Genomic DNA, 72,089 nt, shown 5'->3' on the forward strand with positions numbered 1-72,089 from the left:
ACATCTAGCATTCAAATATAAAAATAAATAAGCAAGGGACAAATATGTAAACAATTGTAAGCTAGCAATTTATTGAAAACTCAAACAGGCTGTTCATCGGTTATTCAAGTTTCAAACGGTTGTCCTAAAAATTCAATATCTGTGCTAAAATTTAGCTTCCATTGTGATTTTTTAAATTACATGTTCACATTGATGGCAAAGGCAAAATATCTTTCTATTTTGGGCAGGACAGTTGATGTTTGTGAGCAAGGCCTAAATACTGGGCTAGTATCGCAAATACTAATGCTTTTCACTTGGGACTTTTTTTCAAGATCATTGTATGATTTTGTGATTTGTGCCTCCAACTAAAGCAATATTTAAGAAAATAACTGAAAAATATCGATCCAATATCAATATTTGTCGTGTGCTGTCCACCTATACCGAAAAACACCAGTGCCTCGCCATGACGTCATTTGTTGGCACTAACGCATTACGTAATAGCTGTCCAAAGTAGTTAACAAGCCAAAAGTTGCTTCGCCTTTTACTTAAGCAAATTAGAAAAAACTAAAGATTGTACGTACCCACACTTTCCGAAAGCGAGATGGCTCCGCGCAATAATTCAACTTTAAATTAAAGCAAATTGTTTCGAGCATGTTGGTTATCGGTCGCACAACTCTTATCTCTGATGCGCGTTATATAATTTTTTTTTCAAGTTTTTACAACAAATGGAAGTCAAAAGACAAGGACGACAATCTCAGACGCGTCATGAGATCATTGGTTTCGACGGCTTTATTGTCACACGCGTCAATGCGCACTAATTATTAGTTCTCTCTGCCGAGTGACGTGGTTTTAAACGTCAACTTTTGAAAACGGGGGATAGTGGACATGTACACTAACATGTACAATCTAAAAGGAAAACATGGCCGATGGACACCAATCATCTCGAAACAGCAGATGGGAATTTTGTATTGCTGCCTCACCTGTGTTACACAGAGACGGGGAAACAACGAGCACGGTCTTTAGGACCGGGCCACGTCGACCAAAGTCCTTGGTGTGAACTTCGTTGTGACGCCATTTCATCGTCTTCATCTTAAAGCCGTCCGTTGAGGAAGTAGGCGGATCGATCCAAATATTGTGTCAGTATCACATCGATTAGCTCCTCCTTTCCACCCATCTTCTATGCCCCTTATCCTCATTAGCCTATCCCAGCTACACCCTGGACAGGTCACTAGCCAATCACAGGGCACATATACACCAACAACCATTCACACTCACATTCATACCTATGGACAATATGAAGACACCAATTAACCTAGCATGTTTTTGGAATGTGGGAGGAAACCGGAGTACCCGGAACATGCTAATGCGACCCAGAGATGAGAATCTTACACAGAAGTGAGTTTGAGATTCGAACCCACACCCCACTGTGGGGTGCTAACCACTCTGCTCTAGCTCCCCCTTTACTTTGTGTGTGTTGGTAAGTGTTACATTTTTGATGGGACTAATGATGAAAATTCAATTCAAAACTGATTTGAATGACATTGATACTTTTACAGGCGGCACGGTGGTCAAGTGGTTAGCGCGCACACCTCACAGCTAGGAGACCAGGGTTCAGGTCCACCCTCGGCCATCTCTTGTGTGGAGTTTGCATGTTCTCCCCGTGCATGCGTGGGTTTTCTCCGGGTACTCCGGTTTCCTCCCACATTCCAAAAACATGCTAGGTTAATTGACCACTCCAAATTGTCCATAGGTATGAATGTGAGTGTGAATGGTTGTTTGTCTATATGTGCCCTGTGATCGGCTGGCTGGCGACCGGTCCAGGGTGTACCCCGCCTCTCGCCCAAAGACAGCTGGGATAGGCTCCAGCACCTCCCGCGACCCTCGTGAGGAAAAAGCGGTAGAAAATAAATGAATGATACATTTTCTCAAGTTAATTGGCTGTAATAAAATGGAAAAAACTAATTTTATAATTGTGTTCATGTTGTGATAATGTACTACATCGTTGTATTCATTCATTCATTTTCTACCGCTTTTCCTCACAAGGGTCGCCGGGGTGCTGGAGCCTATCCCAGCTGTCTTCGGGCGAGAGGCGATCCAAATATTGTGTCAGTATCACATCGATTAGCTCCTCCTTTCCACCCATCTTCTATGCCCCTTATCCTCATTAGCCTATCCCAGCTACACCCTAGACTGGTCGCTAGCCAATCACAGGGCACATATAGACAAACAACCATTCACACTCACATTCATACCTTTGGACAATTTGGAGTGGCCAATTAACCTAGCATGTTTTTGGAATGTGGGAGGAAACCGGAGTACCCGGAAAAAACCCACGCATGCACGGGGAGAACATGCAAACTCCACGAAGAGGGTGGAATCGAACCCTGGTCTCCTAGCTGTGAGGTCTGCGCGCTAACCACTCCGTTGTATTCATTCATTCATTCATTCATTTTCTACCGCTTTTTCCTCACGAGGGTTGCGGGGGTGCTGGAGCCTATCCCAGCTGTCTTCGGGCGAGAGGCGGGGTACACCCTGGACTGGTCGCCAGCCAATCACAGGGCACATATAGACAAACAACCATTCACACTCGCATTCATACCTATGGACAATTTGGAGTGGCCAATTAACCTAGCATGATTTTGGAATGTGGGAGGAAACCGGAGTACCCGGAGAAAACCCACGCATGCACGGGGAGAACATGCAAACTCCACACAGAGATGGCCGAGGGTGGAATCGAACCCTGGTCTCCTAGCTGTGAGGTCTGCGCGCTAACCACTCCGTTGTATTCATATAGTGTTTAATTGCTCACAAATACGTTGACAAAAATACCTGAAATGGTCCATCCGTTTCAGCAGCCAGGACATCAAACTTGCGACCACACCTGGCGGTGAGTTGGCTCAGATGATGTGTGTAGATGTGGCTTCAATCCTTCTGTGGCCTAAAACTCAAACTGGATCGGTTCACAGCTGTGTAAAGCTGACTGGAATGAGAATCAGGACCTTCAAGTCCGATTTCATGGCTCTTTCTCGGAAAATGGGTAGTGTGCCATCTCCAAGGGGATGAGAGCCTTCCCTAACTGGACGAGTTTAAGTACTTCGGGGTCTTGTTCAGGAGTGAGGGAAGTATGGAACGCAAGGTCAATAGGTAGATTGGTGCAGTGATCCAGACTCTGCATTGGTCCACTGTGGTGAAAAGGGAGCTAAGCTGGAAAGGCAAAGCTCTCAATTTATCGACCCATCTATGCTCGTACCCTCACTTATGGTCATGAGCTTTGGGTAGTGACCGAAAGGATAAGCGGCCAAATTTAGTTTTTCTCCGTAGAGTGGCTGGGCTCTCCGTTGGAGATGAAGTTCGAAGCACTGTTTTCCGGGAGAAACTCTCGAGTAGAACTGCTGCTTCTTGGCGTTATGAGGATCCGGACGAGGTGGCTCAGGCATCTGGTCCGGGTGCCTCCGGGAAGCATCCCTGGGCTCGGCGAAGTCCTCGGGGAAGACCCAGGACACATTGGAGAGACCATGTCTGGGCTTCCCTGCTGACGGGCCCCCGCAACCTGACCTCATATAAGCAGAAGAATGGATATTGAGTTGATGTTGTTACAATGCTTTGTATGTACTGTATTCATATATTGTTAAAATGCTCACAAATATGTTGCAGTGTCAGCAGTTTCGGTCTCCTGCAAAGTCTTCCAGTTGGCTGCATTCACAGGTCAGCTGCGTAACACAATCCCTCTAACATGTTCTACATCTTCTCCTGGTCAGGTATTCTTGTAACACCTTCACCAGGAAGGCATCTGAGAGGCATTCGGACTAGCTGCTGGAGCCATCTGAAGTGGCTCCTTTCGATGTGAAAGAGCAGCAGTTCTACTTCGACATGACTGAGCTCCTCACCTTTTAGACCCCCAACTGTAACATCTGTGCCCTCATTTGAGTTTCACTATTTTGATTGGTCACTAGATGGTGCTAGGGATATATTGTTTGGGAGATATTTAACGGGGACCTGTTGTGCTTTTTCCACTTTTCGGACCTATAAATGTAGTTAAAACGTTGTATTCTCGTGGTTTGTGAGATATTTAAAGGGGACCTGTTATGCTTTTTCCACTTTTCTAACCTATAAATGTAGTTAGAATGTTGTATTCTTGTGTTAAATGATGGCAAGGTTGTCAATTGAAGAAATGCAGGTGAATAGGTGCAGATCCTGGAAGAAATTGAACGCTTTTTGTGCTGGTTATCGTGTGTAGCTGCTCTATTGAGCTGTGCTAAATGAGCATAATAGATCCCCTTTTTGTGGGGTTCGGATGTGTTTCCAGCACATTATTGGAAGGAAGTTAACAGTATTTGACTTCATGTCCTGTGTGAAGCAGAAACACGGACACTACTTGCGACCAGGAAGATCTGCAGTGTCATTCACCCTTGGTGTACATCAGGGGTCTCAAACTCAATTTACCTGGGGGCCACCGGAGCTAGGTTCTGGGTGAAGCCGGGCCGCATCAGTTTAAAAAAAAAAAAACCAAAACGCATTTATTAAAAACTGGAAAAAAAAATCAATAAAAAACCCATCTTCAATGCTTTTGCTTCTGCTATACCCTACACTTTTTCAGTACTTTGGTTCTGGTTTTCCACACCAAAATATCTGATAAAACATTCCACTGTTCTCAAATATCTTAATTTTTATTTTTCTATACACAAAATAAGTTAAAAAATAAATAAGAATAAAGACAATAAATCAATCAGTAATAAGTAAAATAATAATAAAACAGCAAATAAGAAACGTAAGAAACCACATACAGTTGGTAGAGAAATTATTTTTTTCAAATTCAAATGTACAGTATTAACAGTTATTTAACCTTTAACATGAACATTAATGAAACTTAATAATTTGACCCAATTAGCAAGTTAGCATCGTACTCAGTTCCATCTGGGAGCAGCGTGGTAACTTTAACAACATGTTTGATGAGATGCTTTATCTTGACGTGTATTTTCCCTTTTATTCCAAATCATTTCCTGCATTTATTTGTACCCAGCGTCATAAGCCTTTAGCTTCATTGCTAATCCAAAGCAAAACAGGGCGGGGTAACAGGGTAGGGTAACAGTATGGGCGGGGGCAAAATCATGTTAATTGTGTCCGGTGTGCACACAGCTTTAAGCTGTCATTTCAACTTTAAACTTTGGTATCAAGCTGGGGGCCTAAAACTAGCGAGTTTGAGACCACTGGTGTACATTTTCAAATGTTTTTTCATTCACCAATAAACTTGTGTTCTGTTTTCAGTTAATTATGGAGTAAAAAGATGATTTTTGTTCAAGTAGAACTCAAGCTTTCATGCAATGAAGATGGACATTTAAGCACATTTTGCATTGTGATTGCTTCATAAGAAGAAAAAAAACAGAGATGTTATATGAAAATACAGCCAAGAGCATCCAACCCTCCATTGTAGTGTTTGCTTCCCAAGGGCTTAGACCTCATGGTTTCTCTTCAGCACATTGGCATACTGCTGCCTTGCCCTGCTGACCGGGGATACGCATCCCGAAGACATGTCCAGTCTCACTGAGGCTGAGGACAAAGACAAGATGTCCTAGTTACATGCACACCATTTGTATTGCAATGTCTTTATGTTGTTCCTTTTCAGTCTAATATACAGTTAAACAATAATTCTTATTTTCTTACCAATGTCAATGTTACTCAGCTCAAGACAATTACAACTGAAGATGACTTTTGTGTTCACTTTGCAATTTTAAATACTTTTTTTTGTAACTTTTGTAATTTTTATTTTAGTGTGGCCTTAAAAATCGTCCTTGGTAATGTTCTGATGCATGCCTTGTTAAATGTTATCCTTTAAAAAAAACAAACCAGTGTTGAGCTGCAACTTGCCTGACTCCAAACACCCCCCCAGTTTAGTGCTTTAGTATTGTACTCACACATGCCTAACTCTCTCGACACGGCCATATCCAAGTCATGCCGCATCTGCAGAGACACAGCAAAGTAAATAAGAACAACAAGTGATGGCATGAATGCCACCAGCCCCTATTTAGACAGTTGAGTCAATAACAGCTTTGTTCACTTTTAATACAAATTAATAATGAGGAGTGTAAGAATACAAGCTAATGTCTTCACAGACCCTGGACAGGTACCCCTCCACGCTGCAGGCTGGCCCCTCAGGCACAGGGCTGAATTGTTTTGAGCACTGGCACAAGAGATGAGCGCCCAGCGTGTTAAGAACATTGCCCGTTGAACCCTGGGCGCCAATGTCCATTGGGGGTCCTTGGTTGCGTCTCAGACTCAACACCTCCTCCTCCAGCTGCCTCCTGCTCTTCTCCAACTGGATACGAGAAGACATCTCTCTCTCCAGGTCCGACTGAAGCTCGTTGATCTGGTGACAGAGCTGCGATTGCAAATGAAGACGATGGGGGACTTTAAGTGGACACTTTATTTTTTATGTTGGCTGGGTTAAATCGAAAGTGCTGCAACGGATGGACAAACCTTTTCTCTCTCAGCACTACTTGTTTGCTGATCTTGCAGTTTCCTCTTAGCTGTTTTAAGTAGTGTTTGCAGCCTAAGTGAAAATAAAACACAAAACAGTCAGAGCAAAAAGAACTAAAGTTTATACTCACCTACCACAACAGTGCCGTAAAACACAAAGCAACTAATGGGCATAGATGTGCATGACAGACATCCATAAAATCTCGCCAGTGGTGTCCAAGGTGTGGCCTGAGGGTCATTTACAGAACACTTATTTTTTTAATGACATACTGTATATTATTCGTCACCGATAATAAAAAAATAAGATGTTGATGTTTTGGGCTGCACGGCAGTCGAGTGGTTAGCGCGTAGACCTCACAGCAAGGAGACCAGGGTTCAAGTCCACCCTCGGTCATCTCTGTGTGGAGTTTGCATGTTCTCCCCGTGCATGCATGGGTTTTCTCCGGGTACTCCAGTTTCCTCCCACATTCCAAAAACATGCTAGGTTAATTGGTGACTCCAAATTGTCCATAGGTATGAATGTGAGTGTGAATGGTTGTTTGTCTATATGTGCCCTGTGATTGGCTGGCCACCAGTCCAGGGTGTACCCCGCCTCTCGCCCGAAGACAGCTGGGATAGGCTCCAGCACGCCCCGCAACCCTCGTGAGGATGAGCGGTAGAAAATGAATGAATGAATGTTGATGTTTTGTTCAGCTACCGTATCTTAGCTTTTGGGCTGGTGGTTAGCATGCAGGCCTCACAGCTAGGAGACCCGGGTTCAATTCCACCCTCGACCATCTCTGTGTGGAGTTTGCATGTTCTCCCCGTGCATGCGTGGGTTTTGTCTGGGTACTCCGGCTTCCTCCCACATTCCAAAAATAAAACAATAGCACTGCAGACGGTCTTGAAGGTAGTTTCTACTGCAGGTGAGATGAATTGAAGATATTTGGATAGTCACCTGTACATTTCTTTTTGAAGATCTGTGTTTCTCTTCATCTCCTGTTCGAGCCGCAAGTCGACTGCCTTCTTCTGCTCTGCCGCGTTCTCTGCTTTCTTCTTCTCAATGTCCACCTGCAACACAAGCCACAGCTTGCTCAACAGTCCGTACGTCTATTTTACCGAGATGCAATTGTTTCATCGTCACTTGGCTGTTCAGCTCCTGTTTTTCTTTTTCAAGCTCTGCGAGACGCAGCGCTAACTTGGAGCGGCTCTTCATCTCTTCTTGCCACATGGCATGAGTGTCTTGGGCATTGTTAGATAGCATGCTTTGCCTCTGCACCTGGAAATAAAAATGACAACAAATAGAATGTTCTTAGGACAGCATAAGAAAGTACTGAAAACCAACTTTTTACAAATTTCAATAGGACCAATTTGTATTACGACAAAAAAAAATGTTTAAGTCTCTCCAATAGTCACACCAGTAGTTCCAGAGCCAACAGTGATTGTAAATATTTTTTTTTAACATTGTCGGAGCCCTCTACCCATGAAATAACACCCCTCTAGTTCCTTTACACTCGTATTTCCCAATATAGATGATATGCCAGAAAATAAGACATTTGAGGCATAAAAAGAAAACGTGCTAGTGTGTGTTGCTAGGTCAGCAACATCTGCCCATTTTTAGGAATTATTGTATATGTTGTGAGATGATTCAATCCTCCAATAACAGTCTGGTGCTTGTGTGTCTGACTGAACATGAAAGTAACATTACTGATACCTACAGTAGTCTAGACTAATACATATCATCGCAACGCCTTTGAATGTGTTCTCTGAATTCCTTATACTCATTCATTCATTCATTCATTTTCTACCGCTTTTCCTCATGAGGGTCGCTGGGGGTGCTGGAGCCTATCCCAGCTGTCTTTGGGCGAGAGGCGGGGTACACCCTGGACTGGTGGCCAGCCAATCACAGGGCACATATAGACAAACAACCATTCACACTCACATTCATACCTATGGACAATTTGGAGTGGCCAATTAACCTAGCATGTTTTTGGAATGTGGGAGGAAACCGGAGTACCCGGAGAAAACCCACGCATGCACGGGGAGAACATGCAAACTCCACACAGAGATGGCCGAGGGTGGAATTGAACCCTGCTCTCCTAGCTGTGAGGTCTGCACACTATCCTTATACTCATATTTTAGTTAATTTAGCCATTTGAAAATAATTTAGGCAAATATATGTACACTGTATTTAAATATGCATATTTTGACTAATAATAGGCCAAACACAACCACAGAACAGCATGGTTCATCAATTAATATATTTATAAAAAATATGGTAAAAGTGATGAATGTGAGTGTGAATGGTTGTTTGTCTATATGTGCCCTGTGATTGGCTGGCGACCAGTCCAGGGTGTACCCCGCTTCTCGCCCAAAGACAGCTGGGATAGGCTCTAGCACCCCTGTGACCCTCATGAGGAAAAAAGCAGTAGAACATGAATGAATGAATGGTAAAAGTGAAGCCGCAAAATTAAGCTTGATGTAGTGAGGGATTACCGTGTACAAAAACAAGCTACGTACTTTTGTTATATTCCTTTCCATGGCTCAAGAATTGTGTAAACATCTCTCATAATGGAAATAAAATATCACCTCTTTGTTGAGTTGGTCCTCCAGAGTAATTTTACTGCTTTGGAGACTTGTCACCAATTCCTCCAACTGAACTCTGATCTGGAGAAAGAGATATATATGAACAGATCATATAAATCAAAAATTGAATTTAATAATAAAAAACGCATTACTCATACAGATTATACAGGATGTCCACCAAATTTCTTGACAATTTACTGTAATAGTTATTTTAACAGCAAATGATGAGATACGCATATGTTTAGCAGATTTGTTCTGTGTATTCAGTGGCTGTCAAAGCTCGTAGTCATTTGTGTACTTCAGGTACACTGTTGATTAATTTTTTAATTTTAATTAATAAATTAATTAAAGTTTTTTGTTAAATGAACATATAAAAGCAAATATACAGCAACTGGATAACGGTTAAAAATTATTTGTTGAATTGTAAAATGCCTTCATGGACACCTCATGTTTAATATGCTACAGTAAACCTCGGATATATCGGACTCGGATATATCGGAAATTCGCTCACAACAAACAGATAAAAAAGAACCAATTTTTCTGTAATGCATTTCCAATAAAAATTCATTGCATATAACGGATTTTTTATCACAGATTTCGCCTATTTCGGACAAAATCTCCAGTCCCGTTCCAATTTCCCTCGCATATATCGGATGGCCACATTGTGTCTTTCTCCTGGCTCCAGATTTAGGACAAATATAAAAGTGAGTGACGTCAATAATACTAGCACAGCAGTGAATGAGATCTTAACCTCACTATTGGAAATAACGTAGGCCTGACGGGCGTAACAGGGCCTAGCTTAATTAACAATTTGTTATGCTCAGAGTCCAATAAAGTTAAATTCTCATTAGCTTACGTCTCTTTTCATTGCCCAGTCCAGGTACATTGGAAACATAGTCAAGGAAGTGCCTTTTTATAACGGATATAAATACGATATATGCGTAAAACGGACATTTTCCAGTATACGCATATAACGGATTTCGCTTATATCGGACAAAACCAGTGGGAACAATTGAATCCGATATATCCGAGGTTTACTGTATATTTGTTTCCACATTTGCATTCATTTCATTGTGGCACAAAAAATGCAGCACTCACCCTGGCGTCCTCTTGAGCGACTTTCTGAAGCGCATCGATTTTGTGGCTGTGTTGCTTTGCAGCGGCATGCAGTCTGATGTTCTCGATCTCCAGCCTAAAGTGGCATCACGGTCAAAACATAACAGAGCAGGGGGTTGTCAGCGGTTACGTGATCATTCACCTTTGCGTGGCCTCTTCCAACTGCTTGACAATGGCGTTGGAGGCGGCCGCGGCAGCCTGGGCTTCCTTCTGTTTGCGAGCAGCGACGCCGAGTTCCTTCTCTCGTTCATCCAAAAGGATCATTCGATCGTTCATGTTCCTGTCAGCTTGTAAGCATTGGGCCTCTCTTTCTTCCAGCTGCATGACAGAGCAGACGTGTTGGTCAAGTTGAGATGAAAAAAAAGAGCAATGACTAGTGATGGGCTGCACGGTGGAGAGTGGTTAGCGTGCAGGAGTTCAAATCTCTGTGGGGCCATCTCTGTGGGGAGTTTGCATGTTCTCTCCAGGTACTCCGGTTTCCTCCCACATTCCAAAAACATGCTAGGTTAATTGGTGACTCCAATTTGTCCATAGGTATGAATGTGAGTGTGAATGGTTGTTTGTCTATATGTGCCCTGTGATTGGCTGGCCACCAGTCCAGGGTGTACCTCGCCTCTCGCCTGAAGACAGCTGGGATAGGCTCCAGCACTCCCAGCGACCCTCGTGAGGATAAGCAATAGAAAATGAATGAATGAATGACTAGTGATGTCCGATATGCTGATATTTCCGACACCGATATCAGCCAATACTGATATACGTAACATATCTCCTGTGATAGAATCTCCCTATTTACGACCCTACATAACAAGTGTAGATCATTTCTCGGAGAGCTATTTTATCAGGACTAGTCTATTATTAGAAGAACCGCAGTTCTAAAAGAGTCGCTTTAAACAATGTTTTCTTCTTCTGTTAGTCCCAAGAATCGTGCACTAACTTGTTTTCCATGCAGAGGAAATCAATGTGGCCGCACTCCTTTTTACCTTTACTTTAAGCTTGTCAATATCTTTCTGGAGGCGAGCCTTCTCTTCCTCTAAATCACTGCGATGTGTTGTGGCGATCTCCAGGGAAGCTTCACACTTTGACAGTTTCCTTGACATGTCTGCAATGTCCTGCTGCAGCTGTCTCTGGTTAATCTGTGGCAAAAAAAAAAAAATCACATGACAGTATTTGGTGATACAGTAGATGCATCGCTTATTCATGGCATCCTTGCATATTCTTGCTTTTATTTTTCCTTTTGTAAAAAAAAAAGTGCTGCAGCAGAGGGCGCTGTCTCACAAGTCAGTGAATATTTCCAGCAGGATGATGTTTTAACAAGATGTGTAAATGTGTAAATAGGCAATAGTAACTAAAAATAAATTCAAGTCAAAATATTACGTGGAAAAAATGCAATCTAAAAAGAAAAAACATCTGAATTTTATGAGAACATCTTTGAATTATGAAGAAAAATAATTTTAGTAGTATAAAGTTGAAATATTAAAAATAAAAAGATGTTATATTTTAAAATCCGGAATATAAGCAAACAAAGTTGTATTGTTTGGAAACTTGGGTTGCTTAAAAGTTATGATAATAAAGTCAAAATATTATGGGAATTGTCATAATTAACAGAACAAAATGTACCATAACAGCATTAGAAATGTGAAAGGAAAAAAAAACTATTTTATTTTAAATTTTAGGAGAATAAGTCAAAATATTATATTAAGAAAGAGAGGTTGTATTCTGACTCCAAATTGTCTGAAGTATGAATATGAGTGTGAATGGTTGTTTGTCTATATGTGTCCTGTGATTGGCTGGCCACCAGTCCAGGGTGAACCCCGCCTCTCGCCCAAAGACAGCTGGGATAGGCTCCAGCACCCCCCACGACCCTTGCGAGGAAAAGCGTTAGAAAATGAATGAATGAATGAATGTTGTATTCCAACAAAGAAAAAAAGCCAACATTTTAAAAATTATTTTTTAAAAGTCAGAGTATTATGAAAAACAAACAAAACAAATGAAGTTATAATACTATGGGGAGTAAAGCCATACTATGACAAAAATATGATGCAGGAAGGAAGTTAAAATATTTGGTAGTGAAAAAAATACAACAGCAAAAATGAGTTCATACCAATAACACACTTGTTCACCTTTATCACAAAGCTGAGATGCAGTTTTACTCTTGAAATATACTTTATATACAGTGAAGAAAATAAGTATTTGAACACCCTGCTATTTTGCTATTTCTCCCACTTAGAAATCATGGAGGGGTCTGAAATTTTCATCGTAGGTGCATGTCCACTGTGAGAGAGATAAACTAAAAAGAAAAATCCAGAAATCACAATGCATGATTTTTTAACAATTTATTTGTGTGATACAGCTGCAAATAAGTATTTGAACACCTGTGTATCATCTAGAATTCTGACCCTGAAAGACCTGTTAGTCTGCCCATTAGAAGTCCACCTGCACTCCATGTATCATCCTGAATCAGATGCACCTGTTTGAGGTCGTTAGCTGCATAAAGACACCTGTCCACCCCATACAATCAGTAAGACTTTAACTTGTAACATGGCGAAGACCAAAGAGCTGTCCAAAGACACCAGAGACAAAATTGTACACCTCCACAAGGCTGGAAAGGGCTACGGAGCAATTACCAAGCAGCTTGGTGAAAAAAGGTCCACTGTTGGAGCTATCATTAGAAAATGGAAGAAGCTAAACATGACGGTCAATCTCAATCGGAGTGGAGCCCCATGCAAGATATCACCTCGTGGGGTCTCAATGATTCTAAGAAAGGTGAGGAATCAGCCCAGAACTACACGACAGGACTTGGTCAATGACCTGAAAAGAGCTGGGACCACCGTTTCCAAGGTTACTGTAGGTAATACACTAAGACGTCATGATGTGAAATCATGCATGGCACGAAAGGTTCCCCTGCTTAAACCAGCACATGTCAAGGCCCGTCTTAAGTTTGCATATGACCATTTGGATGATACAGAGGAGTCATGGGAGAAAGTTTTATGGTCAGATGAGACCAAAATAGAACTTTTTGGTCATAATTCCAATAAGCGTGTTTGGAGGAAGAAGAATGAAGAGTACAATCCGAAGAACACCATCCCTACTGTGAAGCATGGGGGTGGTAGCATCATGCTTTGGGGGTGTTTTTCTGCACATGGGACAGGACGAGTGCACTGCATTAAAGAGAGGATGACTGGGGCCGTGTATTGTGAGATTTTGGGGAACAACCTCCTTCCCTCTGTCAGAGCATTGAAGATGGGTCGTGGCTGGGTCTTCCAACACGACAACGACCCGAAGCACACAGCCAGGAAAACCAAGGAGTGGCTCCGTAGGAAGCATATCAAGGTTCTAGCATGGCCCAGCCAGTCTCCAGACCTGAACCCAATCGAAAATCTTTGGAGGGAGCTCAAACTCCGTGTTTCTCAGCGACAGCCCAGAAACCTGACTGATCTAGAGAAGATCTGTGTGGAGGAGTGGGCCAAGATCCCTCCTGCAGTGTGTGCAAACCTGGTGAAAAACTACAGGAAACGTTTGACCTCTGTAATAGCAAACAAAGGCTACTGTACCAAATATTAACATTCATTTTCTCAGGTGTTCAAATACTTATTTGCAGCTGTATCACACAAATAAATTGTTAAAAAATCATGCATTGTGATTTCTGGATTTTTCTTTTTAGTTTATCTCTCTCACAGTGGACATGCACCTACGATGAAAATTTCAGACCCCTCCATGATTTCTAAGTGGGAGAAATAGCAAAATAGCAGGGTGTTCAAATACTTATTTTCTTCACTGTAACGTCTTAGCATATTCATTAATTTATTCATTTTCTACCGCTTTTCCTCACGAGGGTCGCGGGGGTGCTGGAGCCTATCCCAGATGTCTTCGGGCGAGAGGCGGGGTACACCCTGGACTGGTCGCCAGCCAATCACAGGGCACATATAGACAAACAACCATTCACACTCACATTCATACCTATGGACAATTTGGAGTGCCCAATTAACCTAGCATGTTTTTGGAATGTGGGAGGAAACTGGAGTACTCGGAGAAAACTCACGCATGCACGGGGAGAACATGCAAACTCCACACAGAGATGGCCGAGGGTGGAATTGAACCCAGTCTCCTAGCTGTGAGGTCTGCGCGCTAACCACAAGACTGCTGTGCCGCCCCGTCTGAGCATATTGCTTTACAAAATATCCTTTCATTTTTCACTATGTGGCCCTTGCTAGAAAAAGTTTGGAGTATCAAAAGGAGAATTTTGGGGGACTTTTTATGGGTCCAATGTTGCCCCCTCAATAGTCGTGGCGGTGATCTACTCTATAATGTTGTCAAGTTTATTTTGTAAGTCTAGTTGCTGGAATACAGGCTCAGAGATCTGGTGGAATAGGAAGCAAGACAATGGCGTGATCTTACCTGTCTGTCTGTTTTCTCCTGCTCTAATTTGCGAATATGAGTTTCTTGTTCAGCTGCTTTAGTGGTAAGCTCCTTATTTCTTTCCTGCACTCCTTGTGTTCTGCCATCAGAGTCGGTGCGAAGTTTGAGCAACATGTCGTTGAAAGACTTTTGGGCGTCTGTCAATGCATTCTCATTGGCGATGGCTTTGTTTTGGGCCTCCTCTAGTTGTTGCCGATACAACTTGCCGTCATGCTGGGCTTGGTTCAGGAGCTCCTGAGTGGCCTCCTGGCGAGCGACAGTACGAGTGGCCAGCTCCTTCTCAGCTTGCACGGCCGCTTCCAGCTCTTTCACACGAGCAGCTATCTGCTCGTTTTCATGCTGCACGGTGTTCATATGCAGGTTCTTCTCTGCCAGCTGGACCTCAAATTTATGTACGTCGCTCTCCAGGTTGCCTGCATGTGCTTTCACTTTGGACAGCTTCTGGGTCAGCCTGGCGACTGCTTCACGCTGACTCTGAGCTTCACCTGTGGGCATAGAGAAAGGTCTGCTAATATTAATATGCACTAGAGCAGTGATTTTCAACCTTTTTTGAGCCACGGCACATTTTTTACATTGGAAAAATGTTGTGGCACGCCACTAACCAAAAATGTTACAAAATGTCACCACGACCTCACACGTGCATCAATAAGTCTATGGGAGGAACAAGGTAGGTGTTGCCACACGGACCAATATTACATTGCTCTGCCAGTCTTTACACCACAGACACTCCACAGTATCCACGTTTTTACATCACCACTTTTTCTCTTTCCCAATGACCTTTCGGGAAACAATGGTATCCATGGAAAGGAATATTCCAATCTCTTGTCTACATGCGCCGTGAAAATCAAACAGAATAGTCAATAGGGCATGCCCAGTAAAACGTAAACATCAACATCACGTGATACCGGCTTCCCCAAGTTTTTCTTTCACTTGTTGGAATAACTCCGTATTGCCAGTTTTTCATCTGTCCAGTCTTGAAATATAGTTTGAATCAAAAACAAACGTTGCTTAGTCCAGTGCCGATTGCTGGCCTCCATTTTTAAAAGTGAAGAACGTCTGGATCTGCGTGTTACGTCATATCTGAGCATGCGCTGAAAGAATGCACCCGGGATCAATTTAAACAGGAAAAGATCAAATTCAATCTTGCTAATATTTTATAATTAAACTCAGGACATGTTTTATAAAGATATATATTTTCTTTTTTAATAAAACTGCACTTGTGAATAAAGTATAGAAGGATTTAGATTCTGTTCCACAGATGGCGCTAATGCACACGAAAGCTGCTTGCCAACCGCCAACAACTTTCCGTTTGAGCGGGTACAAGATACCTCAATCGGATTGGTTAAAGGAATATTCCATCCCTGTTCAATTCTTTCCGTTTGAGCAAATAAACCAAATGCAATTGGAATATTTGGGTCCATGTATACTATTGACATAATGGCTATTGACATAATATTTGCAAATGATGATTAATAAATGTTAATTATAAAAAGTGATATTGGATAATTCCTCACGGCACACCTGACGGTTTCTCAAGGTACACTAGTGTGCCGCGGCACAGCGCTTGAAAATCACTGCAATAGAGAATTTTTAATGACATTCACATACTAGTACAGTGAAGAAAATAAGTATTTGAACACCCTGCTATTTTGCTATTTCTCCCACTTAGAAATCATGGAGGGGTCTGAAATTTTCATCGTAGGTGCATGTCCACTGTGAGAGAGATAAACTAAAAAGAAAAATCCAGAAATCACAATGCATGATTTTTTAACAATTTATTTGTGTGATACAGCTGCAAATAAGTATTTGAACACCTGTGTATCATCTAGAATTCTGACCCTGAAAGACCTGTTAGTCTGCCCATTAGAAGTCCACCTGCACTCCATGTATCATCCTGAATCAGATGCACCTGTTTGAGGTCGTTAGCTGCATAAAGACACCTGTCCACCCCATACAATCAGTAAGACTTTAACTTGTAACATGGCGAAGACCAAAGAGCTGTCCAAAGACACCAGAGACAAAATTGTACACCTCCACAAGGCTGGAAAGGGCTACGGAGCAATTACCAAGCAGCTTGGTGAAAAAAGGTCCACTGTTGGAGCTATCATTAGAAAATGGAAGAAGCTAAACATGACGGTCAATCTCAATCGGAGTGGAGCCCCATGCAAGATATCACCTCGTGGGGTCTCAATGATTCTAAGAAAGGTGAGGAATCAGCCCAGAACTACACGACAGGACTTGGTCAATGACCTGAAAAGAGCTGGGACCACCGTTTCCAAGGTTACTGTAGGTAATACACTAAGACGTCATGATGTGAAATCATGCATGGCACGAAAGGTTCCCCTGCTTAAACCAGCACATGTCAAGGCCCGTCTTAAGTTTGCATATGAGCATTTGGATGATACAGAGGAGTCATGGGAGAAAGTTTTATGGTCAGATGAGACCAAAATAGAACTTTTTGGTCATAATTCCAATAAGCGTGTTTGGAGGAAGAAGAATGAAGAGTACAATCCGAAGAACACCATCCCTACTGTGAAGCATGGGGGTGGTAGCATCATGCTTTGGGGGTGTTTTTCTGCACATGGGACAGGACGAGTGCACTGCATTAAAGAGAGGATGACTGGGGCCGTGTATTGTGAGATTTTGGGGAACAACCTCCTTCCCTCTGTCAGAGCATTGAAGATGGGTCGTGGCTGGGTCTTCCAACACGACAACGACCCGAAGCACACAGCCAGGAAAACCAAGGAGTGGCTCCGTAAGAAGCATATCAAGGTTCTAGCATGGCCCAGCCAGTCTCCAGACCTGAACCCAATCGAAAATCTTTGGAGGGAGCTCAAACTCCGTGTTTCTCAGCGACAGCCCAGAAACCTGACTGATCTAGAGAAGATCTGTGTGGAGGAGTGGGCCAAGATCCCTCCTGCAGTGTGTGCAAACCTGGTGAAAAACTACAGGAAACGTTTGACCTCTGTAATAGCAAACAAAGGCTACTGTACCAAATATTAACATTCATTTTCTCAGGTGTTCAAATACTTATTTGCAGCTGTATCACACAAATAAATTGTTAAAAAATCATGCATTGTGATTTCTGGATTTTTCTTTTTAGTTTATCTCTCTCACAGTGGACATGCACCTACGATGAAAATTTCAGACCCCTCCATGATTTCTAAGTGGGAGAAATAGCAAAATAGCAGGGTGTTCAAATACTTATTTTCTTCACTGTATGTGCTCGGAGATTATGTGAGACAAATCTATGGTATCCCTCACTTTTGTTCTCAGTATTTGAGACAAGAGGTGCTCAAAGGCTCGCTTTTTACGGAGCAGCATTTCATGACGTCATGAAGGAAATACCGCCTTCCTCAGACTTGATGCCAGCTCTTGATGCCACACCGCAAAGCTTGATAATTCCGCCCTGTGTGCCCACCACTTGATGGTGGACAGATATGAAAAAAACCCAAAATCTACAGCTATGGGAGCTGCAAGTAGAATCATTTTCTAATCACAATGTTGCTGTTAAAATGTGTGCAACGAGTGGAATAATAGCGTTGTAGCTCCCAACGACATGCTAGTGCGGCCTTTCCATCTACTTAATGGGTACAGTGAGCACAAAAGTATTCGGCAGTCACTGATTATGCAAGTATCGCGCTTGAAAAGGTGAGAGATGTCGGTCATTTGTACACCCCCACTGTGACAGACAGAATGTAAAAAAAATGGCCCCGTTGTTCATTCATTCATTCATTTTCTACCGCTTATCCTCACAAGGGTCGCAGGGGTGCTGGACCCAGTTGTTGTCAGGCGAGAGGCGGGGTACACCCTGGACTGGTGGCCAGCCAATCACAGGGCACATATAGACAAACAACCATTCACACTCACATTCATACCTATGGACAATTTGGAGTGGCCAATTAACCTAGCATGGGAGAACATCCGCACAGAGATGACCGAGGGTGGAGTCGAACTCGGGTGTCCTAGCTGTGTGGCCTGCGCACTAACCACTTGTACGCCGTGCAACCTGGCTCCATTGTATGATTTCAAAATAATGTATTTGTACAACAGTGCAGAAAATACATATTTGCTCAATAACAAAAGTTGAGCCCAACACTTTGTAGTGTAACCTTGGTTGATAATAATAAGAGGCCAAACATTTCCTGTAGGTCTTCACCAGATTTGCCAGACTGTAGCTGGTATTTTGGCCCATCCTCATCTAGATCTGTGATGTTTTGGTGCTGTCGATGGACAAAACTACATCTAACCCTTAGATGCACGAGTGACTGAACCCCACACTCTTTAGTATTATATTTAGGACCACACAAGAATGATTTCATCCAGCATCTGTAAACAAAAGAGTAATGGCCAACAATACATATAGTAATGTTAGCCAGCTAGTGTCAGCTAGTTATAAAGTAGGCTCATTTGTTGATAATACTAACAGTCATGAAAGACACATACACAATATTATATGAAGATAATACTTGTTGTATTAGCAATTGATGTGTAAAATAATCTTCCTGAGGGGTGACACTTCTGATATAGTCTGTGTGGTCTACAGTTCATTTATTCCTGACAGCCAAAGTTGATAAGAATAAAAGGTTCCTATTGGATTCCATATGCATGCGAGGCATTTTTGACCCACTTATGGAAGGTTGGGGTAGTAACACAAAAACTAAAATTTCTTAAAATGTATGAAAGGTAAGTTAAAAATGTGAATGGCATGATATTAAAAACATGTTTTTTTAGGAATACCTGGAATATGAAATGATGAAAAATTTTCATTACAAAGATATTTCAAGAAAACAACCCGACCGGGTCATTTTTGACCCACTTATGGAAGGTTGGGGTAGTAACACAAAAAGTAAAATTTCTTAAAATGTATAAAAAGTAAGTTAAAAATGTGAATGGTATGATAGCAAAAACATGTTTTTGAGGAATACCTGGAACATGAAATGATGAAAAATGTTCATTACAAAGATTGGACCTGACCGGGTCATTTTTGACCTACTTATGGAAGGTTGGGGTAGTAACACAAAAACAAAAAAATCTTAAAATGTATAAAAGGTAAGTTAAAAATGTGAATGGCATGATATTTAAAACATGTTTTTTTTTAGGAATACCTGGAATATGAAATGATGAAAAATTTTCCTTACGAAGATATTTCAAGAAAACAACCTGACCGGGTCATTTTTGACCCACTTATGGAAGGTTGGGGTAGTAACACAAAAACTACAATTTCTTAAAATGTATAAAAGGTAAGTTAAAAACGTGAATGGTGTGATAGCAAAAACATGTTTTTTGAGGAATAGCTGGAATATGAAATGATGAAAAATTTTCATTACAAACATTTTTTCATTTTTGACCCACTTATGGAAGGTTGGGGTAGTAACACAAAAACTAAAATTTCTTAAAATGTATAAAAGGTAAGTCAAAAATGTGAATGGTATGATAGCAAAAACTTGTTTTTTGAGGAATATCTGGAATATGACATGATGAAAAATTTTCATTACAAAGATTTTTTTCATTTTTGACCCACTTATGCATCTAAGGGTTAAAACCTCTCCACATATTTTCTATTGGGTTAAGGTCTGGAGACTGACTGGGCTGTGCCAGGACCTTGACATGCTTCTTACAGAGCCACCCGTTGCCCGAGCGGTGTGTTTGGAATGCGCTTTTGGATGGAAGGAAGTTATTGCACAAAATCTCACGATTTGCAGAAAAGTAGCCCCAAAGCATAATGTTTCCAAATTTCAGACCTGCGTCTTTTTAAGTGGGAAACCCTACTGAGGCTGAATATTATGTCCTGTTTGAGTAATATCATGTGATCAAAAGTTTTTTATACCTTTCTACTACCTACTAAACAATAAAAAGTGTATGTATGATCAGTGCTAATATCAATATTCACTCCTAGTTGTACATACTAACTTGAAAGCCGCTGGTGTTCCTCCTTCTCTTGAAGCAGAGCTTTCTCCATGGCTAACCGAGCTCGCTCCACGTCAGTAAGTCGGGAGCGGATCGCCTGGTTCTCTGCCACCAATATGTCACGATCCTTCTGCTCTTTCTCCAGACGGGCGTTGGCTAGCGTTATCTCATACCTTAACTCCTGGATTTTAGTGTTCCAATCCAAGACACTTAGGGTCTGATTGTCACTGGCAAGTTTGAGGTCTTGGCGAATATCTTCCAGTTCTTCCTTGAGAGCCTCGTTCTCCTGGACGAGGTCTCGCTGTTTGAGGTTGTTATGCATCTGTATCACCTCAAGTTCTGATCTCAGGTGTTCCTGAATGATGAAGTATGTGTATGAGGATATCACATGTATTTTATGGACTAATCTGAAATAGCAGGCTGTGTGTCATGCTAATGGGCTCCAAACACGGGAAGCGACGTGGTCTCTAGTCCGTTCTTTTTCAAAGGAATCTGTGCGACAAGCGAGTCACCTGCTGTGTGTGGAGCCCATAAGACATCTTTATCATTTGTTACTTCATTGCTTTTGCTTCTTTTGTACTCCTCCTCGATTTCCTCCATCTGTTTGAACTTCTGACAGTTGGCTTTCTGCAGCAGCGAGCCCAACGTGTTGTGATCCACAGTCCAAAGCATTTGGCCATGTCTGCGTTCTTCCTCGAGCTGAGCAGATGACAAACGTCCATGAAAAGCAATAGCCGCAATAAACGAATGCTGCTTTTGCTCACCTTCTCTTTGGCGTTTTTGTACATCTTGATGGTATTGCTGGCATTCTCTTGCTCCCGTTTCAGCTGAAGTCTGTGTTGGGCAAATACATCAATCGGGTCAGCAAATAAATAGCACCTATCATCTTCACTAAAGAAACAACATAATGCAAACAATGTAAGGAATATACATCAGCAAAAAGCACTTCATACCTGAGGTGTGCCATTTCATTTTCCATCTCCAAGTTGTTTTTCTCCAAGACACGAATATTGCTTTCTTGTTGACATAGCTTATCTGCAAGAAAGACATGATGGTCTGTTTCCTTCACAATGCAGCGCTCAGACAAAAAATGCTGTAGCTTCTTCTTACGTCTGGGGTCTGAAGAATACAAAGCAGCTGCATAAGAGAGAGTCTGAAGCAGATATGAAGACACAGTTTTGTTTTATTGGCTAAAAAAACAGATATATGTAAATAGCAGCACCTGTGACTGCGTCCAGAATTTGAATGAGGAGGTCAGAATCCTCTGATGACAAGTTGAGCTCTTCGGTATCTTCAGATAGCTCATTTTCTTCTACGTTCTGAATGGGAAAAACAGCAGCCATTTTTATGTTTCTTTTTCTTACTGAATATTCCCAAATTAGGTTTTGACTTACTGAAATATTGTTCAGTGTTCTTCTTAGTCGTTCACTAATTTGCCACCGGCTTGTGACAAAAACAGAACAATTGTGGTTACAGTGGAAAATTGTCTTAAGTGAAATACGTTTCGTTGCAACTATTTAGTAGAATATGTAGAGAAAAAAAAACCCTGTAACTCTGTATTAGCGCCACAGAGGGGTCATTGATAACGCTGATAAACATTTACCTTATGTCATCTTCCGAAAGATCGCTCAAAGTGCTGTCAACCACAGGGAGATCTCTACTGAGTCCGCTCTTGGTCTGGTGGAGTCTGAGGCCGCGTGCTTCACTAACCGCTGGCAGCTGTGGGGTGTCCTCCAAAGACCGTCTCTCGGGTCTGCCGATGCTGAAGGTCAGCTGTTGCGTGAGTCGCGTTGCCTCCAGCTCCCTGCCATTGAGCAGGTAAGACAACAGGTTTCACATCCCGTCATTCATTCATTCATTTTCTATCGCTTTTCCTCACGAGGGTCGCGGGGGTGCTGGAGCCTATCCCAGCTGTCTTCGGGCAAGAGGCGGGGTACACCCTGGACTGGTCGCCAGCCAATCACAGGGCACATATAGACAAACAACCATTCACACTCACATTCATACCTATGGACAATTTGGAGTGGCCAATTAACCTAGCATGTTTTTGGAACGTGGGAAGAAACCGGAGTACCCGGAGAAAACCCACACATGCACAGGGAGAACATGCAAACTCCACACAGAGATGGCCGAGGGTGGAATTGAACCCTGGTCTCCTAGCTGTGAGGTCTGCGCGCTAACCACTCAACCCATATCCCGTCAATTAACGTCTATTCATTAGCCACCAAGTCTGGCCAACAAAATCAGATAACCGCCAGGGTTTCTTGTTAGCGTTGGGCCAAAAAATATTGGAATTTGTAGATTTGTAATTATCAACTCCACAAGATGGCAGTAGCTGCACTTTAAGTATCATGAGTGGTCAGCATCCAGTCATCTTATCTATCTCTGCATGCACTTTAAAATGTTGGCTTGTGCTACTCAGCAGTGTGAAACCGATGATGCATGGTCCACCTGCAGTACCGTTGTTTACAATTAACTCCAAAGCACTATTAATGCCAGCAGATATAAGATAAAGCAGTGTTTTTCAACCTTTTTTGAGCCACGGCACGTTTTTTGCATTGGAAAAATCTTGTGGCACACCACTAACCAAAAATGTTCCAAAATGTCACCACGACCTCACACGTGCATCAATAAGTCTATGGGAGGAACAAGGTAGGTGTTGCCACACGGACCAATATTACATTGCTCTGCCAGTCTTTACACCACAGACACTCCACAGTAGCCACGTTTTTACATCACCACTTTTTCTCTTTCCGAAGGACCTTTCTGGAAACAATGGTATCCATGGAAAGGAATATTCCAATCTCTTGTCTACATGCGCCGTGAAAATCAAACAGAATAGTCAATAGGGCATGCCCAGTAAAACATAAACATCAACATCACGTGATACCGGCTTCCCCAAGTTTTTCTTTCACTTGTTGGAATAACTCCGTATTGCCAGTTTGTCCAGTGTGTCCAGTCTTGAAATTTAGTTTGAATCAAAAACATACTTTGCTTAGTCCAGTGCCGATTGCTGGCCTCCATTTTTAAAAGTGAAGAACGTCTGGATCTGCGTGTTACGTCATATCTGAGCATGCGCTGAAAGAACGCACCCGGGATAAATTTAAACAGGAAAAGATCAAATTCAATCTTGCTAATATTTTATAATTAAACTCAGGACATGTTTTATATAGATATATATTTTCTTTTTTAATAAAACTGGACTTGTGAATGGCGTATAGAAGGGTTTAGATTCTGTTCCACAGATGGCGGTAATGCATACGAAAGCTGCTTGCCAACCGCCAATAAACAACAGAAGAAGAAAAACACCACGAAGAAGAAGGCACCCTGACAACTTTCCGTTTGAGCGGGTACAAGATACCTCAATCGGATTGGGGAAAGGAATATTCCATCCCTGTTCAATTCTTTCCGTTTGAGCAAATAAACCAAATGCAATTGGAATATTTGGGTCCATGTATACTATTCACATAATGGCTATTGACATAATATTTGCAAATATAAAAAGTGATATTGGATAATTCCTCACGGCACACCTGACGGTTTCTCAAGGTACACTAGTGTGCCGCGGCACAGTGGTTGAAAATCACTGAGATAAAGCATACCTCTGAAAAGTTGCTGGTTTCTCTACTTGATGAGAGGCTTCTCTTTCACTCAAAGTTGCAGGCTGCACATCTGCACTTGGTCTGGGGTCAGTGGAAGCATTGGGATTTGCCACTGAGACAATTTTAGCATCCTCTCGGGCAGCCTGAAAAGAAGGGCAAAGCAAGGAGAAAAAGGTTTGACAGTGTTTGGGTTTCTTTAAGTAATAGTGAGTGGTCCACACACAAAAAAAATCTTTTGCCTAAGCTACACAACTTTCAGGAACTTCACCTCCGCTTCTGCTTGATTAGGGTTCAGCTGTTGGCTGTGAGAAGGCCCAGGTTTGGGAGAGTCCACACTATTCTCCTTCTTCACTGTGGGGGGTTGTGGTGACTCACTCGGGAGGGGTTGTACAGGTTGATGAAAAGACGGGACAGAGTCCCGTTTCTGGTGTTCATCAATGACGACGGCGCTTTTCACTTCTGCTGTGGGTGGCATCGTGGACCTCGCTTCCTCTTCATCACATGACTCTTGTTCAGCTGTGGATGATTCAACCGGCCATTCCTCCGTAACGCCCTCTGATTTGGACCGCCTGCCAAGAGTCCCTTTTGAAGCTCCAACTAAATTGGTGAGAATGGATTTTGTTTCGCTTTTCTCCACTTCTTTGTATGACTTCTCATCCTGGCTCTCTGATGGCAACGTCTCCTTAGTAACGGAAAGGATTAGATTATTACAAAATTACATCATATGTTTACACACATGTTGATTTGATCCTACCCGTTCTCCATGTCGCAGCAATTACTGGTCACCTCTCGTGTTTAACATGTACAGTCCAGTCAAACGATTACTTATTTTAAAAAATAAGATTAATCACAGGCTGTGGAATAATTACATTTAATCGTGATTAAATACCATTCATTTCCAAGCTATATTATGAAGTTTGTTGAAATTCACTTGGTAAATTTGTCATCCCATCAATTGTTAACACATTTCACATCAATTGATAATACATTTGTGTTACCATTCAACATGTTACAAATTGCATAAGGTGCAGTTGCCATATGGCTCTGCATAGCATTTCCCAGTCATTCAGGATTCTTCTGTCTTATATTTTACAAACATCAACTACCTATACGGTTTCTTAAAGTGGCTTATTTTAGAGCATTGTTTCAGTTTGAGTTACTCGATCCATTCCATAATTTAATCCCACAAACTGACATGCTGAAGGTTTATAGTGGTTTGAAAGAGTTTTTTTCCCGAGGTCATATTTCTCTTCACATGATATGAAGTGTATTGTGTTTTTGAGCAACAGGTTATTTTTTTTGCCATTTTTAGCCATTTGAAGATTTACTAGGTCGACTTGGTTCTCTATACATGGCATTATGGATGATTACTAACGGATTACTGACTGATTATTACAAACTGATCTTTTTTGTAAATAGTGAGTCAAGTCTGCCTTTTCAGTTATTACCCCATATCTCCACACAAGGTCATCTATACAAAGATGACACTTGCTAAAAGTCACAAACTATGTACATGCTTAAAAAATATAAAAAAGTGTATGAAAAGACATTGAGATTTTACTGTTGCACATAAGATGGTGATGTTTGGTAAGATAAAGGTGTTTGATTATTGCACGTTCAATATTAAAAAAGCTAAAGAAAAATAAAAACCAATAAATACTGCGGTAATACATATAGATAAGTACAGGCTATATGACATACATATATGACAAGCGCTAGTTGAATAATAAAGGATTATAGAATAAATAGTACTGGATCACTGATTGGTGAAAAACAGACAACAAAGGCAGATTGCCTTTCTACTGTGGATAAATATTATCCGTGGGGCTTGAAGCTTGGGTCTAAAGAAAAAAGTCAACACCTGCCGTTGCTGCTCGTCAGACTGCAAAAAACCTTTTCCCTCACTTGCCAGGAGTTCAAGGGAGCCTGAAAAGACATTAGGTCTTTACACAAGTGCATGTAAGTACAAGTGTCCTTGCATTACTCCTGACATTAAGGTTCTCCTAAAGGAGAAGAAGAGGTCAGATAAAAAAAGAGGAGCTGAAAACAGTACAGATGGAGCTGAGAGAAAAATAAGGTAGGCGAAAGACGTGTACAGGAAGAAGATGGAGGAACAGAATAACACCAGGGATGTTTGGAGGGGCCTGAAAACCATTTCAGGCCGCCAGAAACCAAACTCCCATGGAGCTGGAGATAAAAAGTGGGCAAATAAACCCAACACCTACTTCTGCAGGTTTGAAGAGCCATCTACCTGTCACCCAGCTGTGTCAACCTCCCTCTCACCTCCCCCCGTTCAGCGCTCAGCTCATCATCACATTCACCTCCAATAATCCGCCCAACTCCCCCCATTGTCTCTCCAAGACACACGGCCCCCTGCTCGTCCTTCTCACCTCTCCAGGTGGGGTTTCAGCTGAGGAGGATAAAGACAACAAAGGCTGCAGGACTGGATGGCCTTAGTGCCAGGCTCCTCAGGTCCTGCTCAGACCAGCTGCGTGGCATCATTGGACACCTGTTCAACATGAGCCTGGAAGACGCCCTGCGTGGTACCTGTACCAAAGACCCAACACCCCAGGGACCCTACTTTCAACAGGCCGGTGGCTCTAACATCCCACCTCATGAAGGCCCCAGAGTTCCTGGTCCTTGCCTACCTGCAATGGTATCCATGGAAAGGAATATTCCAATCTCTTGTCTACATGCACCGCTATAATCAACCAGAATGGGGCATGACCAGTAAAACATAAACATCAACATCACGTGATACCGACTTCCCCGAGTTGTTCTTTCACTTGTTGGAATAACTCCGTATTGCCAGTTTTTCGTTTGTCCAGTCTTGAAATTTAGTTTGAATCAAAAACAAACTTTGCTTAGTCCAGTGCCGATTGCTGGCCTCCATTTTTAAAAGTGAAGAACGTCTGGATCTGCGTGGTACGTCATATCTGAGCATGCGATATGATAAATTTAACCTGGAAACGATCAAATTCAATCTTGCTAATATTTTATAATTTAACTCGGTACATGTTATATATAGATAGATATTTTCTTTTCTTTAGTTTAGATTCTGTTCCACAGATGGCGCTAATGCACACGAAAGCTGCTTGCCAACCGCCAATAAACAACAGAAGAAGAAAAACGCACCCTGACAACTTTCCGTTTGAGCGGCTACAAGACACCTCAATCGGATTGGGGAAAGGAATATTCCACCCCTATATATTATAATAATAATTGCAAATAATATTTGCAAATGATGATTAATAAATGTTAATTATAAAAAGTGATATTGGATAATTCCTCACGGCACACCTGACAATTTCTCAAGGTACACCAGTGTGCCGCGGCACAGTGGTTGAAAATCACTGCCCTAAGGAACAGTGCTGGCACCGGTCCTCTTCACTGTCTACACTGCGGACTTTTCCCACCTGTCATCTTCCTGCCGCCTTCTGGAACAGGTGGAGGAGGTGGGCAAGCGGAGGCCAAACTGTTCTCATGAACAAAGTCGCCCACCCCCTCCAACATGCACTCACTGCACTTCGGAGCTCCATTAGTGACAGGATGATACATCATTAGTATGTTAAGGAGCGATATTACAGGTCTCTATAATAAAAACTTCCAACTTCCAATCCAAAAACTCTGTACAATAAACATTGCAATAACCGTGCAAGACACCTGTGACCTGGTCAACATGTACACAGCTGTATATAGTGTATATCATTTCTGATTTGTATTTGTTTTTGCACTTTATCTGTTCTTGTGTGCTTTGTACTATATATAGTACAAAGCACTAATAATTGTATTAATCATACATTTTTAGTTAAAATGAAGTAAAAACAATTAATTAGTTGAATTAAATTACTGTGTGTTAACTGTACTTTGTAGAAATTGATAGGACTGTCTCAATTACATTTTGTTACCTCAATTGCTGTAATTTGAGTTGGATGAACAGGAAAAAAATATCAACTAACACAAATATATTACAATGTGCAAACATAGTTTTTTTGAGTTGGGTCTAAACATATTTATTGGATGGAAATTCTGCCTACTATTTAATTGAATTAGTCCAATTAGTTATTTTTTGGAGGGTTTAATGAAATTAATTTGTGTTACCTGTAGAGTTGGATAGACCCATCTCAATTATATTTTGTTTTACCTCATTTAGATTAATTTGAGTTGGATTAACAGGAAAAGAACAAGATCAACTAACACAAATATATTACAATGTACAAACATACTTATTGTGACTTGGGACTAAACATTATAATTGGATGGAAATTCTGCCAACAATTTAATTTCGTTAGTCCAATGAGTTATTTTTTTCAGTGTACTTTTGTGTGCTGCTGTACTTTTGCTGCTGTAAACCTAAAATTTCCCCTTGTGGAACTAATAAAGGCACATCTTAGCTTAGCTTAACTGTTAGGGAATAGACTTTGTGAGTCTTCTTGCCTGCTTGAGCTGCCGCTTGAAGCTGCTGATTGTCAGCTTTGGTCTTGCTGCATGATGACGAAAAACTGCCCTGGTCCCAAACTGATTCTAAAAGTGGGAAAGGAAGATGGCTATTTAAAAGAAAAGCATGAATGCTTGGATATTGTTTTTATGGCCAGTGTCAACAGTGTCTTCAAAAAGTTAAGTCTCACCTTCTTCACTCTCTGCAACAATCATCATTAGGGTTTGGGGACGTAGAGCAGGGAAAGGAGATACTGTCTCATTTGAGCAGATTGTCTGAGGAAGAACCGGCATTTTCTGAGACATATTAACTAACACCTCCTCCTCAACAGAAGGACTGCAGCGTTCTGGGAAGTCTTCAGTCGCAGACGTCCTGGCACACACTGGAAGACTTCTACTGATGATATTACTCGGCATGTCTGCGTCTGACGAATCTGTACAAAGACAAACAAGGTCAGTGATGTGTGAATCATCATGCACTCGTTGTGCTATTTCAACTGGACCCGACATGGGCCTCCTCCTCCTCCTCCTCCCTCGTCCCCTGCTGGTCTTAACTCACACTGCTTTGCACACATTCTATCTGAATTATTTTGATTTGTTTGATTTTAATAATGCAAGATGCTCGTTACGTTGCACGCTCATGTAATCAAATAAGTGAGTATACCGTGAACCATTTCTATTCTTCTTTACTTCCTATTCTACTTCTCGAAGGGCCATTTTCATTCATACGTGGCACAAGAAGCCATCACATCAATTGTGCAACACATCCAGTGTGAGAGCCCGAGCTCAGTTAAAGACCATTATATACCTTTAAAACTGTCAAGCGCTCCCAAACCAAGCTCTTCCAGCAGGTCTGTTAAAGAAACAAAAGTCAAATGTTAAAAGCCTTAATATGAAGCGAAAACTATAATGCAAGGGACTGTCCCACTTACCAATCTGTCCTTCTGTTGGTCCTTTACGTTTACCCTAGTGGAGTGGGGAAAAATATATATAATGGATTATTTAATTATTATTATACACAACCTATTATTTTTTGGCCTATTAAATTGATAGCAACATATTTCAAACTCTGTTGAAATATTGCACTGTATTTTGTAGTTTAATCAATATAAAAAACATTACACTGTTTATTTTGCTGTACAGTATATTGTTGTACATAGTTGTATTATTGAAATGTAGAAGTTCAAAATCTTCAAAAAGAAAAATAAACGTTTTGCTATTGATCCATGGCGTTTCTTTTTCCAAATCGCTCGTCTAAGGTGGAGACAGTCCTTCAGGGACTGATAAGCAAAGAGAAAGACAACACCACCAATGGTCCTCCCAGAATGTATGACCCCTTGGTGAATGCCTTAACTACATTGTGGGACCATTCTGAAAATGCTGATATCCAGAACTCCTGTTTTGTATTTCAAAATGCTTTTATTTCTAGGCTTCCCACATTATTAACTGAAAAAATGAATGAAAAGCATTTGTTTGCCTGCCTTTCGTGGGTCCCTCCAGCCACATCCACTGCCTTCTGAACTGCAGATACAGCCGAAACCCTCCTAGGTGCCCTTGGTATCCCAGAGAGGAGACAAAATGCCAGCACTCGTCCGTGAGCTTGGCACCACTGCTGTGCACGCTCATTGGACAGCACAAGTGGGGAGGTTTGAGTGGCTTCCATCGGGTCGTAGACTAAGATGCCCACGGTGTAGAACACAAAGGAGGAGGGCTACCTTTGTCTCTACAGCAGTCCAGCTTCTGAACTTGGACCCCTTCCTATCCAGATTTCGCACAACCTCCATCTAGCTTGTTATACTTTTTATAAAATATTTAATTACTATTTATTCTTTTAGGTATGTGTGTGTTCAGTAGTGTCTGCTCTTTTACTTGTCCTTGTCTGTTTCTTACATTTTTATTCCATGCTGCTCTTTGTGTCCTTTAAATTGCCCCTCGGGGATGAATAAAGTGTTTTTGAACTTGAACTTGAACAAATCTCAGCTCTGAACTTCAACTTCCTGTACTCTCCAGAGCTGTCCACCTGCCATTCAGTTTTATTTACGTCTTAAATGGCTAATTTCTTGTTATTACATGTATAACATTGGTTCATACAAGTGTAAAGCCATTTAAAGCCGCCATTACAATAAATTCATGAGACAAATACGCTGTCCAGAAAAAAACAATACAAATGTAAGACCGTGAAACACATTTTTTATGCCATAACTATGAAAATATTCAAATTTATTACTACTGAATGCTCAGATCTGGAACTAATGAACTGCGAAAAACGAGGGACACCCGTAGTTACCTTTACACTAGTATTACCCAATATAGTAAATATAAGAAGAAAAATAATCCATGTTGCTGGAAATGTGTTCCTGTGCCAGGTGAGTGAACATTTTGCAGTGAACAGGAAGTCAGTGTGTGCACATTGCAAACGGGACTATGTGCTTTTAGTTTGCTTGTTATGCCGGCGTTGAGCCTACCTCTGCTTGTATTAGATCTTCCTTCTGAGTGTGTCCACTTATGGAATCAACACCGTCTTCATGTTCAGCTACAGGGGAATGAATGCCTGTTAAACAAAACAAAACCACAAGACAGCTGGTTTTGTCTTCTCTAGTCACTAAGCCTCATCATCATCTGTAATTTTCTCTGCTTGCAAGTAGCACATTGTTAACAAGTCAATAAATCAAGCAGTATTAGTGTACAGCAGGGGTGTCCATCACATCAATCATGAGCTACCGGTAGATCGCCAAGTTAAATGGGGTCGAGAGTGTAAATGTTACTTTGTAGATATCATATGACATCAGTCAGTTGACATTAAGCTCCCGTCCTGATTCACTCTTACTCCCCTCACCCATAACTCACCGATAAGATGTCTATAGCTGTAACAAAAGTTATGCTTTCACTTGGTGCTGCCACATAGTCAAGAGATTGCAAAGACATGGGTTTGCATGTGTGTGTGTGTGTGTGTGTGGGGGGGGGGGGGGTCCTCCGGTTACTCCGGTTTCGTCCCACATTCCAAAAACATGCATGTTTGCATGTTAATAGGCAACTCTAAATTGTCCATAGGTATAAATGTGAGCGTTTGTCTGAATGTGCCCTGTCATTGGCTGGCGACTGAGTGTACCCCAAAGTCAGCTGGGATAGGTTCCAGCATACCCTTGTGACACTAATAGGGATAAGTGGTATGGAAAATGTATGAATGGGGGTTATGTACACAACTATTGTGGAATTATGTTTAATTATCTTTATTGCTCTATGGCAGGGGTCTCAAACTCAATTTATCTGGGGGCCACTGGAGCTAGGGTCAGGGCAAGGCTGGGCCGCACCAGGTTTTCCAAAAAAAAAAAAAAAAAAAACGCATTTATTAAAAACAGAAAAATATACTAACTTTTTCAGTGCTTTGGTTCCAATTTTCTACAATAAAAGCTCTGATAAAACATTCCACTGTTCTAAAATATCTTAATTTTTATTTTTCTGCACAAAATAAGATGAAAAATAAATAAACAAAACAGGAATAAAGAAAATCAATCAGTAATAAATAAATATAATAATAATAATAAAACGGCAAATAATAAAAACTTAAGAAACCACATATAGTTGGTGGAGACTTATTGCAAAGAAGAATGGGCAAAACTGCCTAAAGATAGGTGTGCTAAACTTGTGGGATCATATTCAAAAAGACTTGAGGCTGTAATTGCTGCCAAAGGTGGATCAACAAAGTATTAAGCAAAGGCTGTGAATACTTATGTAAATGTGATTTTTTTGTTTTCTATTTTTAATAAATTCAAAACATGTCAAAAAACCTTTTTTCACATTGTCATAGTGGAGTATTTTGTGTAGAATTTTGAGGTAAGAGATTAATTTAATTCAGTTTGGAATGAGGCTGTAACATGACAAAATGTAGAAAAAGTGAAGCGCTGTGAATACTTTCCGGATGCACTGTAGACAAACAACCATTCACACTCACATTCATACCTATGGACAATTTGGAGTCACCAATTAACCTAGCATGTTTTTTTTTACATATGGGAGGAAACCGGAGTACCCGGAGAAAAATGAAAAATGAATAAGGTATTTTTTTCAATAAATATAGTACAAATATATTTGTTCTATATTTATAGGAGGAGGTAGATCCTGGGTCCAGTAGCCTGCAGGCTGAAAAAGTGTGAGCACCCCTGGTGTACAGTATGGAGTAAAACTTCACCATCTTTAACAGTGAATGGACCTGCCACGGAGAGTCGAGTTTGCAGTGTTGTTTTTTTACTTGAACCTGCTTGAGACGAGGAGGCCACCAGGCTCCTTCGGGCATCCTGCTCGGTGATAAGGAGGGCACATCTACAAGAGGTATAAGACATGACAAGGTCACCATGATTTTGTCCTCAACATGAACACATATGGTTTTATGTCAATAATGAGATTGAGTACATTGGTGGAGCCCAAACTGGACTTCCAGTAGCAGGTGGGTAGGTTCAGCAAACCCGGTATTTGCTTGTCAGGCTTTCTGACTGTCATGCACATATGGGTGGTATTGTCCATTGTTTTGGTTGCCTTCGCTGCCGTTTGACTGACAGACAATCACACTGTGCGCCTAGACACTCTGTCTGTTATGAGCTCCTTCATGTTTCACATAAGGATTGTGAATAATGGGCAAATATTTTTTCAAAGTGTAGTTCCCCTTTGAGCCATTGTTACAGGTATGTCACACAATCGTAGTTCCATGTTCCACTGCAAAGATGAGAAAAAACACATACGCCTGGTGGCCGTTCGTCACAGCGTACTCCTCAGCTGATTGTCCTTTGTTATCAGTCAGCATAATATCGGCTTCAAACTGCAGGAGCAATCGCACCATGTTGACATATCCATTGCCGGCAGCTATCATCAATGGCGACCTGTAGGTTTGTTCAGAAACTGCATCATCAAGCCATTTATGTCGTCAACTTATGGTGTACCTAAACATTCAAATGTCATTGTTTAACTCCAACCTTTGATCTTTGTCCACAATATTCACATCAGCGCCCGTGTTCAGCAGACAATCAGCCACTTGTACGTAGTCTCCTTGGACTGCCAATGCCAGGGGCGTCAGACCTTCCTTAAAAATGATATTATAGTCATCAGAAAAAAACATGTCTGGGTATTGGACACAAGATCATCGGTTTTCCTGACCACATGTTCAGCCGTCAGGGTGACTCACCAGATTTTGACCATTGATGTCAACGTTCTTCGTCAAGAGCAAGGCAACAGTGGAGTTGGCTGAGAACCTGGCTGCCAAATGTAAAACTGTATTGCCGTCTGCGTCCACCAAGTTAGCATCGGCATCGTTTTCCAGTAGAATGCTCACACAGTGATTGTGCTGTCTTTGCACCGCCTTATCAAATGAAGGTAGGTTGACACAAATCACCGATCATTAAAATTCATATTCAGCTTAATTGTCAAAGTTTCCAGGATTACCTTCATCAAGGCGGACCTATTTTGACTATCACATAAATTGAGCTTGGCTTTTTTCGCCACAAGGAACTTCACCACCTCAGAATGTCCACTGTCACAAGCGAAGTGAAGTGCTGTCCTGTAAAAGGAGAGGCACATTTTCTGATATGTATATGGTTAAAGCCAAATAAATATATAATCTAAATCTAAATACAATATCTCCCAAAAGTCAATACACCCGTTTACACACCAGGAGGCCCTTTTACAGTACCTGTAAATATTCCCATCTCTCCAACATGGTCTCGGTCTTAAACACCTCCGTGTGTGTTTAAGGGAGGCGTCAGGAGACACCCTGACCAGGTACCCCAGCCACCTCATCTGGCTCCTCTCAATGTGGATAACATTGAGTATAACAGAGCTTCTCACACTACATTTGGATTGGACCTAGGGTTGGGCATCGAGCATCGATTGGAATCGGTTCCGACATTCCGATTCTCCCGGAACCGTTTGTGAGGGAGCTGCCAATCATCCCTCACTGATCAGGTGTATGCCCCACCTACACACTCATGTTTCTATTTGTGTATATAGCTGGCTTTTGTTATTTACACATATATTTTGGTTAGTACTTATATTTGTTTGCTATTTAAGTTGTTTAATTGCCACTTCAGTTAGTTTTTCATATAGAAGTCATTGGTTTGGGCGAGTGGTTAGCGCGCAGATCTCACAGGTAGGAGACCAGAGTTCAATTCCACCCTCGGCCATCTCTGTGTAGAGTTTGCATGTTCTCCCCATGCATGCGTGGGTTTTCTCCGGGTACTCCAGTTTCCTCCCACATTCCAAAAATATGCTAGGTTAATTGGTGACTCCAAATTGTCCATAGGTATGAATGTGAGTGTGAATGGTTGTTTGTCTATATGTGCCCTGTGATTGGCTGGCGACCACTCCAGGGTGTACCCCGCCTCTTGCCCGAAGGCAGCTGGGATAGGCTCCAGCACCCCCCGCGACCCTTGTGAGGAAAAAGCGGTAGAAAATGAATGAATGAATGAATGAATGAATGAATGAAGTCATTGGTTTGGTTCTTAATTTCTCATTAGTTTCTCCTTTCTTTGAGGTGATTGGTCGGGGCACAAACATGGAGGCGCGCCCATGTGAGAGGAGAAGGGGGTGGGTGGTTAACTGGGTAGTTGTTGGGTAATCTAAGTTGTTAAATGTAATCTAGTGTTTAAGATGTATATAGAAAGTGAAACTTCAGTGTGGTACTATTGAAATACTTTTGTAACATAAAAGAAGGGTGTTATAAATGTAAATATGGTACCTTTTAGACATATTGCCTCACCCTCTCATTGGGGAATTATGGTTGGCCCTTCACGGGCAAAAGGGGCTGGGTGAATTGTTGGTGAGGAGGCCTGTTGGGTGTGCTGGGGGAAATGCTATTGGACTGTTTGGCAAAATAAAGCCCATGGTCTGGTGTGCATTTCAGATGCTATGGCTATCCCAGGCGAGTAAGAGGCCATTTTTTCCAACTTAAAATCTTACACCGTTCATTTGTTTAACTTCCAGTGTATGTACAGTGATTGGCTAGCACAATAACATCAAATGAAAAGAGGCGGGGAGTGAGTGTCTGTGTTCATCCATTTCAACCATAGACAGTGTGCGAGGGTACTTGCTAATTTGGCTGAAATTGTGCAAAAAATGAGGATGCCACAAAGAAGGATGCACCACTCAAAGGATTAAACCCCCCCGGATTCACGGTTTACTGCCCCGTTTAGGATGCTCTACACCGGACTTTTCACCCCGTTTTTGATTGGCTATGCTGGACGTCTTTCAACCAACCAGGCAAGCAAAACAATAAATGAGGTGGATCTTATGCCAGTGTTGAAGCAGCAAACAAATGATACTTTAAACTGTGAATATTGTGGCCAATTCAAAATGTCCAGCTAACTAATGCTGTGTACTTTACCTGACATTAATGCTAGCTTTAGCCAGGAAGTTGACCAGACTGTGTAACCAGACTATTCGCTTTACTTGTTTACCATGGTGAAGTTATTTCATGCTGGGCGTTGGACATTCATCTCCATCGCTGTTAATTTTAAGTTAGCAGTTGGATATAATGCTGTCTTGAAAAGTTAGCCAAGGTTGTTACCAATAAATTAATGTGCTTCACAATTTGAGACAAGTGGCTTAAGCTATATTACGTAGCTATAAGACTTCGCTGAATAAAAAATGTTATTGGGTTTTATATCGTCATGTCGTGATATGTACTAAGGTCCATATCGTCTAACCCAGGGGTCGGCAACCTTTACTATGAAAAGAGCCATTTTACCCAATGCCCACTGAAGAAAAATAGCCTGGAGCCGCAAAACATATAGTATGTTTAAAACAACATTGGAGGGAATTTGGGGGTATCAAAGTAGTTCAGATAAGAAAAGACGAGTTGGAGTACTCTTGCTAGTTTTGGAGATAAGCTTACATAAATGTATGTGTAAACTACTGTAAACGTAAAAACAAGTTCCCATGTCGCTGTTTTTAAATTATCTCGAATTTATTTTTTAGATTTGTAGGTAAGTATTACTTGTTTTTCTTCATGTACTGAACTGGATAGCAGTCAGAACTCACTCAGGATGCATTCATGGTCTCAGACAAAGTTGGATTTTTTAAAACTCATTACAAAAGACGTGCATTTTCTCCACTCGGGTGTTAAAAATATTCAAGCATCGCAAAGGGAGCCACAATAAAGAGGCTGAAGAGCCACATGCGGCTCTGGAGCCGCAGGTTGCTGACCCCTGGTCTAACCCAACTGTGAAAAAATAGAAGTTCTTCTGATTGTGTCTAATCTACATGGTCCAAAGTTGACAGTTACTCCCTAGAGAAACCTAAACAGAAATTTGCAAGTGATCCCAAACTTTTGAGCGGTAGTGGAGATGTAAGGAAAAAAGTAGATAAAATATTAATATTTTCTGTATTATAGCAGTTTTTAGGAGTAGACTTTGTTGTCCTCTAAGGTCCCCAAAGGGTGGTAAATTAAAAGGGACCTTACATGGTTAATATATTTATATTATTCCTAGGGCTGTCCAAAACAATGCGCTAGTAATTCATTTTTTCCATTAATTACGTTAAGTTTGTTTGTGTAATTAACAGATGCACACTTCTCTGTTATGATGGCAGACTGACACCATCAATCATCCTGGGAACGAGACTTCCTCATTCTCATTACTTGAACGCAAGAGGCATTTATGGACACTTTATAACGTGTGTGTCAGTGTTTGTAAATCAACAGAAAGATAAAGAAAAATCTGAAATGGATACTCTTATCACTCATTTCGTAACTCTTAAATTAGTTGTATGTACAATTTGCTACATTTAAAGGGATAGTTCGGATTTTTTCGGACACCCCTATACACTCAAAAAATGCAACATGGGTGTCTGCTTTATCAACAAAAGTGTAACATGTAGTTTCCTCTATATTTATTCATGTTTAGTGGTTAGACATTTTTCAATCATGTAGTTTTAACATGACAAGCAGAATCCTTAAAACTACTTGATGGCTTAATGTCAGCACAACCTAATGGGCTCAGATTGGAATCCCATTTGCAATACCTCTCCACACCAGAAGGTGTCAGTAACACATGACAGGCCCTATTCATCAGCTAAGGCAGCTTCCGGTGGAGAAGCATATACATACATACATAATCTTCTTACATCCACCAAGAGTTAAACCATCCCTGGTGGAGAAAGATCTCAATTGGTAAGTTCACTTTCCCTTTTAATTCTGTGATCTTTCTTTTGTTTTTTTAATGTATTTTAGATACTTATGACTGTAATTTGTGTTGTTACCTTTTAGCTAAAACTAAATTGCTGCCAATTGTTAAACACCATGTGTGACATAGTAGACCAGTTAAAGTAAGTTTATTGGTTTATTGGAAAAACAAACAATTGTAAGACAATGTGCCGTTCACATGCCAGTAAAAATTTACTTGTGAATTACAGATAAAGTTAAAAATGGCTGAAGCTAAAGTGGTCATGTTGACTGAAGTGCACGGCACCAAATGTATGTGCAGGTATATGATAAAATAGTAGTTTATGGACGTATATATTGACATTATTTCACAAAGCGGGACATAAATCACAAGTTTCTTGATAGAGCAGCAAGCCAGATTATACATTCATATTATACAGAATGAAGACAATCCCAGCTCCTTTTAAGGTTTTTTCATCCCCATATATGTGTTATCAAATATTAATGTTAATTTGTGTGCGTGTATGGATGGTGTGTTCCTCTATATATTTTCTGACCAAATATTTTTATGGTGATGTTTCTTGAAGCAGTTATTTGTACAATCCCAATTATTACAACCATAGGGCTCGACAATAACGATGTACCGATGGCCCGGGGCAAGTTAAAACAAAATTGGGGCAAGTAAATCCAATCAGTGATATTCCCATCGGGCAAGTGCACTTTGGCATGCCATACTGCCAAGAGTTTTTTTAAAAGCGGTTCTTGTTGGGTGTTGGTAAAACACGGACTGCGTAATTCCGGTGGTAATTTGCAAACCAATGCTTGCAAATCTTGAAATGGACCAATTAGAATCGTTTATTTAGACCACAGTCCGCAGTCCGCGTTTTACCCACACCCGTTCTTGTTGGCGATCAACCAATCAGCGATCGTTTGACTACGAAAACATCTATCATGGCGTCCCTGCCAAAATGGTCTAATTCTTCAACAACTCCTGAAGGTAAACAGCAAAAAGTGATGAACCAGTGCCTCCTAAACAAGTATTTTATTAGCGGCAGCAAATCAAATGATGGCACAGGTGAGTGAATCACATTGCTGTGACAATTTGAAGTGGTCACAATGAAACACCACCGATTAGATCCAATACCAAGTGCTGATTTTGCACAAGCTACAAAATCTAGCGCTTCCATTTCTCTGTGTATTTTTATCACCTTTGCTTCACAAATTATTGTTTGACCATTGAGCATTTTTTTCTGGATTCAAAACACTTTACTAGTACACAAATGTGTCTATTCAATAATTTCATTGTGGTGCACAACTTATAAATATCACTGCTTACTACAACTATGATGTGTAAGGTAGTATGGCATGCCATGTTAACATACGTTTCAGACATTCCTCCAAATACAATGCATCAGTACTATTATCTGATGAATTATCAGCATATTCGGGCAAGTAGTTCTCACCTTAAGGATTCCCCATGGGCAAGTAATTTTTGTTTTTAATGTAGAGCCCTGAAAAAGCATGTAAAATTCAACTGGACATAAAAGATGTTGCAGAGCGTGTTGATTGTGTGTGTGTTGATTGCTCCAACACACACAGAAGAATCCATCGCGTACCTTGAGTGCAAAATTTTGGATCACCGAAAAAATATACCAAGAGCTCTTTCCTCATGTTCAGCTTTTGCCCAAACACCATTACTTAGAGCACTCATCAGGAAGTTTGGTCCTCTTGTTGGTCTCTGCACCATGCGGTTCGAGGCCAAGCACGTTTTTTTTAAACAGGTTATTCGACACTCAAACTGCTTTAAAAATGTGTGTCTCTCACTTGCTTTAAAGCACCAGCTCATTCTATCCTATCACATGAGAGCATCTAGTTTTGAAAAAGATGATCTGTAGATCACAGATGTGTCAACACTTTTGTTGAAACAAAACTTGACACAGTAGTTTTGTTCAGGTTAGTTTTCAAGACATACATGAATAAATATTAGTCATAAAAAAACAGAGTTGATTTTGAATGTTTTGTTTTAAAAACAAACAAACTAATATTGTCAAGCAGCTTTGTAGTTTAGATACCAGATACCAGAGTGATGTTCTGCTTCTCACTGCAGTCTTGGATTTTCCACATACGCTTGAAATTATTTCTGGGATTGTAGAATTACTTAAATACGCCAGGGCAACAAAGCTTGCTATGTATCTCTGTGTTTAAGATTTATTTTCTGTGTGTGTGTGCTGTGGTCATAATTAAAATAATTTCTCGATCTATTTCACAGAATATTGAAGGACGTTGACTGAATTTGGTCCCAACAAGGTAAGATCAAAATAGTGCTGTTGAAGTTTTAAACAGAAATATGTAATGACACCAATATGGTTTAGTTATGAGATGTTTAATTTCACAGGTACCCCAACATGAGATGGAGGTGTAAGTTGTGTAGTTTTGAATCAAACAAGCGGATAGAATCGTTAAAACACTACAGGCTAAAACATGGAAATTGTGGCAGCAGTCAGTCAGTCCCTTGCCTTCACACTTATTGCTCTTGTTCATTCAAAATATTGAATGCCCTATGGGCCGATTTGTCACGAAACCATGTAGAGTTGGTGACATAAAGGGAAGTTCTTTCATGTAGTTGTCTACTATGCTGTTGTAGTTTTTTTTGTTCAAAGAAGCAGTATTTTGACCATCTTGGCAGCCACCTAGAGAAGTTTGATGTAGTTGTTTGCATCTTCAAAAGCTGCTGCTCCAGTACAAACATTTATTCCACTTTTTCATCTCATAAACACAGAAAACATGCCTCAAATTCCCACCAGGATTTAAAAACTGAGGTCATAAAACGCCCCAAGACCACTCTTGGTGGAAAAGACACTTCTGTGGGTAATCCATAGCCTGTGGATGAGGTACCACAGGAGTTGTCTGAAGACGTAAAGAAGACGCTTGGCCATCTCTTCTTAAAGTTCGAAAGCACTTTCAATGTGCAAAACAGATGTATTGATGAAATAGTTGATGGGCTTCTGTTCATCTCCCCCAGTGAATCAGGTCCAGTTCTAAGAGATGTGATTGAGTCTACGTTGAAAAGCCATAAATGTGAACTGAATTTGGCTGTTATCTCCGATAAGAAATATTTCTTATTCTAAATATTTCTGAGTCACATCTTATTAGTACTTATTTGGAGGCAGGGGGGCCTTCCACAACATTTTTGAGTTGTTGACCAGAAGAACACATATTTGACTGAAAAAAGGGGAAAACATTCCAGTATGTCCCAATATTGCGGTCCTTGTTGCGGGTCTTAAATAATAAGAATATTCAAAAAAACGGCACTCGGGTGTAAAAGAAATTCAGAAAATACAGCGCAATACCGGACATTTCATGACGCTCTATCAGAAAAATATTTTTTTCTCTGTACAAGAAGACAGAGTTAGTCTCATTCTGTACATTGACGACTTTAGGATGCAATCCCATCCCGAAAAAAAGGTCACGGCTATATATTGGGTGTTGGAAACCATTCCAGTACAGTTAAGGTCCACATCTATCGATCTAGCAATTCTGTGTAAACTAAGCAGTTTGGATTCCAGTGAATGTTAGAACCACTGTTAGCAGATATTCAAAGCTAGGAGAAAGGTGGTCTTTTTGTTCAAGAGTTAGGAAAAGTTGTTAAAGGGACTGTGGTTTGTGTGATGGCTGATAATTTGAGGGCCCATTCTGTGGCGGGATTTGTCAAAAACTTAACAGCATCATACATCTGCCGGTTTTGTCTTGGGGACTGATCTGAATTTCAGGCTAAAGAAGTAAGATCTGGGTTTTTATTCAGCGGCGAACCAAAGAGCAGCAAAGGGTGCCTGTCCAGACAGCTGTGTCTTCACCAAATCACACACATTGTGTGACTGTCAGAAAAACTTGACCATTTTCTTTTGACATCTGGTTATCCTCCAGATTTACGTGACCTTATGTGAAGTCTTGATCAAGAAGAAGTATTTTTCTCTCATAGAACTCAATGCTATTTGTCAGTTTCCATACAAGTGGAGCGATAATCTGGTACCTGGTAACGTTGCCATTTGAAAATCATTGGGAGGAAATGCACATGACAATTGGTGCTTATTGTGTCTGCATCAGCCATAGGCTGATGGCGTTGAAAGACATTGTGAACCTGTTCATGGTTAACAACTGTTATCTTGACAGCATTATTCGTGAACATCTAAGCAGATTTCTTGAAGCTTTCCCCCCCAAGAAAAGCTCCAACCTAAGCACCACTTCCTTGAGCACTATTCCCAGCTAATTCAGGAATTTGGCTATGTGGCTTCTCTGTGGACAATGAGGTTTGAGGCCAAACACAGCTTCTTCAAGAGAATTGTCAGGGAAACAGGGTGTTTCAGGAATATCTTCTTGTCACTTCCAAACAAGCCCCAGCTTATGATGGCCTACCATGAGTCAAATGCTTGCAAACCATCACTCAAAGTCACAAAAACAACATACTAGGTCTCTTTAGATGTACTTAAGGATAACTTAAAAGTGTTGGTGAGGTGCAGATTCCCAGCTGTCACAGCAGTGCATGTGTGCCATTTAGGCGCTCGCTATGCAGTTGGAATGTTGGTGTGTTGTGGTTCCACTGCAGGTTTACCTGACTTAGCAGAGGTGTTGCAAATAATTGTGATTTGTGGCAAACTGACTTTTTTTGTCAGACTACAAAACGCCCGGTACAGTGAACATCTGAGGAGCTACGAGTTAGAAAACACATGCGCAGTGCGTTTACTTGAGTAAAGAGAGCTTACAGATTTTGACCCTTTGGCCGCATACACTCTAGCAGGAAATCAACTTTGAAGCATGACAATTGCCTTTCCTTTTAGGTATGACATACATTTTTGCACTAATGTATGTGAAGGGTTTATCTGAAATGTATTAAATATTAATGTCTTTGTTTCTGATGCAGCTTTCCCTTGTTGAGATGGGTACCCCAGCAAAGCTGCGGATCATTTTGGAAGATGACAACATTCGCAAACCGGTCCTACCTTCAGGCGTCCCCACTACACTTCAGGACCTTACTGATGTTATTCAAGAGACATTTCATATTCCAGGGTCATTTACTGTAATGTATCAAGACATGGATTTTGGTGGCCTTATTTTCACTTTCATCTCAATTGAAGACGTAGAAGACAAGGCTACCCTAAAGCTTGTAATGACTCAACCACTTATAATTCTCAAAACTCCCAACAATCTTCTGATACAAGCTCTTCTCACTCATCTGGGTCTCGGGACACAATCCTGTTGTCTTCTTCAGATGAAAGCAGAACATTATCCAGGTCTGAGTTTGAAATACCGACCTTTTCTTATGATGTAGACATTGTGCTGGAAGCAGGAAACCATGCCTATGAAAATGATGGCACACTGCTGAACAAGCCAAGAGTGACAAGTAGCGTACTCGAGAGGGTAGCAGAGACAATATTTAGATACATAGCATACCCTTCTGGTGTCCGGCTTTTAGCTCTGGTAGAAGCCTTGGTAAAAAAGTACCCATGCCTCAAAGAGCCAGGGTCTTTTAATGGCTTATACGCTGGCAACAGAGACTCAAGTATAAAATGGGCAATTATCAGACAAAGTTAAGAAGACAACTAGCCTTTCCAGAATTGGAGATTAACACACTGAAAAGAAGAATCTCCAATGAATAAGGTTTAACCAGAGGGATCAAAAGGCCGACGAAAGCTGAAGTGAACTGCCTGCCACCACTGCCATTTGGTGAAACAGAGGACACTTTAAAGGACATAGTAGGTTTGCTGAATGAAGTAAAGAAGAAAAACAATTTCTTCTGTAAATTCACAGACAAAATGTTTCTGTAGATTTACAAGTTCAATTTGCTGCTGCCATCATGGGTTACATCATCCATGAAGATTAATGAGTACGTCCGAGAAGAAGCCATGCAAGCCCAGACCATGACATTACTTCCACCATGTTTCACAGGTGAAGTTGTATGCTTGAGATCATGAGCAGATCCTTTCTTTCTGTAAACTTTAGCCTTCCCATCACTATGGTAAAGGTTCATCTCTGTCTCATCAGTCCATAAAACTCTGTACCAGAATTTTTGAGGCTCGTCTTTGTACCCAACCCAGTAACTGAGCGGCGACATTCAGTGCTATTTATTGTTTAAATAATCAATGTGATCAATAAAACACACCTGTCAGTCATATGCCTCAATACTTTAGCTCACCTAAAAATGTAGTGTTCCTTTACAAATAATAATAATCGTCTTAGTTGTTTATCACATCCAGATGTAAATACCTGGGAAAAAATGATGAAATGTTGCTCTTTTTTCTCATGTTTAACTTTTGGTGTCAAACTCAAATGTTTTCAGTTAACAGCAAAAATAACAGAATTGGCCTCACTGTACTGTACAATACTTTTGGAACCTAACCGCTACCCTAAAAAAAACACAACCAAGCCCCTAAACGGAACGAAAACCGAATACAGGACAGCCGGTCACACCAGGACAAACTAGAACAAAATAATACAAACACACAAAACTAGCCTGGTGCTCTGCATGAAACAAGCAGACAGCACAAAGCAGCTAAGAGGCCCTGGAGCAACGGCAAGTCTGCCACTAGTGAAGGCCGACTACTGGCTGGAAGGTGGAGCACCCAGCCAGAGGGAGCACACGCGGTAGGAAGCTCGCCAGCACACCTGCACCCATTTATTGCTCCAACAAGGGGTGGGGCCAATCAGCTGCTTCCTACAGAGACAAAGGATAAGGCACAACCAAAGTGCTCAAACATAACAATATGCTTTTGAACACATTACGTTTTGAGAAGCCAAACTCTTTACTAAACTGTCCCCAGTGACTAGCTGGAACTACTTTCCCCAACACCGAAGTCCCACCAGAGCTCGGCTTGGGACACGAAGTGGGGAGTGAGTCACAACATGTCAAAAAATCAGAATTATCCCTTTTAAGTATGCCGGAAAACACTGAAAACAAGTATATTTACTTGATGTCTTTGAACGCAACCCCCATTGCTCATAATGACACGCTTTTTATACTGTCATTCATATCTTGCTAAATGAAAGAGACTACTACACAAGTTGGACACCAACTAATATCAACTTATATCCAAGTTCAGTTTAAAAAGTATTGTCCCTTGTGAAGAAATAATGAAATTCTTTGTGACATGTGAGAGGAATACGTTAAAATATAACACTTGCCTGTTCTGCTGGTCAACTTCATTGATATCGTTGCTCTTGGACAAACGTTCCATCTTGGCCACATCACCCTTCCAAGCAGCCTTGTGGATACCTCTCAGCTCGTCTTTCTTCACCTCATATCCAACAGAGTTGACAGAGCCACGGTCTGTTGTGCCTGCTCGTAGCTTTTTGGAGATGCTGGACAGTATTCTCTTCATTTTTGGATAGCTGCAAAGGGACACACGGCAATTCAAAGACGGGATCATCAAAGGCGGACCTCCTTATTGCCCAAAATGAGCCGCCCACATTTAATTACTCCTAGTGGCTGCCTCTGAAATGGAATATACCTTGATATAACTCACTTGAGACGCGAAAGTGGCAGAGTATATTATATTCTAGTATTACAGCAATAAACGGACTACAATTAACTGCCGGACAGTAGGGCGCCATCTTGTTGCAGGCTAGCCACATTACTAGCATGATGCACTTTGTTATTAAAAAAAACTCCCGGACTGTCCATGAAGGTAATTATAGCTTGATATAACCAGTTAAACTGGCATCCGGACATTAACATTTCAGTATTACAAAAAGGAAGGAAAGTTACAACCTGCTGAACCGACATGAGAGTGCCACAGACGTGGGCTCGCTACATGACGCACTTGTAACTTAAATGAGCAAACTTGACAACAAACAGAAACATTTTCAGTTATTCATACCCTAGTTTTTTTCATACAATGTTGTGGCTCCAAACCAAGTCATATTTTGAGCTCATGGCGCCACTTTATTTCCAATCTTACTAATTTCACATAATCTACGAGTGCCTGCTTTATACAGAAACGTACCATCATCTCACTGTATCGCAGTTTTAATGAGTATTTAATAAGTCCAGATATACGTCATCTGACAAGTTACATGAAATAGACAGGGTCGGCTTACTGTCGCTACCTGGTGTCAGATATTTAATCAACTTGGAGGGTCAACAGTAATATATACTAATTTTAGATATATCCCCAAATTAATTTCCTTGACGACCTAACAGAGGAATTTAAAGATACTTTACTTCCGTGTTTACATCGGAAGAAACGAGAGCTCTGGCTCTCCCTTCCGGTGTAGTGTCGCATGTGTCAATTATCGTTGTGCCTTCTGTTTTAATGTTTCATTTTAATTGATGAGGGCTTGTTTTGGGCAGGAAACTACCCGTGAAGTTACCTTGCATTTTGACCAAAAGCTCTACAAAGGTAAAACCATATAAGCGCATTACATTAGGCTTAGACGGACTTTATTGAGTCACAAAGGAAATTGCTAGGTCGTCGTAGCTCAATTGCAGCAAAAAGAGAAAATGCAATGCAATATGAATGGAACATAATACATATATATATATATATATATATATATATATATATATATATATATATATATATATATATATATATAATATATATATATATAATATATATATATAAAATATGAGTAATAGTACATTTACATTCTACTGTAAACAGGGGAGGACAGACAACTGTACAGCGCTACAATGTTGTGAATGAATTATGAGCTCATGAATATCTTTTGCAGATACTTGTAGAGGAGTATTGGAGGACATTTTTAGCTAATTGGTTATTTTAGCTGTTTGAAAATTAACTATATCAGCAAGGGGGGTCCAGCACAGTCCTATTGAAGAACACATTCAGCTTGTTGGCTCTATCTGGACCTCCATCCTGCTGCTTGGCCTTAAAAGTTAAATAAAGTTAAGAATACTTTATATTCCTGTTCTGCACCGAGTTCCATTTTCTGTAGTAGCACAAGCCGACCACTCGGTGGCAGTGTTTCTCTGGGAAGAAACCTGGCAAGAAGCAACTAAAAACGCAGACTACGGTGCAAGGAGAGGACAGAAAAGATAAAGCATAATCCAAATCTCTTATACCAGGCATGTATGTGTTTTCTGTAAGATTTATATTACATGTACACCAAGAGGCACGACTTGTTTGGTTGCATTGCAAGGACAAGGCAGACAACAATGAGCCAACAAGAACATGCATCAGAAGATGATGGGATTGCTTGGTAAGTGGTTGGAGGCAGTGCCATGACATCATTAGGTTTTTTTTTTTCTTTCTTTCCATGATCTCACCTTTAATTTTCCTGCACACACACACACACATACACGTGAAAAGTAATAGCTCACCCTTCCTGGACAGGCAGTACAATCTGTTCTTTGCATATACATAATCAGTATAACCACACATTATAATTGTGATTATGAATAATTAAACATACAAAAGGGAAACATACTGTTGAAATAATCAATAATCATAGACTGTATTCTTGATACACCACATACAAAATATAGCTAAAAAAAGGATAGAGTGGTAGAGTTCCATGCAACACACTGTAAAAGGAAGTCATCACACATGTATTGTGCTGCAATCAATGTGCTTCTTTTTGTGTGAACAAATTATACGTCTTGTGCTGCATGACAGAGGGTAGAATGGAGGGACCCTGCACTTGTCCTGATGTTTTCTGCTGTCTACAATTATAGTTGCCTATCTCGCATACAAAGTGACAATTACGAACTGTCAAATCAGACACTTTCAACATCTTGTTGGAAAATTACTGCTCCAAAATAAAAAGGCACTAGTACACTTAATAACTTTGGGGTTAAAGTGTTGGGCTTCCATACTCAATGTCCATGTATCTATTTGTACAGTGCATCCGGAAAGTATTCACAGCGCTTCACTTTTTCTACATTTTGTCATGTTACAGCCTCATTCCAAACTGAATTAAATTAATCTCTTACCTCAAAATTCTACACAAAATACTCCATTATGACAATGTGAAAAAGTTTTTTTTTACTTTATTTGAATTTATTAAAAATAGAAAACAAAAAAATGACATTTACATAAGTATTCACAGCCTTTGCCATGAAGCTCAAAATTGAGCTCAGGTGCATCTTTTTTCCACTGATCATCCTTGAGATCTTTCTACAGCTTAATTGGAGTCCACCTGCAGTAAATTCAGTTGATTGGACATGATTTGGAAATATAATAACTGTCTATATAAGGTCCCACAGTTGACTGTGCATGTCAGAGCACAAACACCAAGCATGAAGTCAAAAGAACTGTCTGTAGACCTGCGAGACAGGATTGTCTTGAGGCACAAATCTGGGGAAGGATACAGAAACATTTCTGCTGCTTTGAAGGTCCCAATGAGCACAGTGGCCTCCATTATTCGTAAATGGAAGACGTTTGGAACCACCAGGACTCTTCCTAGAGCTGGCCGGCCTTCTAAACTGAGCGATCGGGGAAGAAGGGCCTTAGTCAGGGAGGTGACCAAGGCCCCGATGGTCACTCTGTCAGAGCTCCAGCGTTCCTCTGTGGAGAGAGGAGAGCCTTCCAGAAGGACAACCATCTCTGCAGCAATCCACCAATCAGGCCTGTATGGTAGAGTGGCCAGACGAAAGCCATCAGACCAGAGAATTTTGTTTCTCATGGTCTGAGAGTCATTCAGGTGCTTTTTGGCAAATTCCAGACGGGCTGCCATGTTCCTTTTACTAAGGAGTGGCTTTCGTCTGGCCACTCTACCATACAGGCCTGTATTTTGTGTAGAATTTTTAGGTAAGAGATTAATTTAATACAATTTGGAATGAGGCTGTAACATGACAAAATGTAGAAAAAGTAAAGCGCTGTGAATACTTTCCGGATGCACTGTATACCTGTTCACATGATATACAGTACATGTTAAAAATGGCACATTCCAACCCTGCACATTTACATTTATGCTCTGTTTGAACAATATTGATTCACAAACAATTATTGTATTTTATTTTCATTGTTGTGCTATAGTGCTGGCTATGGTATCTATAGTATCTTTATTTCACAGCCATGACACCAGTCCAAAGAGACACCCTAAATATGATTTAAGTGGGTCAATGTATTACTCACTCATTCATTCATTTTCTCCTCATTTATCCTCATGAGGGTCACGGGGGTGCTGGAGCCTACCCCAGCTGTCTTCGGGGCGAAAGGCGGGGTACACCCTGGACTGGTGGCCAGCCAATCACAGGGTACACAGAGCTAGCGACCTAAACGGTAGCCTTCAAGTCATTTCCTTTAAACTTAAATAGCCAAAAACGTACCACTTCCACACGGATAGGGAGGATAACTATTAACAGTTATTTAACTTTTAACATGAACATTAATCAAACGTACCAAATTTTTCTGGTACATGATACCATACAGCATCCATATCAAACTTGCGCGGGCCGCACTAACATTAAACTTTCATATCAAGGCGGGGGCCTCAAACTAGTGTCCTGCGGGCCACATTTGGCCCGCGGGCCGTGTGTTTGAGACCCCTGCTCTATGGAATATAATTACGATATCAAGTAGTATTATTCCCTGTTAACTTGAAAATGTTAATGTGAAATACTAATCATTAATTTTCGCAATAGTAATTTAAAGTTTACCAGTTAAATGTTATATATATGTTTATAACATAATATTTATTATTATTATTATTATTTATTATTATATTTATTTATTATAACATAATACATATTCATTCATTAATTCATTCATTTTCTACCGCTTATCCTCGCAGGGGGTGATGGAGCCTATCCCAGCTGTCTACGGGCGAGAGGCGGGGTAAACCCTGGACTGGTTGCCAGCCAATCACAAACAACCATTCACACTCACATTCATACATTTGGACAATTTTGAGTCACCATTTAACCTAGCATGTTTTTGGAATGTGGGAGGAAACCGGAGTACCCGGAGAAAACCCACGCATGCACAGGGAGAACATGCAAACTCCACACAGAGATGGCCGAGGGCGGAATTGAACTCGGGTCTCCTGTCTGTGTGGCCTGCGCGCCGTCAATTTATTATAGATTTTTAAAAAAAGAGCAACAATTTTTTGTTGTTGGATTTTAAAGTGGACTCCAAAAAAGCACACCTCATGGTATTCATGTATTTACCGTGACTACTGATTTAGTACACTTGCATCCTGTTGAGGTTGTGAGTGCACACTCTGGCTTTCCTGTCAAAACAGCTGCACACTTATGAACATTAAACAGCATTGCACCTCTTTGAACATGACTGAAACGTTTGGAACCTAAAACGTTCCCTTGACTACAACTAAACAGCACACACCTCTTCTCATGGTTTACAGCAGGCCTATTTATGTCAACTGTTGTTGGGGCCGGACCTCTCGCTCCATTATTACTTTCATTTTGTAAATAACGTAGCAAATAACCAAATGGCTAATAAATAGAGTCAAAAATGCAGGCATGAAGTTATAAATTAAAACTGAAGCAATGTGTTTATGCTCGTCCAAGAGCCTTCTCCAATGCTACCCCCGCCCTCGGGAACATTCCTCCCCTTTTCATAGGCACGTGTCAGAACACTAGAACCTTAATCAAACCCAGTTTTTTCCTACTGAACTACCCAATTCTTAATTCCGAATCTCTTTTCCTTTTGTCTATAATTATTTTAGTACCTTGTTTCCCAAAGTGGTGGGCCGCACGGTGCATGAGTGGTTGGCATGTCGGCCACATAGTTAGGAGATCAGGAAGACCTGGGTTTGAATCTTCGCTTGGGCATCTCTGTGTGGAGTTTGCATGTTCTCTCCGTACATGTTTTTTTTCCGGGTACTCTGGTTTCCTCCCACATTCCAAAAACATGCTAGGTTAATTAGCGACTCCAAATTGTCCATAGGTATGAATGTGAGTGTGAATGGTTGTTTGTCTATATGTGCCCTGTGATTGGCTGGCCACCAGTCCAGGGTGTACCCCGCCTCTCGGCCAAAGACAGCTAATGAGGCTAAGCGGCATAGAAAAATGGATGGATGGAGTGCGGTACGAGCTTGCCCAATTGTCATCGGGCAGTGGTTACCAAAGTGGGGTACGCATACCCCGAGGGGTACGTCGATTGTCATAGGGGGTACGTGAATAAAAATGAAAAAACAATTTGCAGCAAACACTCAAAATTACGAGTGCGCCTGAACGCCTCACAGTGAGAGGAGCCGCAGCAAGAAGGGCATTTGATTGATTTGTGATCATAATATAATCGTATATGTATATAATAATAATAATAATAATAATAATAATAATAATAATAATAATAATAATAATAATAATAATAATAATAATAATAATAATAATAGGGCGGCACGGCGGTCTAGTGGCTAGTGCGCAGACCTCACAGCTAGGAGACCAGGGTTCAATTCCACCCTCGGGCATCTCTGTGTGGAGTTTGCATGTTCTCCCCGTGCATAATCATATGTGTGTTATAATCATATATATTATATTATAATCACAAATCACTCAAATCCCCTTCTTGCTGCGGCTCCTCTCACTGTGAGGCGTTCAGGCGCACTCGTAATTTTGAGTGTTTGCCGCAATTTGTTTTTTCATTTTTATTCACGTACCCGCTATGACAATCAACGTACCCATTTAGTAATATTATTATTATTGTTGTTATTATTATTATTATTAATATTATTATTATTATTATTATTATTATTATTATTATTATTATTATTATTATTATTATTATTATTATTATTATTATTATTATTATTATTATTCGGAAGTGAGTAAGAATCGGATCCAAACCTGTGGTCTTTGGGTTTTTTTTGGCCTGCAATGATACCTTGTGTAACATGTGGTCAAATATATGGCAATATTTAACCTTACAATTGGCACCATTTTGCATCGTAATGTCCCCACATGTGGTCAAGGAGAGACACAACCGCTGATGTCGCCTCTCTGTCAATAACAGACAGGGGAGGTCTACATCTATCTCCAATGCTGTCCTTTTATCCCTTCCTAAGAGATTCAATAAAGCACAACAAGCTAGCTCACAGTGCAACAAAAAAATAACACACCCACAGCAAGTTAAGGCATCACATAAATCAACTACTTAATACTAACTGGGCGATAAACAACAGCTGAGGCTAAACATAACACATAGCTTAAAAATTTTATTTCCAAATACCCGCAAGGCATGCTGGGTAGTCCAGCTGCAGCAACAATATGAACTAGGAACAACAAAACATTGGATCTATTGGATATAAACATTGGATGCCACGGCAACCATGGTCGACACTTGGTATGTGGCTCTGTGGCGCAATGGATAGCGCATTAGACTTCTAGATAATAACCAGGAGAAAGTCATTTAAAGGTTGTGGGTTCGAGTCCCACCAGAGTCGTCTTTGGTGCCTATTTCACACAGAAATTGTGCAGTAAGTTGAAAATTAACAAAAAGTTTTTGAATTTGACAAGAGTTACTTTAAACGGCGCCATAGCAGCCATGGTTGCCATATGATACGTGGCTCTGTGGCACAATGGATAGTGCATTGGACTTCTAGGCGATAACCAAAAGGAAGTCATTCAAAGGTTGTGGGTTCGAGTCCCACCAGAGTCATCTTTGGTGCCTATTTCACACAGAAATTGTGCAGTAAGTTGAAATTGACAAAAAGCAGTTTTTGCGTTCAAGAGTTACTTTAAACGGCGCCATGGCAACCATGATTAGCTCTCAGTATGTGGCGCAATGGATAGGGCATTGGACTTCTAGAAGATAACCAAAGGAAAGCCATTCAAAGGTTGTGGTTTCGAGTCCCACCAGAGTGGTCTTTGGTGCCTATTGGCAGTTGAAACTGTTGAAAGTGACAAAAAATAGTTTTTGAGTTCCACAAGAGTTACTTTAAACGACGCTATGGCAACCATGATTAGCTCTCAGTATGTGGCTCTGTGGCGCAACGGATAGCGCATTGGACTTCTAGATAATAACCAGGAGAAAGTCATTCAAAGGTTGTGGGTTCGAGTCCCACCAGAGTCGTCTTTGGTGCCTTTCATTTCATTATTATTATTATCCTCCAAATGCAGAGTAAATCACAGCGCACCACAGAGGTTATGTTTTTTGTCTGTGTTCAAAATAACTTGAACATTTCTGAATGCATTTGGATGGAATTTAATTGCCCGATTGTCATCGGGCAGTGGTTACCAAAGTGGGGTACGCGTACCCAGAGGGGTACGTCGATTGTCATAGGGGGTACGTGAATAAAAATGAAAAAACAATTGGCAGCAAACACTCAAAATTATGAGTGTGCCTGAATGCAAGAAGGGCATTTGAGTGATTTGGTGTGCATCATATCAACAAATAAGTAAGTCTGAATGATTACTCTGTGCATTAATACTGGTGTTCCAATTAATCCCTGCACGGCCCCAGTGGCATCTATCCAACCAACTGTTGGATAGATACTACTTTATCATTATTGTTAACTTTTCTCCTTCAATATTTGAAGTTAATTAACATAATTAACATAATACAGTTTTTGAAATGTGCAGGAGGGAAGGGTACATGGCTTCAGGTCAAATGTCCAAAGGGGAACGTGACTGTAAAAGGTTTGGGAACAATTGGCACAGGGGATACGTGAATAAATGTAAAACAATTAGCGTCTAACACAATTATGAACAGTGGCGGTTCTGGCTTGAATGACGGCCATCATGCTGGGCAGAACACAGATTAATAGGATTATGGTCATTTGCCCATCAAGATGATTCCCCGCCACCAGAAGTCGATTCCCCATCAAGAACTGGCCTACAAATTCCCCTTAAAAAGAAAACAGCAGTTTTGGGTGAATTTTGCACATTATTCGCAATCCTTTTATGAAACATGAAAACATATTTCTTTGCCTTTTCTGTGTGTTCTAGCGGGAGAAAATGAGTTAATATGAGCTAGCCAACATTGGACGTCAAACAAAGTTGAAAAAAAAACAACACTAAAAACACCCACATAACTGACTTGTATATTAACCAAGCTACAGTGTAGCACAAAAACTATATCTGGTGGAGTAACAGGACTCTTCACTAGCTGCTCATATCATCATCACTCCCAAACAGAAGAGTGGCTACCTATAGCTTTCAATTTCGCTATGAAGATGCAGAAGATTTCTGTTTGCTGCCAGCATTTTTTATCTGAGGACTAAAGCCCACGTCTTGTGCTGGAAGACACAGCCACCCCAATGAGAGCGGACATTGTAAGTGCTGCTGCTGTTGTTGACAGAAGTAGGGGAAACTCCTGTGCTAAATCAATGCGCCTAGGAAAAAAACATTTGGTAATAGTTTAAATCATCAAAATACGACAAAAATAGATACTGTAAGTATTAGACATACTCATCAATGTACTTAATGAATGATCACCGCATGTATATCAAATGATGAAACATTGTTATTTTATAATAATACTAATAATAATACTAATAATATTTAATAATAATATATCATAGTAATAATTAATATTTATTAATTATATTTATAATAAATAATAAGTAATAAATAATAATAACAATAACAATAATAATAATAATAATAATAATTATAATTATAATAATAATCATTATTATTATTATTAACCATTTTTATTATTATTAACTATGGTTATTATTATTATTATTAAGTATTATTATTATTATTATACTATATCAATGTACTTAATGAATGATCACCGCATGTATATCAAATGATGAAACATTGTTATTTTATAATACTACTAATAATAATACTAATAATATTTAATAATAATATATCATAGTAATAATTAATATGTATTAATTATTAATTATATTTATAATAAATAATAAATAATAAGTAATACATAATAATAATAATAATTATAATTATAATAATAATAATAATAATTATTATTATTATTATTAACCATTGTTATTATTATTAACTATGGTTATTATTATTATTATTAAGTATAATTATTATTATTATACTTATAATAATAATAATAATTATTATTATTATTATTATTATTAATGCATTCATTCATTCATTCCTTTTGTACCGCTTATCCTCACGAGGGTCGCGGGGGTGCTGGAGCCTATCCCAGCTGTCTTAGGGCAAGAAGCCGGGTACACCCTGGACTGGTCGCCAGCCAGCCAATCACAGGTCACATATAGACAAACAACCATTCACACTCACATTCATACCTATGGACAATTTGGAGTGGCTAATTAACCTAGCATGTTTTTGGAATGTGGGAGGAAACCGGAGTACCCGGAGAAAACCCACGCATGCACGGAATAATAATAATAATAATAATAATAATACAGTGAAATGGGCCTTGAGGAGTTTTTCAGTAACAAAAGCAGGTCCATTGTACTACAAACACATGTAACCCATGTCATGCATGTGCATCAACTAAAGTTGAGAGCATCATCTCTTGTCAAGTGGAAATATTCTCTCGCATGTTTGTCTCGCGTTCCAACTGCTTGATAGTTTCCTCTTAAAAGTTGGCGTACCACTTTTTATGGATTAATGACAATGGCCGTCCCTCTTGTACCGTAATGTCTACTGCCGACACACATCGTGCATTGTCAAGTGTTCTGACCTATCAGCAACTTGCCAGTACACTACAACTGATGATTTATGAATTGGCAACAAACGTTTACATATTTAGCTTTTTTCTTCCATGTTCCAGTGGAATGGCTTAAGAATGGTGACATATTCCAGGCCTCAGTTTCTGTTTCATCATCCCCGAGGTTCAGGTGTGTCTGGGTGAAACCATGCATTCACCTTGGTGGGCCATATGTGTGTTTTTTGCAGGCCAAATGAATTACGCACACTTTAGGAACAGACCAGATGTTTTTCAGATCAGTTCCATATTTGATGTTACTGTAGCCGCCCGTGGGCCGCGGGTGTGCAGGTTGGAGAACAATGTTTGGGTCGATCAAAATCAAAGGGATAAGCGTTCATGTTCCAGCTGCGCTATAGCGTGTGTGATGCATGTGTTGTTATGGCTGTGCACCCCAGGAGCAGGAGGTGACCACGAGTTCAACCTAAGTGGACCACATGGTAGACAGCACATCACTTGATAATGTAGTGGATCAAGACCAAGAACATTCTTTACTAGATTCTATTTAATTAGCATTTTAATTCATATGTTTCACCATGGCGACACGGCGGTCGAGTGGTTGGCGCGCAGACCTCACAGCTCGGAGACAAGGGTTCAATTCCACCCTTGGCCATCTCTGTGTGGAGTTTGCATGTTCTCCCCGTGGGTTCTGTCCGGGTACTCCGGTTTCCTCCCACATTCCAAAAACATGCTAGGTTAATTGGCCACTCCAAATTGTCCATAGGTATGAATGTGAGTGTGAATGGTTGTTTGTCTACATGTGCCCTGTGATTGGTGGGCCACCAGTCCTCTCGCCCAAAGACAGCTGGGATAGGCTCCAGCACCCCCGCGACCCTCGTGAGGAAAAGCGGTAGAAAATGAATGAATGTTTCAACATTTTTACTTATATTTTAATATATAAAAAATTATATTTTATTTAAACTACATTTATTCATATTATTTATTTATTTAAACTTTTTTTCAATGTAACCAGCTTGTTTTGACTTTATACTCAATTATTAGACCCTGATTATTACATATAGTTGATATTTTATCATTCACTTTGTAATCAATGTCATTTTATTTACTGGCTTTTATTTAATTTGAAATATAACATATAGAATTAAATTAGATTTGTATTTGTACCTACTTGCTCAGTAGCAGATTTTGGAACTGGTTTGGATATTTTACATACATTATCATTATTCATTACGTAATGGCGATGTTGTGTGCATGAAGTACTTTATATGAACTCTGCATGCAGTAAAATCTCTTTGGCTAACAGCGAACATGCCTCATAAAAATCCTCATCTGTTTACATTAGATCACAGCGCTTACTTCCTTCTGGTATTGCAGCTTCCAGTGAAAAGGAAAAAAAAATGGATGTTGCACATTGCAAAAATTCCTGCTCTGAAATATTTACATGCGGTGTTACGCAACAGGGGGACAACGTTATAATTCATCACATGTTTGTTTTACTGGAACATTACCTAAGTGCTGGTTGCTGTAGCTATACAGTTTGTACTTCAGTACTGTATATATTTCTATAAGCCAGTCAGATTACTGCAAAGCTCATAGGACGGCTAAGTGAGGGCAAAGCTATTCACTTGCCTTAGGAGTTTTTTGTTACACATGATAGGTGTGCATTCTGATACATTTTAATATGCTAAAAAAATGCACATGCCCCTAGTGAAAAATAAATAATTGTGAGATGTACTAAACACAAAAATACTTTGCTGTTTCAATTTTGAAGCCGCTTGTTGCTAGGCAGAATTCAAAACCGCAGGAAAATATGAGTAATGCAGGAATACATTAATATAAGCATACGTTAATTATATTAGATCAGGGGTCTCAAACTCAATTTACCTGGGGGCCACTGGAGCTAGGGTCAGGGCAAGGCTGGGCCGCATCAGGTTTTCCAAAAATAAAAACAACGCATTTTTTAAAAACAGAAAAATATACAAACTTTTTCAGTGCTTTGGTTCCGATTTTCTACAATAAAAGCTCTGATAAAACATTCCACTGTTCTCAAATATCTTAATTTTTATTTTTCTGCACAAAATAAGATGAAAAATAAATAAACAAATCAAGAAAAAAAGAAAATCAACCAATCAGTAATAAATAAATAAATAAATATAATAATAATAATAAGAAGAATAAAACGGCAAATAATAAAAACTTAAGAAACCACATATAGTTGGTGGGTAGACAAATTATTTTTTTCAGATTAAAATGAACAAAGCATTATTAGAGCCCTGTAGACATGACAAAACACGACTATAGTCACATTTATACTCTTTTTATTTACAACATATTGCGCAACTGCAGGGTCTTGAGACACATGCTAACTCGCAAATTAGAGAGCTAGCGACCTAAACGGTAGCCTCCAAGTTATTTCCTTTGAACTTAAATAGCCAAAAACTTACCACTTCCACACGGATAGGGAGGATAACTATTAACAGTTATTTAACCTTTAACATGAACATTAATCAAACATAATAATTTTTTCTGGGTACATGATACCATACAGCATCCATATCAAACTTGCGTGGGCCGCACTAACATTATACTTTCATATCAAGGCGCGGGCCTCAAACTAGTGTCCTGCGGGCCACATTTGGCCCGCGGGCCGCATGTTTGAGACCCCTGTCTTGGATTTTTTTCCTATTAAAAGACTGTAAGACTGCACCTCTTGTTGCCTTCCTCTACATCAGGGGTCCAACCCTCGACACACCGTGACAGAAACACCAGGAATACAGTATTGTATGTAGTAGTATATGTTTATTGGCTGTACTAAACCCAGAAAAATCCGACTGCATTAGTTTTCAATGTTTTCAACCGGCAGTAAATGTTTTCTTAAGCTTACAATTTGGCAGAATTTGTTTGACAGGGAAAAGACGGCAGGGAGAAAAAAGAAAGGACAGGGAAATACGGCAGTAATGCTGTATATTCATGCAATGTCAGTGTGAGCCTCAGTCACACGCAACAAGAAATGCTCTATTCATCTTAGAGGTATCTGTTGCTCATGGTGGGGCAGTTCTCCACTTGCCCCTAATGCAAAGTTGTTGGTCGATCCGGTGTAAATTCCTGCTGTGTAACCACATCAATGTCCTTAGTGCCCCCCCACACATTTGTACCCTGATGTGACTTGGAGTTTACCCGTATGTTCCTGGCTGCAAAGTTCGATGAGAAACAAAGAAAATCGTTTCCAGATGTTCCCGCCGACTGCCCCAATTTGGGAAGCATGCACAAAAAACAGTGATAATGAGGAGCGGGAGTGTGATTACTGGTGAAAATATATGATTGTTTTTGTTTTGCGACATCAGTCCCTGGCCCCATGGAGGGTTCATAAAAATTTAAGTGGGACACCGTCAAGCAGACTGCTTGGATTTATGCTAACAGCAGACATTTTCCTGCTGGGGATGAAAAAGAAGCTCCAGACTGAGATGACTTCTGCTTAAAGCTAAAGACAAAACAAACAGGAAAATGAGTTCATGTCCTCAGTCAGACATACAATGCACACCACATATATTTTCTTTGCTCGTGTTACAACTTCCCGCAAGGCCTGACCTGGCGTGTGCAGGCCGCCCCGCTTCTGTCACACAAAGCCAACATAATGTTTCCTCGTGAAGATCGCTGCTGCTTTCACGCGGTTAAAAGTCCATACCCAAGTCGCTGCCGAAGAATCCCACAAAGATGACCTTGCCTTGGCGTGGAAGATGATGAAACGCCCAGCTGAGCCGAACAGAGCAGTTTCCTCCTGGCCAGTTGAAATTGGCCGTAGAAGAGTGTTAAGTTAACCAATACTACTAAAACACCGCACCCAAAAATCACTCAGGAACATCATTACACTGAATAACTGAAATGCAGTGGAACCTCAGTTTTCGTTATTATTTGTTCCAAAGGGTCAGAAGAGAGAATCTATGAAAATCGAGGCAATTTTTCCCATATAGGAAATAATGTAAATCAGGGGTCTCAAACTCAATTTACTTGGGGGCCACTGGAGCTAGGGTCTGGGCGAGGCTGGGCCGCCTCAGGTTTTCCAAAAAAAAAACCCAACAAAAAACGCATTTATTAAAAACAGAAAAATGAATAAACTTTGCTTTTGTTCTGATTTTCTACAATAAAAGCTCTGATAAAACATTCTACTGTTCTCAAATATCTTAATTTTTATTTTTCTACACAATATGAAATGAAAAATAATCAAAAAAAAATCAATCAGTAATAAATAAATATAGTAATAATAAAACGGCAAACAATAAAAACTTAAGAAACCACATATAGTTGGTGGGTAGACAAATTATTTTTTTCAGATTAAAATGAACAAAGCATTGTTAGAGCCCTGTAGACATGACAAAACACGACTATAGTCACATTTATACTCTTTTTATTTACAACATATTGCGCAACTGCAGGGTCTTGAGACACATGCTAACTCGCAAACTAGAGAACTAGCGACCTAAACAGTAGCCTTCAAGTTATTTCCTTTAAACTTAAAAAGCCAAAAACTTACCACTTCCACATGGATAGGGAGGATAACTATTAACAGTTATTTAACCTTTAACATGAACATTAATCAAACGTAATAATTTTTTCTGGGTACATGATACCATACAGCATCCATATCAAACTTGCGCGGGCCGCACTAACATTAAACTTCATATCAAGGCGGGGGCCTCAAACTAGTGTGGCCGCGTGTTTGAGACCCCTGCTATAAATGGTGCATTTCACAAGACAGCGAGCACGGTTGTGCATTGGTCACTGACTGTGTTGGTTTTTTTTCAACTGTTTTTTTTTCATCCCTGCTTCGGCTGGTGTGGTTGGTGATATAAAGTCATTTGGAAAACTGCTTTTAGTACTGAACTTGGTGCTTTTGAGGAAAATACAGTCAACTGACAATTAATTTGTCATGTTTGTCATGTTATGAATCACCAACTTTGCACAGATCATTAAAAATAATTTAAGAATAAAGTGTCAAGGATCACTTACACATACATGTACGTACACAGTACACATATGGTTTAATAATAAACAATACACATAGAAATCCATGTCAATTTCAGACTTAAAATAACGTACAGATTAAAGCACCCCGCCTCCCCCGCTTCTGGTTCAACCACACCCACTTCATGTTTATCCCTCATCCGGATATGGATATTGTTACAGATCATTTAGATTGGTCAACAGATCTAGATACAGATACTGTTGTACTTGCTCATCCATGTTTATTTAGTATGTTATGTATGATAATCTGGCAATGAAATTGCTCTGCATTAAACACATAATGCATAAATACCCCTTAATGCAAACTGCAGAAAAGTGATAAAATGTTTGTGTGAAGTCAGGCAGGGACAGGTTTACTCAGAATGATGAGACTCGTTTGTAGAAAATTAACTAAGTGAAGCAAAACGGGGTAAGACCAAATGAGATTCATTTATTTATTTATTGAAGAGAGAGGCAATTTTGTCTTTTACGGCAGCAAAAGAAAAACATTTTAGACATCAAGATATGAAGATCAGATTACAACAGCAGAATGGTAAGTAGGCCTGCCAGTGGGTCGGTCGCCTTAAATGTGAAGCTATAAAACTGTTGCTTCTGTACATAGAGGGGAGATTAATGGCAGGCATAATCAAAGCCTTTTTTATTTACCCTCGCACCCTTTGCCGATATCATTTAAAGTCATAGGATGATTCATAGTCCAAAAAATGCAAAGATGCACTCCTGGCTTGTGCTAGAAAGAAAACAGGGCAAGGGTCAGAATGCTCTAGAGAGGATTTACCAGAGTGAGGTTCAAAGGTGTTTTTTTAAAACTTCTGGTTATCCAGTGCACAACATCCAGTGATGCTCATCATCATCATCACCCAACAGACTCCTTGTAAAGCTCAGCAAAATAACTCAGCATTGCCTTTGCCTAATCGTTCATAGCACTACATAAATTAAACTTGGCATGAAAATAATTAAAAAAAAAGGATTGTAGATTTATTGGTGTGGATATACAAGCTCCTGTTAATGCCTATTCCATTAACCATCACTGATACAGTATAGCAGGGGTGTCCAAACTTTTTCCACCAAGGGCCACATAGTGAAAAATGAAAGAATGCAAAGGCCACTTTAATTAATTTTCAAAAGTGTAATTCTCAGATTTGTGATATAATTGAAAAGGTGTTTTATTAGTTAATAATTAGCTGAATTTTTTGGACATTTTTCAATAATTTCACATTTTACTCTCTAAACCAGGGGTCTCAAACTCAAATTACTTGGGGGCCACTGGAGCTAGGGTCTGGGCGAGGCTGGGCCGCATCAGGTTTTCAAAAAAAACCCAAAAAAAACGCATTTATTAAAAACAGAAAAATGAATAAACTTTGCTTTGGTTTCGAGTTTCTACAATAAAAGCTCTGATAAAACATTCCACTGTTCTCAAATATCTTAATTTTTATTTTTCCACACAAAATAAGATGAAAAATAAATAAACAAAGAAGACAGCTGGGATAGGCTCCAGCACCCCCCGTGACCCTCGTGAGGAAAAGCGGTAGAAAATGAATAAATGAACGAATGGTTTGATGTGCATGAGTGACAGGCGACAGCGTGTTTTTACCCTCCAATTTACTGCAATCTAGTTGTAATTTCTAGTTGTCATCTAGTAAATGGATGGAAGAGGCAAAACAAACACCATCCCAACACTTGGATGTTGCATCTGTGGGTCCCTTACAACGTTTTCCCTCATGTTGTATACACAACTGTATTCATAGTATATCATTACATCCTTTTTCCAGGTCAAGGAGAGAAAAAGCAGAGACAATTTGAGGAAGTGGATATTTCTACAAGCTTTATCCTGAGCTAAAAATGAACTGGAGGTCCAAAATGAGTGCTTGAAATTAACATGCTTTGTAAACACCAAAGGCGGCACGGCGGTCGGTAGGAGACCAGGGTTCAATTCCACCCTTGGCCATCTCTGTGTGGAGTTTGCGTGGGTTTTCTCCGGGTACTCCGGTTTCCTCCCACATTCCAAAAACATGCTAGGTTAATTGGTGACTCCAAATTGTCCATAGGTATGAATGTGAGTGTGAATGGTTGTTTGTCTATATGTGCCCTGTGATTGGCTGGCCACCAGTCCGGGGTGTACCCCGCCTCTCGCCCGAAGACATCTGGGATAGGCTCCAGCACCCCCGCGACCCTCATGAGGAAAAGTGGTAGAAAATGAATGAATGTAAACACGAAGGGCGGCACGGCGGGCGAGTGGTTAGAACGCAGACCTCACAGCGAGGAGACCCGGGTTCAATTCCACCCTTGGCCATCTCTGTATGGAGTTTGCATGTTCTCCAGGTACTCCGGTTTCCTCCCACATTCCAAAAACATGCTAGGTTAATTGGCCACTCCAAATTGTCCATAGGTATGAATGTGAGTGTGAATGGTTGTTTGACTATATGTGCCCTGTGATTGGCTGGCCACCAGTCCAGGGTGTACCCCGCCTCTCGCCCGAAGACATCTGGGATAGGCTCCAGCACCCCCGCGACCCTCGTGAGGAAAAGCAGTAGAAAATGAATGAATGAATGTAAACATGAATACCATCAGTTGCCTGATGAACACCAGGAGATGGTCCAAATAAGGGACACCACTGACTTCCTGTTAGGAGTCCATTTGACACCAAACAGAGGACCCCTGCATGGGAATAGCGTGCTTCCCTTCCCTTCACTCCACAGCTTAATGATGAATGTTTCTTCTTGGTTTATACACACAGCGTCTCATACGTGGTGAACATTTAAACACTCGAGCCTGGAAACCTGGAATACTTTACTTAATGTATGTGCCATACATGCGGTCAGCATTGGACAGCGACATATTCATATTTTGATGAATGAAGATACCACATGGCTGAGAAATACACAGGGGCCTGACACCCGCATGTGAATGAGCATAAGCAACAACCCTACCGGGATGATATTTTGTAACCCGGCAGCCAAAGATTTGCTTCTATAAAGTCCCAAGAGCAATAACAGTGAGGCAGACCACAGAGTGAAAGCACTTTGGCTGACATGATGGTCTTGTAGTTCTTCCAGAATGTGTTGGAGGGCTTCAACACTTCCTCCATGAGAAATGGAACGAGTCTTATTGGAGCTTACGTTTGGCCTGGGACGCCATCGTTGTATACGCTAGAGGGAGAGACTTAAGTCATGACAGTCCAGCAGGACTTTGTATGGTCCGGTCCATTAAACATGAACATTAAACAATTTGTTTCATATTTGCTAGAGGACTCTACACTACAACATTTTTGCTTTTTGCCAAATAAAAATGAAATGATTATCATTTCTTGTGGTTGTTTTCCTACATAGATCATGACTTTGCATGGAAATCTGGATTGTCAAGAGACTTCTAGGCACTTTGCCTTTTAGAAGTTGTGCACCACAATGAAACATTATTGAATAGACACATTTGTGTACTAGTAAAGTGTTTTTAATCCAGAAAAAAATGCTTAATAGTCAAACAATAATTTGTGAAGCAAAGGTGATAAAAATCCACAGAGAAATGGAAGCGCTAGATTTTGTAGCTTGTGCAAAATCAGCACTTGGTATTGGATCTAATGGGTGGTGTTTCATTGTGACCACTTCAAATTGTCACAGCAATGTGATTCACTCACCTGTGCCATCATTTGATTTGCTGCCGCTAATAAAATACTTGTTTAGGAGGCACTGGTTCATCACTTTTTGCTGTTTTCCTTCACAAGTTGTTGAACAATTAGACCATGTTGGCAGGGACGCCATGATAGATGTTTTCCTAGTCAAACCATCGCTGATTGGTTGATCGCCAACAAGAACGGGTGTGGGTAAAACTAAGTAACGGGTCAAAATAAAGGATTCTGATTGGTCCATTTCAAGATTTGCAAGGATTGGTTTGCAAATTACCACCGGATTTACGCAGTCTGTGTTTTACCAACACCCAACAAGAACCGCTTTTAAAAAAACTCTTGGCAGTATGGCATGCCAAAGTACACTTGCCCAATGGGAATATCACTGATTGGATTTACTTGCCCCAATTTTGTTTTAACTTGCCCCGGGCCATCGGTACATCGTTATTGTCGAGCCCTGTGCTGAAATTGCGAAGGAAGACCTAAGAAAGCAGGGAAAGATTCAAGCTTGGAGTGCCAACTGCAAAATTTTCATGAAGTTAAATGGAGGACCGGATGCCAGCGTGCTCGTTCTCAAAAATATGGCGGATCTGGATCAATTCTAAGATTACTCCAACTTAAAAATGGAAAACATTTTAAACATTACCATTACGACACAAGAAGATCTGCCAGTGGACACTTTTGGCTTGACAAATCACAAACAATTGGAATTGGAAAATGACATAGATCCGGACAAAAATTTACAAAATTCAAAAATAAAATAAAATTGAAAAAAAACCTTAAACTGTAGTATGGAAAGCAGGAAGTGAACAAATGTAACAGTTAGTGATTGTAAAAGTACCAGATGGAGGGGTAGGATTTAATAAGCTTTGCTTCTTCCTACTCCTTTTGGACATGTGGAACTGGGAACTGATTATGGGATGCACTCAATTGTAATCTGATGCATGTTCAAACGAAATAAAACCATTACCATTACCATTAAAAAGATACCAAACTGAACATTGCTCATGTTTTCGATGATGATATGATTGCTTCTGCTTTAATATTTGTCTTCCCAAAAGCGGTGAAGCCGTGTTCTAGACTCCATTATGGCTTATATTTTCACTTTTTGTTGTTACATATCATGTTTGAGCTCAAGGTGTACTTTGTTACATGACAAAAATAAAAATTTAAAATAAAATAAAAAAAAATGTAAATAAAAAACATTAAAAAAACCTTAAACTATATTAGGAAAGCAGGAAGTGAACAAATGTAACAGTTAGTGATTGTAAAAGTACCAGATGGAGGGGTAGGATTTAATAAGCTTTGCTTCTTCCTACTCCTTTTGGACATGTGGAACTGGGAACTGATTATGGGATGCACTCAATTGGAATCTGATGCATGTTCAAATGAAATAAAACCATTACCATTACCATTACCATTACCATTACCAAAAATAACGTGTTTCAGAGACCACAAAATTTAAAGCTGTTCTGCAGAAATGAAGGTTGATCTATCTCGCAGTTAATTCCAGTTCCATGTTCTATCTACAGTTCTGGAGTACTTAGTTCTGTTCGCAACAGACCGTGGTACTACACCTTCATGAACATCAGTTGAACAGCTTTGTACAGGAGGAAGTCATTTGTTGCTGGCATATTGGCAAGAAAAAATGGAATTAACAATGGAAGAGAGACAGACCATACTAACACACAGGAAGTAGCTTAATACATACGAATAAAGTAATTCTACAATATTTTCCCTTTTGTTAGAGGAATTAATTTGTCTGTTTTGCTGTTTGAGTTGCGACAGAACTAATCCTGTCTGCCTTAGAACCACAAATGGTCTTATCTACATCGTCTTAGATCATCTTTTATGAGCCAGAAAGCGTTCTGTGAACACACAAACAAACATTTCACATTTCATTTCACTTCTACGAGAGCCGTGTTTTGCAAATATTTTCCATCACGCCACCGCGTGGAAATACTGGAGACAACTGATCATATCTATTTATTTATCTGCACTGTGCAGAATGAACTTGAAACCGAAACCACAAAAATGCAACAAAATGGAGAACATACAAGCGGATTCAAAAGTCAAATTGCATGTTGAGTACTATAAATTTGTACATGTTGACAGTGAAAGTACTCCTTGCCTCTTGTGCCCCCCCCCATAGTATTCCCTTTTTCTTTTTTGAATCATGATCGTTTCTCCCGCTTCGACGTCTTATATCATCCTTTAAGAACCAGGAAGTGTCCTGCTAACATACAAACAAGTAAACGCTTATGCTATTTCAGTTCAAACCGGGATAACCAAAGTGCAGCCCGGGGGCCATTTGCAGCCCACGGCTGCTTTTTTATTTGGCCGCGGCACATTCTAAAAATATCATTTAACAAGAGCAATGAGTAAAAGAACAATGTTTCTCTGTGTACTTGTGTGTTTGTTTTGACTGAAGACAAGGCAACAGCATAGGACGAAAAGCTGCGATTGGCAAAGTAGGAATGGAAGGAGAAATAAAGGCTTCTTGGCCGATATAGATGTTTTTTTTCTGATTCATTTATAAAGGGATTCCCAGCAATGCACTACTGAGAACAGATGCTCTAATGTTGCTTTTGGAGGAAAGTTTTCTTGGCTGACTGGCTGTTATTGAAGAATCCAGTGAGTTTTGCAATAAAAGCCAATAATCCTCATTAGGGGAGCAGGTCTGGGAGTATTGCGGGAAGAACTGTGCAGTCCATCATGTCAAAGGTCAGAGATGTGTTGCATCCTCAACATTTATTGACTGTTTTTTTTTTTCCCCCCACATACTACCTCAAGAGAATATCTGGAGTCTTTTCAGACAAAACCAATTAATCAATCAATCGTGCAGTGGAAATTCTTTCCCAACTGCATAGGCCTCCTAACTTAGAGTACAAAGTCCATGTTTATGTGAGAGAGATGCAGATGTAGTGACTTCACGGCAACTTGTCAGAGTTGGGAAACCAGGTCACACTTAAAAAATGAGCTGTCAAATTGGAGGACTTGGAGAACATTCGGCAGCCTTGAATATACAGTACACAGAGTACACACAATCAGGGCTGGATGGGTACAAAAATGTGGGCCAGGACTTTTTGGTCCACATCGGTCCACTACAACCTGCGTGCATATTCTGTGCCAACTGGCACCACTGATGTACACACAAACACACAAGTCCTTAATAGCACCATATGCTAAGGAAAGTGAGAACCAAAAGTGAGGACGTAGAAAATGGATGGATGGAGATAGCAACTGAACTCATTTATTCATTCATTCATTTTTCCGCTTATCCTCACGAGGGTCGCGGGGGTGCTGGAGCCTATCCCAGCTGTCTTTGGACAAGAGTCAGGGTACACCCTGGACTGGTGGCCAGCCAATCACAGGGCACATATAGACAAACAACCATTCACACTCACATTCATACCTATGGACAATTTGGAGTGGCCAATTAACCTAGCATGTTTTTGGAATGTGGGAGGAAACCGGAGTACCCGGAGAAACACGGGGAGAACACGCAAACTCCACACAGAAATGTCCGAGGTTGGAATCGAACTCAGGTCTCCTAGCTGTGTGGCCTGCGTGCTAACCACTCGTTCACGTTGTAGTCCCTGAACTCATTTAAATGGGCGCTTGGGCGCACGGAAAACTTTTTAGATCTTCCAGAATCTGCGCATATTTTCCAAAAACGGATTTCCAAAACGGTGTGTTTCATTTTACTCGTCTCCAGGCATGCCCCACTCCGCTGGTCACACTGGCTTTTTGGGTTTCAAGCAGGAGGCGTCAGAAAAGTTACCACAGGGATAACTGGCTTGTGGCGGCCAAGCGTTCATAGCGACGTCGCCTTTTGATCCTTCGATGTCGGCTCTTCCTATCATTGTAAAGCGTTGGATTGTTCACCCACTAATAGGGAACGTGAGCTGGGCTTAGACCGTCGTGAGACAGGTTAGTTTTACCCGACTGGTGATGTGTCCTTGCAACAGTAATTCTGCTACTCAGTAGTCCAGAGTACTTCCGGACTACTGCCGAAACCCACTTTCTCATTTTGTCTGTGTAGGAGTTAATAATAAAAGAATGAACCCTTTGGAGAGCTACCTGAAAAGTGGTTAGGAGATAGAAGTTGCAGGGCAGGAAGGAAAAACAAGAGAGACACATGAGCGAGCCTAAACAACCCAGTTTTAAATTGATTTCTTGATATCGACCAGTCGGATTTAAATAAAAGGTTGACGCGCCCCAATCCCAGTTTCTCTTCTTCTTCTTTTCTGTTTTTTTTCTTTCTCCGGTCTGGCCACTCCAAATTCGCATAACAAAAACATCAAATAACGGCAAATAAAATTTCATAGTACAAGGAAGTTGGAACTCACACCTTTCCCGACAGAGCAAATCGGTTTAGCATGTAAGGGCATTTAGATCAACAATACTATCTGCCCCAATGGCTGGACAGGACACACACAAAAAAACTAAAATAAAATAAAAAGGTATACATCAAAATTCCACAAATTGACTCTGATTATCGTCCAATAATCGTTGTCCCACTAGTAAATACACACACTTGGTTCTTCTTATCGGAATCCCATTCCTGGATAAAGTCCTTAAACTCACTCACGATGTTTGAAAAACAAAAAACTTGTCTGGAAACGGGACGACTTGAAAGTCCAGTCGCTGGTTGCTTGGCTAATCCACATGTCTTTACTCCAGACCAAACCACTTCCACATTACAGAGGCACCTCCCCCTCCCAATTTAGCAGCAATGTTCTCATTTTCTCTCTTTTGTTGTTTTGTTTTTTGCTCTGCTTCCTTGCTGAGGTAGACGTGAGGCCCCATTGTGTCATTATGTCACAGGAAAAACACATCATCACCTTTGCTTTTTTTAAATAATAATTTATCGGTATAAGTGACTTTCTTATCATTGGAAGGATTTATACTGGGTTAACAGCGTATGGAAATGTCAATCATTCAGTCAATTAGGTCACTCACTATTCATTGGCCGTTCTACACTGCACTATGCAACAAAGTTGTTATTGCTTTTAAAGCTTTATCCCTACTGAACAAGCGACCAATGGAAGGAGCTTTTATGGGTAGTGGAAGCCTCCAACAACTCCAAACGGTGTCATTGATTTTTTCAGGTCACAACCAAATGTGAACACATGCTCTTGCAAAACAGCGCTAAATGCTTCTGAATGACGGCAGTGCTTTTGGCAGGGATGTTGTTTATTGCTGCAGCTGTGAGGGCACATGACTCCCTTTTTCTGGTATCGCCTAACCCCTCGCAGAGATAGGGGAGAAAAAAAAACTCCCACATCTGCCCCGGCAATACATTTTCCACAGTATAACCCAGGTCTGATTTGCATGCTTTTGTTTTTTTTTTTGAGGGGAAACTGTGCTGAGCGTGATTGATTGCAGGTTCCTGTCTTTAAAGAGCCTGTCAGGTAACTCATCATCATGAAGCTCGGCTCTTTGTTGTGTGGATTCGACTTATGCTAGCATGCGTCATCATTTCAAAGTTGAGCAACAGCTCCAAGGGCTCCAGTGTTTGCTGATCAAAACATACACCATAAATGTGTCTCTGATGCATAAAGCAAAAACTAAAGTATGAAATCCATGTTAAATGTAAATAGAATCAAAGTGTTCTTTATTATTAAAAATCTCATCCTTGTGATTTAGTTGTTTTCGGAATGAGTCTACATTTTCTTGCATATGTCACTAAATAATATATGAATCTAAACCAGGGGTCTCAAACATGCGGCCCGCGGGCCAAATGTGGCCCGCAGGACACTAGTTTGAGGCCCCCCGCCTTGATATGAAAGTTTAATGTTAGTGCGGCCCACGCAAGTTTGATATGGATGCTGTATGGTATCATGTACCCAGAAAAAATTATTACGTTTGATTAATGTTCATGTTAAAGGTTAAATAACTGTTAATAGTTATCCTCCCTATCCGTGTGGAAGTGGTAAGTTTTGGGCTATTTAAGTTTAAAGGAAATAACTTGAAGGCTACTATTTAGGTCGCTAGCTCTCTAGTTTGCGAGTTAGCATGTGTCTCAAGACCCTGCAGTTGCGCAATATGTTGTAAATAAAAAGAGTATAAATGTGACTACAGTCGTGTTTTGTCATGTCTACAGGGCTCTAATAATGCTTTGTTCATTTTAATCTGAAAAAAATAATTTGTCTACCCACCAACTATATGTGGTTTCTTAAGTTTTTATTATTTGCCGTTTTATTGTTATTATTATATTTATTTATTACTGATTGATTGATTTTCTTTATTCTTGATTTGTTTATTTATTTTTCATATTATTTTGTGTAGAAAAATATAATAATAAGATGTGTGAGAACAGAGCTTTTATTGCAGAAAATTGGAACCAAAGCGAAGTTTTTTAAATTCGAAATTTATGGTTTTTGATTTATTGGTTTTTTTTGTAAAACCTGATGCGGCCCAGTCTCGCCCAGACCCTAGCTCCAGTGGCCCCCAAGTAAATTGAGTTTGAGACCCCTGATTTAAACGATATCGGTCCCATTTTCTAAATTAGGATGTTTGAGTCATGCTATTCCAGAACACAATTCAAATCCCAGCACTGCTCAGATGCTTTTTTTTACAGGCAACATTTTCTTTTCCACATTGCCCAAGAAACGTATAAAAAGCCAGCAAGAAGAATGAAGTCCAATAAAGAAAGTCTTTGTGTTTGAAGTCTAATGAAAATTGATCGGACGTGCAGGCAGGGAGACGAGGCAGCTTTGATCGCACACAATAGAATTTTGGAATAAAAACAGAAATGTAGCTGGGCAATAATCAGTCCCTCCAGGATTTCCCTGGCTTTTCTGTGATTGGTACGACCTAAAATGCCTCATTTCACAGCAGCTTTTGTTGTGGCAAAAGTTGTCATGTTTTGTCAGTGTGTGATTTTTGAATTTATCAAAGTTTTCAGATTTTTTTGTAACCTTATCCCCGAAAAACACATGATTTCAACAAATTAGCAAATATTTGCATATTAAACTCAAGTGGAGAGCACACTTTTGAATATTGCCAGCAAGTCAGCAGTCAGTTTTTTGGAATGCCTGATTGCACAGTTTTTTTTTTTTCCCAAAGTGGCAATCAAAGTTTCTTCCTGTCTGTATTGTCATTCATCCTGGTCATTGTCATTCATCCTGGGATGGCTCGAGTCTGAGAACTCGGTGCAAGATCCAATGTATTGATGTCCAGATGGGATGGTTGGTGCCGATCAAAGACAATCATTACGATACAATGGAGTGGGGTCTGTCCTCCCCACCGATGGTCTTTAGTGGTATCACTTTTGTTAACATCCCGTTCAGATAATAGTGGTCATGGACCCACCTGAGACCGAGGTGGCGGTGCCTTGTTTATTTGTTAGAGAATCCTTTCTTCCTTCCTTCATTTCACCTCCATCATCATCGGGAGACCCCACTCCATTGTATCTTAATGATTGTCATTTGACACCACTGAAGAGCACACCTTTATCATTTAGGCCACCGTCGTCAATAACGTGACCTGCAGACATTTGTTGTCATGAGTGAATATTCAACAAGCCTTTGACCATATTGTTGTTTGAACTCTCTGGTTCTACCATATCTTACTTATTGTGTGGAAATATGGGTTAATAACTATAAAAGCAATCTTCACTCGCTAAATGTACTGCAAAAAAGGTCAGTAAGGATAATTCATAATGCCGCCTACAGAGAACATACTAACTCCTTATTTCTAAAAATCACAAATACTTCAACTTGCTGATATAGTTCATCTTCAAACAGCTAAAAGAATGCATAAGGCTAAAAATAACCAATTAGCTAAAATGTCATCCAATACTTCTCTACAAGAGAGGAGGAATATGATCTCAGGGAAGAAGTACATTTGAAACACTTCTATGCTAGGACTACGTTATGCTAGCCATAGCATTTCAGTATGTGGAATCAAACTATGGAATGGATTGAGTAAGGAAATCAAACAATGCACAACGATGAGCCAATTCAAGAAACAATACAAGCAGTTGATGTTTGCTAAATACAAGGATGAAGAGTCTTGAACCAGTCATGATGTGCTATATATATCACTATATTGACACTTACTATGGTACCCATTATGGCATTGGATGCTCATATCACCTTGTACTTTGGTATGAGGTGCATTATTAAAAAAAACAACCTTAAACTGTATTATGGAAAGCAGGAAGTGAACAAATGTAACAGTTAGTGATTGTAAAAGTACCAGATGGAGGGGTAGAATTTAATAAGCTTTGCTTCTTCCTACTCCTTTTGGACATGTGGAAC

General features: G+C 40.3%; 2 protein-coding genes and 3 non-coding genes across 5 annotated transcripts in view; 3 read left to right on the plus strand and 2 right to left on the minus strand.

Moving 5' to 3' along the window:
• LOC131131252 (ankyrin repeat domain-containing protein 26-like) overlaps nt 1-1,028 on the minus strand; it is a 53,703-nt gene extending 52,675 nt beyond the window's left edge. Inside the window, exon 1 of the mRNA XM_078793766.1 lies at nt 561-1,028. The gene's annotated coding sequence lies outside the window, so the exon portion shown is untranslated. The remainder of the gene's footprint in view (nt 1-560) is intronic.
• A 4,160-nt stretch (nt 1,029-5,188) lies between these two features.
• On the minus strand, nt 5,189-45,343 carry LOC131131251 (uncharacterized). Its single transcript, XM_078793767.1, has 33 exons — nt 44,821-45,343; nt 33,933-34,047; nt 33,676-33,849; nt 33,467-33,573; nt 33,185-33,373; nt 32,869-33,048; nt 32,710-32,819; nt 30,965-31,050; nt 29,432-29,465; nt 29,308-29,352; nt 28,691-28,933; nt 28,500-28,586; nt 25,924-25,988; nt 24,331-24,744; nt 24,063-24,205; nt 22,064-22,264; nt 21,855-21,903; nt 21,683-21,779; nt 21,414-21,579; nt 21,225-21,294; nt 21,016-21,159; nt 20,464-20,815; nt 14,530-15,035; nt 11,115-11,267; nt 10,277-10,452; nt 10,117-10,210; nt 9,022-9,099; nt 7,577-7,711; nt 7,391-7,503; nt 6,454-6,526; nt 6,092-6,355; nt 5,892-5,937; nt 5,189-5,526 (listed from the first exon to the last, which is right to left on the minus strand). The coding sequence occupies exons 1-33, from the start codon at nt 45,063-45,065 to the stop codon at nt 5,429-5,431; spliced, it is 5,052 nt and encodes a 1,683-aa protein (XP_078649893.1). The 5' UTR covers nt 45,066-45,343; the 3' UTR covers nt 5,189-5,428.
• Nucleotides 45,344-51,908: 6,565 nt separating this feature from the next.
• On the plus strand, nt 51,909-52,002 carry trnar-ucu (transfer RNA arginine (anticodon UCU)). The gene is made up of 2 exons: nt 51,909-51,945; nt 51,967-52,002. It is a non-coding gene; the product is annotated as a tRNA-Arg (tRNA).
• A 121-nt stretch (nt 52,003-52,123) lies between these two features.
• Nucleotides 52,124-52,217, plus strand: trnar-ucu (transfer RNA arginine (anticodon UCU)). Its single transcript has 2 exons — nt 52,124-52,160; nt 52,182-52,217. It is a non-coding gene; the product is annotated as a tRNA-Arg (tRNA).
• A 320-nt stretch (nt 52,218-52,537) lies between these two features.
• Nucleotides 52,538-52,631, plus strand: trnar-ucu (transfer RNA arginine (anticodon UCU)). The gene is made up of 2 exons: nt 52,538-52,574; nt 52,596-52,631. It is a non-coding gene; the product is annotated as a tRNA-Arg (tRNA).
• The last annotated feature ends 19,458 nt before the right edge of the window (nt 52,632-72,089 follow it).

The sequence above is a fragment of the Doryrhamphus excisus genome, linkage group LG1 (assembly GCF_037039965.1).
Source record: "Doryrhamphus excisus strain RoL-2023G ecotype Guam linkage group LG1, RoL_Dexc_Guam_v1.1, whole genome shotgun sequence".
Lineage (NCBI taxonomy): Eukaryota > Metazoa > Chordata > Actinopteri > Syngnathiformes > Syngnathidae > Doryrhamphus > Doryrhamphus excisus.

Coding starts and splice junctions, on each gene's coding strand:
- LOC131131251 (XM_078793767.1), bottom strand. CDS start 45,065: ATGATCCCGTCTTTGAATTGCCGTGTGTCCCTTTGCAGCTATCCAAAA. Junction 9,100..10,116: donor TCGCTCAAGAGGACGCCAGG/GTGAGTGCTGCA, acceptor CTCTTTCTCCAG/ATCAGAGTTCAGTTGGAGGA. Junction 7,712..9,021: donor AGGACCAACTCAACAAAGAG/GTGATATTTTAT, acceptor TTTTATTTCCAG/GTGCAGAGGCAAAGCATGCT.